We start from the raw sequence: 61,722 nt of genomic DNA on the forward strand, positions 1-61,722 counted from the left end.
TCAGTATCAATGAATATTGTACAAGAAAATTTTGTACATAAATGAAAAATCTGTACGTAATTGAAAATAGCAGACATATGACAGGAGCCAAATAACAAGTTAAAAATGAAAAGAGAAAATGCAAAAAAGACAAACCAAATAGGCTGATAGGTTAAATATTTTACCAGTATCCATATTCTTTCGCTTAGTGAAGCTTTGCTTTTTTGAGAATGGTGCAGAGCCTACTTTAGGGTTTCAACTAAAAAATAATATGAGTTAGTTTATGAAAACCGAATCCCAAGAACTTACACAAGCTGGAAACCAAAAGATAAAACAAAACTCAAGAAAAATAATTGCAGTCAAATTCATACAAATTTTTTTAGTACTTGTAGCCTGAGATTTCTGGGTTTTGCAGTTTGTGGATTTTAATTGTAGGGGATGTGATTCAAGCGAAAAGGAAGCAGCAAATTTTTTTGCTTTTGGCGGAAAAAAAGAGGGTGGAATACGAGGGGCGGTAATTATTGGTTTTGGCAGCGTTAGGGAAGATGAAAATCCAGCTATTGTTTTTCATTTAATAATTATTATGTCATGTGTCATTTATTTATTAGTGGGTACTACCAGCTGTCAATGCCACGTGGTGGTATGATACCATCTAATAATTTCTCGGATGACAGATGGAAGATGCGAGCAAGAAAGCAAAAGAGCCCGTTCTCCTAAATCTAAAAATTATAAATTTTCACATTTTTTATTTTTGAAAGTAGGCTATGATTTTGAGTTGTGTTCTTGAGAATGAATCAACCAAACAAGTAGTATTAGCCTGACACTCAAAAGTGTTTATGAGTTTAAAGATCTGGATTTGAGTTGAATACCAAACGGAAACTTGGTTTCCCCCCGTGTTTCATAGTCCTTGTTTGCGCTCCATGTAATTCCTACATATACTTCCTCTAAGAAGATAATGATGCATAACAAAATTTCCGAATTATTAAGGTTCTATTTCTCTTGTTGTATGGGCTTTGTTATTTTTATTTTATTGCCCTTGCAATTATTGAAGGAAGAGGGAAACTCTCAAATTTAAAATATAAAAAATTGAAAATACTTGTTTCTTTTGACATGAAATCAATAATTTAGGCCATTATAAATCTCAGTATCAAGAACTGCATTTTCACGATATCAATTGTGAATAATAAATGGATGGAACTTTTAGTTTTATAATCTGAAGTCTCATCTGCATTAAAGTATCAAATAACGTAGGTCATGCCTTTTATAATACAACACTGCCTCAATAAGTTTATATTATTAGAAAGGGGCGTTTACAAATCTGGTATCAAACTCAGTACAAATAAATAGTGAGTTCCTCATTCATGTGTATACTAAATCATAATAATGACTAACTGTAATAAAGTCAAGTCAATGCATCACACGTGCGTACTAAAAATCGGACTGGTGAATGGCAGAAGTTCCAAAACCTCGCTTGGAATTTCATATCGATCGATGAAAGTTAACCCATTAAGGCCATCTCCAACCGAAGCCTGGCCAAAGGGCTGTTTTAGCCTCTGACCCTCCAAGAAATTAATATTTTAATGAACAGTGCCAGACCATATTCTTTACCATTTTCAACTGAGGCCCAAAGGGCCATAGGGCTCGTTTTAGCCCTGTCACAAAAAATCATCTCCAACCAAGGGCCAAAGGGTTATAGTATGGAATGTGAAGAATTGAAATAAAATGAGGTAATATACTATGGAACGGTGAAAAATATGTGAGAAATGGTGTAAAAAAAAAAGGGCTGGGCTAATGGAAAAGAACAAAAAACAAAAAATGAAATTGGGCTAGCCAACGGGCTGGCTAGCTAAGCTGGCTGAAAATGGCCAGTTGGCCATTTTTTGTCCAGTAGGGCCCATGAGCCCTTTGGTCTAACCTTCGGTTGGAGATGGCGTAAGAGAATGAGGCTCAGGCCCAAAGGGGACCCAAAACACAAAGCTTTGAACGGGCAGGGGGAGATGTGAATGTGATGATGGTAGGAGAATTGGTATATGTATTTTTTTTTGGTCGAAAAGAGAATTGTTATGTGTATAGATTGAGGAAATGCAGGATTAGGAACAGGAGTGGAGGAGGAGGAGAGAGAGAGAGAGTAGAGAGAGGGGGACGCAAAACACAGCTTTAAACGAGAGCCATTCGTTGAATGATAGGCTCTATCCATAACCTCATCCTCTCCTCTTCTCTAGTCCTCTTGGTTTTATTTCAGTCACTCCCTTCCAACGACACACTACACTAGTACCTCATCTCATCAACTTGGTTTTATCCCAATCATTCATAATGAATATATAACGACCTTGTGATTTTTGTGACTGTCTTCCTTCCTTCCCTCCTTACCACTGCTTAGCTATATCCTCCCTCCCACCCACCCTGCCCTGAGCTAGTTAGTGCCTAGCTAGCTCCGCTCCGCTCCGAGAATGGCTTCGGCTATTCTTTCCGTGGCCAAACCATCTCTTCAGGTTCATTTATGCAGCTACCTTCTCGTTTTCTTGCTTCAATTACTTTATGCTTCTTACTTTGCTCGCTCAGACCTATATGGATATTGTGTTGCATGCTAGATATACACTTCTAATATATATACATATGCATACAACTGAATACAAGCACACATACAGGAGTCCTAGGCTTGCTCATTAGTCAAACTAGTTAAGCGCGCATGCAGAGTACCGTACGTTAATTAGTTAAATTGATCACTAAAAATTATAGCTGGCTAGTGTTTGTTTAACTTATGTTATCTATACATACACAAATGCTCAAAATAATTAAAATTATAATTTGCAGGCCAATGGAAAGGGATTTGCAGAATTCTCAGGTCTCCGTACCTCATCAGCTTGCCTTCCTTTCGGAAGGAAGACCTCAGACGATTTATTCTCAGTCATTGCCTTCCAGACCTCTGCTGTAAGTACCACTACTACTACTACTATGATTTCTTTGCCTTTAATTTCCTACTGTCCGTGTCTTTTCCTACATACATACGTAATCATATCAGTAAATAACGTTTCCTTGATCATCGATCGATCGTAACAATTAAGGAAATACCAGTTGTGGTTATCAAATCTCATAACTAAACAACCAGGGAGTAGCCACTTCTTACTGGCTAGGTATTTCTCTTCACTTATAAATGAAAGGTTTTAGGTTCAATTCTCGTGAAAAACGAGTTTGAACCACATTACTGCTAGCCTATTGTGAGGTTCAAAAATATTTTCATCATAAATGCTTAGTTCGATTCTCGTGCTTATGCTTCTTGCATGAAGCATTTAAGTGTTTTTCCAGGATTCACTTGGATTTTTATTAAGAATTGGTTCCAAAAACATTTTCACCATAAATGTTTTTGGCCATTTTAAAGGCACTTCCAAATGAGCCCTTAGCAACTAGCTCTCCAAAATTCAAACGCAACTTGCAAATCTGAGTTTATGGTTTTTTTTTTTTTCCTTCTATTTATGTATTGTGTGTATATGCTGTCTCGTATTACTTTAATTTCTTTTAATTCTTAATTTTATATATAAAAACAAAAAAATATTTTATAACTCATACAATTAGACTACTTTACTCTTTTGACATGAACTGATTTCATTTCAAGTGAGGGCATAATTGCTCACTTTGAAAAATGTATGTTGTCTCGTATTTAGATGTATTATTATAAATGTGACGGTGTAATGTGGATTTGTAAATTTCTAATTGGGAAGGTGGGAAGCAACGGAGGATACAAAAAAGGAGTAACGGAGGCGAAGCTAAAGGTGGCTATAAATGGATTTGGAAGAATTGGAAGGAACTTCTTGAGGTGCTGGCATGGACGCAAGGACTCCCCTCTTGATGTCATTGCCATCAACGACACTGGAGGCGTCAAGCAGGCATCCCACCTCCTCAAGTACGACTCTACCCTCGGTATCTTTGATGCTGATGTCAAGCCCGTTGGCGATAATGGCCTCTCCGTTGATGGCAAGATCATCAAGGTCGTGTCTAGCCGCAACCCCATAGACCTGCCCTGGAAGTAAGCTGGCTTAATGCGTTATAGCTTTATTAATACACACACACACACACACACACACACACACACCCCTACATCTACATGTACATGCATATACATATGATCGATTGATTATGTTTTAATTTGTCAATGGCTGCATGGCAGGGATTTGGAGATCGATCTGGTGATTGAAGGGACTGGTGTGTTTGTCGATAGGGAGGGCGCAGGCAAGCACCTCCTGGCAGGGGCCAAGAAGGTGCTTATCACTGCCCCTGGAAAGGGTGACATCCCCACCTATGTGGTCGGAGTCAATGCTGATGCCTACAGCCCCGATGAAACCATCATTAGCAATGCTTCTTGTACCACCAACTGCCTTGCCCCCTTCGTCAAGGTCCTTGACCAAAAGTTTGGTAATTACATTTTTCTCATCTTTTACTTGTATATTTTCTTTCTTTCACCAGATTCCTTCATTACCAAATTTGTTCAAGTGTTGTGTGTACCTAGTACGTAGTTCGTACGCATACATGTCAGTTTCTTACAAGGATGTTATTTTATACTGCAGGCATCATCAAGGGCACCATGACTACCACGCATTCCTACACTGGTGACCAGAGGCTACTTGATGCCAGCCACCGCGACCTAAGGCGTGCACGGGCTGCTGCTCTCAACATCGTTCCCACCTCCACTGGTGCAGCAAAGGCCGTGGCCCTAGTCCTTCCAAGTCTGAAGGGCAAGTTAAATGGTATTGCCCTGCGTGTGCCCACCCCAAACGTGTCGGTGGTGGACCTTGTTGTCCAAGTAACTAAGAAGACCTTTGCAGAAGAGGTGAACGCTGCTTTCAGAGACAGCGCCGAGAAGGAGCTCGCAGGTATCCTTTCTGTTTGTGACGAGCCCCTTGTCTCAGTCGACTTTAGGTGCACAGATGTCTCCTCCACAGTCGACTCTTCATTGACAATGGTAATGGGCGATGACATGGTCAAGGTCATTGCTTGGTACGACAACGAGTGGGGTTACTCCCAAAGGGTTGTTGATTTGGCTGACATTGTCGCCAACAACTGGAAGTGATCATCCTTTCAAAATTCAAATTAGCTCCTCCTCCTCCTCCTCCTACTTGTCATTCCAGGCGGCCGGATCCATGTTTTTTGGTTTTCTTTTACCGTTATGCGTTTATAATTTCTACTTTTCTTTCTTTTTCTTTTATTCTTCTTTTCTGATTAATAATGAGAATCTTGTTGAAACCATTTTCATCTTCTTTTCATTTTGCAAGATGAGTCTTGATGTATGTAGATCAAGGTGAACAAGTCATTTAAACTTGAAAGTATGTGTTGTCGATCTCTTGATTATTACTTTTTGGTTATATACATAACATTACATATATGTATATCTGTTGCGATGGGGACTATACATATAACAATTGCTATAGCATAACTCGCACTAATATTTGAAACTAAATGATCAACCTTGTACTTTTACCAACTCCTTTTCAGTGTTCATACATCATACCTAACGTGGTCTCATATGGTTTGCGTGATGAATTGCTTGGAAATGAGAATTAGGATATTTATGAGCTTGTTTACTTACAAGTAAGGAATGACTAATATTCTCATTCATGTCATATCATGCGTTAACAATCAATAAACGAACAAAACCACGTCATGTCATATCATGCGCTAACAACCAATAAACAAAAAAACCCATGTTTAGGAATAAGTTAGCTAGGAAATTATTCATCTCATATCCATTCCCTCACGTACCAGTTTCTTGTTTGGTTTATGCAAAAATGTGGTGTTATCCATACCCCTCTTTTTACCTCCCACACACCCCTTGTTAATATCTACACAGCTTATTACACACTAACGAAGCCAAGGGGATCCAACAAAACAGTTGGCGACAAAATATATAATAAATTCATCTTAGTAATTTCACATCGATAATCCATAAATACCAATGTGAGCAATTCAAATAATAAAATCTTGAAACACTACAAGTACAAACCATCAGACAGCACAGCAGTAATCGTCAAAACTCTAGTGTTGTATATATAATAATATATAAGCATGTAACTGCGCAACTGAATTAAATTGTAAAATCGAAAAACAATGAAAAAGGCAACATCTAGAGAACATATGCACAGTACTAAAATCTTTGAACATCCCGTGCGCTAGAAGCCTAGAACAACCAGTGTTTCCTCCTTGGCTTCTGTTGAATTGGCATGTCTGCAAACAAGACACGCAACTAAGATATTAACCAAAATCTCTCCTTGTACTGCATTTGACACCTATAAAATAATTCTCTTTCTGATTTTTAAATCAAACAAAAACACAAAAAATAAACAAAAGAAAAACACCTCGGACTTCATATAATGAATTGTAATGAACCTCCGACCAAAAACTCAGCCACAACTCTGCATTATTTAGAAGGAAAAATAAGAATGTTAAAATCTGAAATTGTCCTATAGCATTTTGCAAGACAATTTTTCATCTAAACCTACGACTACGAGACAAAGGAATCTCTTCAGAAATTTTTTTTTTCATTTGGATGAGCATAAAAGGGCAAAGATAGTTCCATCTACCACGTTTTGGTGGCTGGTACTGGGGCATAATTTCAATAAAGCAAGTATCTCTGAATGATGTCAAAAGGCAAATCTTTGCTTCAAACTGCATTCAAACAAGATTACAAAACATCATAAACTACAAGAGAAGAATTGCACACAACACTATGCCAACAAGACACTTTCCAAGCTGTGAGCACTGGTCTATATTTATTTATTTCTACAAAAAAAATTATCTACTAACATTTGTACTATTGTATTATTTTTCAATAATTTTTTTTATTTGCCACTAAATATTCAATATCAAGTTCCATTTCAAGCTCATGGAGAAATATTTCCAGTTAAAGTGAAAAAGTCTTGATGCCATCATCAATAAATATATTAAATAAAGCTAAGATAAATCACCAATATTATATTATTTTGGTAAGATGTGATACACACACACACACATATACATATATATATATATATATATTATATTATATCCCATTAACCTAGAACAAGTATCTATAATCTACAGAAAGAAATTCAGATCCATTGGGACAAATGTAAAAGACCTTGTCAGCTGCTGCTTGTAAAGTAACATGATCTCCCCATTCACCGGATCTGCATCATGTGGAAAACTAAAAGTGAATACAAACCTGCTGTACCAAAAAATAGATGAAACTAGGCCAGAATACATATAAACAGAAGCTTGTTGATCAAATAACCGAACTAATGATCCTAAACAATTTGACATACTTTGCCATTTTCTTGTGATAGCGCTTGTACTTCATAGGGACATAGCCTTCATACAATGAATGATAGTCTTTGAGCTGGAAAGAGGTAAAGTAGTGCACGATAAGCATACTCAAAAAAGGCATTCACTTTCTTGTTCCCCTTTAAAAAAAATGTTGAAAATGAGACAATGTGGCACTGAAAGGTCACTATAGATTCTGGTCATGATAATTAAGCTTTGTAGAGAGTACAGGAAGCAGTAGTTCTGAGAGCAAAGACAAGTAGCCATTGGCATTATACCATCCAATGGTTACATGAGTGGTAAGGGTAGTGACTGCGGTGGTAGCAAATGGTGGATGGAGGTTTACTTTAATCAAAATATAGCAGTGGTAATAGTTTTCATTATCTCCTTAATTGATCCTTCATTCCATATCAAATGATCTCCGGTCCAATTTCTAGCCATCTAAATTTTGTTCCTCCTATAGCAATTGGTTACTTCGTGTACACTCTACCTGCTTCACAATCTCTTTCCGAACATGTTTGTGATACTCTGGAGACTTGTACATCTGTTCTGAAAGTGCACGAAACTGCAAAACAATGAGAAAAGCAATCAATATGAATCAAAAGATGGCATACCTAGGACTTTGGATTCTCAGAATTGCAGATACCTGACAATTCCCATCACCAGAAACCTTTACTTCGTATAAACCATAGACATGTAACCTGCAAGGAAGTAAAATGGAAATTCACTAAATTATCACCCAAGAAGAAGTTAAACAGAAGTATGAGAATACAAAACCGATATCTACTTATAGTCCATCAAGATGCTAAGTACATAGCTGCATCACACTCAATGCCTAAATGAGAGTAGAAATAAATTCATCCACATGCTAAACATGTTATAGTTCTGAGTATTGTCATACAAACGTAATTTGTGTACAACCATCAACCCACACCCAAGGAAAACTACCTCTCCTCGTATAATACCAACAGGTCCAACACCCCAACAAACATGGTAATAAAATATTAGCCTCAATACATCATATGTGCTACTATCATTTTCAGGATTCATGTGGTTTTCCATGCGTTGCAAAGCATGCATATCCAGAGTGAGGTTTGCCAATACCTCCAGCCATTTCCAAGTGTGTGCTTGCATTTTTTTTGTTCCCTTTGAAATATGCATTTTGTTTTACCTGTATTATTCCCATCATCAACCAAAAAGAAGGGGGGCAAATGATAAAAAGGGCTACCTTAATACCTTTTAGGAAAGTTGTCAACCACAAAATAACCAATGCATATTTTTTTATTCCAAAGCATAAACATACCTCTGGAGAAGGCGTTGGTGATCCAAACCAGCATCACTTATGTTGGGGATGTAGGAATTTATCCGTGGAACATGCTGGAATTTTGAAAAGATAGTAATACTATCAGATATAAAGCTATGAACGAAAAGAGTGAACTGAGGGGGGGAGAAAAGGAAATTTCTGTTACAGGAACAGGTGCCAGGTTGGAAAGGCGTCTAGCAACTGCACCATCTAACTTAGCATACTCTTCTGATAGTACAACAGCAATCATACGGTCATCCTCAACATCCTGTTGGCTGCTCAAGGAAGTTGAGCTAGAACATTCGCCCACACTGTGAGTCCCGTTCATCATAAACTAGTCTATTTCAAATTCGTCACACTGAAAACAAGTACCAGAATGAGCTTATAAGCTGAGTAGCCTAGTTTGAAATGCTAACAAGAATTTACAACCCTTCAACAAAAGTGAATTCACAACCAATAATCAAAGATATGGCATATTTCTTAATTGCGGGTAAGAAGATTGGTCTTAAACAATTGCAATATATAAATGTAAAGCTATGCTATTGCTAGGCTTGCCGGAATGTGCGCTGTCAATTACGGTCGGGGTAAGATTGTTCTTAGAACTTTGTTGCAGTGATGGTAATTAAGAGTAGTAAGACATGGCTGAATGTGGGTCTTTTCTTTTGGATTCGGATTAATACTTATCCACATAATAATGTCCAAATGCAATAAAAGAAGGAAAAGAAAAAAGAAGGAACTGAATAAATTATACGATACATACTCAAACATGGCAGATTCAGATTGGATCAAAACTCAAAATCAATCAATCGGACAAACAAACAAACACGATAGATAATTGGAAACTGATTACGAACATGGTATTGGAATTGGAATTGGAAGGCGAACAGCGAAAAAACGAGTTTTTTAGTGCTCAATCGAAATATCAAATCAATTGGGGTAATAAATTCAAAGGCAATCAAAAAGAAAGTCAAACGAGTTTGAATCTTGAATGATTCGTCCATCTTGAAATTCTGCGTACAGAATTTGTATGACATACGTAAGCATAAAGTGATGAGCTACAGCTCTTAGGACTTTACCTGATATAGTTCTTCGTTTCGTTCGATAATTAAGAGGGATGATATCCTTGTCGCCGCCGTGGTCGTCCTCCTTGGCTCGGTTGTTGGATCGGGTATTTGGGTGCCCAGTGCCCTGCCTGCCGCTGTATTTTCTTCTTTTTATTTAATTAATAAAAAAAAATTATATCGTACGCGCGGGGTAGTGGTAAGTTCGTTAGATTTTCAAGCACCGGGTACCCGGTACGGGGTATCCCCCGATTCGCGATATTTTATATTTTCCACTTGGTCCCTTAGAATTTCAAGCCGTTCCATTTTCGGTTGCTTATTTCTGCATGTATTCATTCACAGCCAATTTGCCAAATCCACCTATAACCGTCTAGTAGCGAGTGTGACCCAGTGTCCAGTTAGGTAGTGTTGTTTGATGTTAAGGATTGAATTGGCATTCTAATTTCTCAAAGAAAAAAATTGAATGTCAACCAACAGATTTTGAAGTTCTATCTATTTCAATCCAATCTTAGACACCAAACAAAAGCCTTGAATCGAGCTTGAACAAGATCATATTTAATTTGTTTTAGTTTCATTTGAAGGCATGAGATGACAATAGTTGGTTGAATAAAATAACGAACGAGCAAAGGAAGAAAGAGTTGTTGTAAACAGCCTATCCACAAACTTCTACGAATCACACCCAAATAGAGTTGTTGTAAACAGCCTATCCACAAACTCTTACGAATCACACCCAAATTTCACACGCGCACAAACACACATCTCGATCGGTTAAGCTTTCTTTCAAACATAATAGCAAACAATATACAATAACGTGACGAATTACACCTTGTTAAGAGAACATCAATGCACAATACAATGAGTCCTAAACATTTGTATTTCTACAAAAGACAATTAAATGAATATAATTCCGTCCTACGAAGCAATTTAATGCAATTTACTACTCCTATCACGGGCTCTCGGGGAGCACCGGGCTTGTCTCCAGCATTTTTGTAGCATCTTCATCCATAGAGATCTTAGTCCAACCAGAATTTCTCATGGAGAAAATCTTGGCACGGTCAAACCCATTTCCTCTAAAGCCCGTTATCTTTGATGACACCATAGGCATCACGAGGACCGCAGATGCATTAATTGAATCCTCTCCAAATCCCAGTGCCAATGCACAAGCAGTCTGCAAAAGGATCCAAGTTCAGAGAATTAAAAGTCAATACCAGGATTCTATCTCAGTAAGTTCAACAAGCCAGTTTAGATCACCTTTGCCTTCACTATCGCATCTGAAATCTTCACCAGGATTCCTTGCACAAATGATTTTGCATCTCTAGTTTGTACATCTTCAGATGAAATAGCTAACCTGGAGCACTTACACAAGTGTCAAACAGTGGTGAAATTGACAAACAAACAGAATACTCATCCAGCTCAAATGTGAAAGCATATGCTACAACATTTTTCTTAATTAAAACAACGTCATTTCCACTCCAGCATTGCTATCAATATGCTACAACATTGAAATCATAAAGTTGCATAAAAGAATGTATTGTACCTGCCCACGTCTTTTGAAATGCTTGAAGACACCACAGAAACTAATGATGGATTATCTTTGACTTCAGCACCTGAAATTTAAAAAGTTCACGTCTTGATATTCTGCCTACTTAAAATTTTAAAATATCAATCAAATACCTTTGGAATCATCAGGTGCCAGCAAAGTAATGCCTACGAACACGGACATCATTCCCAGTATGAACATTGTTGTCCTTAGTGCATCCAATACCTGTTTTGAGCACAACAAATAAGCTTTCCACATGACCTCAGATTTTTTTTTTTTTTTTTTTTTGGGGGGGTGGGGGTGGTGGGGGGGAGGGGGTTGGTGGGGAGAGAGAGAACCTGGTATTCTTGAAAATATACAAATCCTGTACAAATGGAAAAGAATGTCCAAGCAATTTGAAACATAGGAACAATAAGAATTGCATCGAAAAAGGATAATCCTTCATTCAACCGAGCCATCTGCACAAGTAGAATCAGAAAGGTATTCATACATAAAAGCTAAATAAAGCACCATAGCATGCCATTGCAGAAATTTGTAAACCAAGTAATCTAAATTTAATTCTGCAATAACTGATACCCAAAATCCAGCTGTACTTAGAAATAAAAGGAGCATGGAGTATGTGAACCAGCTATGTAACTGATAACTACTAGACAAGGCCAAACGCAGCAGGTTAGATCTGCCAAGAAAAAACAGAGGAATTAGAAACAGAAGGGAATTACAAGATTGCACCACTTGCGTTACACAAAGAAAACTCTCTTGGAAAGGTAACTTACAGAGATTTTGCAAACAGCACTGAGAATGATCCAACAGCACCTGAAACTATAGCATAGGAAAAAGGAAGCAGCATATGCCAGTAGGGTCTCAGATCCTGGCCAGAAACAGCATGCAAAAGTTCTCCTCTCCTGTATATCCAGAAACTGATGTAAAAGAAATTGGTTGGAGCCAACCAATAAGATGGAAGAATTCATCATTTACTTCTCACCTGTAAATGGAGTGATGCAAGGCAACAACTAAAACCAAAATCATACAGTACAAAAGGAATGCAATATTGCTGTATTTCTCGGCCAGCTGCTGAGGTGTGTATACTGTAAGAAAAACAATTAAACCATAAATGAAGTCCATTACTTTTTCTTTTGTGGAGAAGGTCTTTTGCGCAACCGTTGTATACTATGGCCCTCTCACAATAACCAGTCGTGTGACCAGCACACATGGGGTTCGATGTGATAAGGCTGTTGTATACAATGTTTGCAGGGAAGAGTGTTGAACTTGTGTATGTGTGTTTTTAGGGGGTGGGGGGAAGAGATGCGTTTGGGATGGTTACTTCTTGCCACACGTAGGAGTAATACAAGAGAACAATTGATCAGCTATTCAGGGATTGGCACAAAACAAACACTAAATGAAACTGTAAGACATAATGACTTGAAAATGAATCATGTACCAGGTGACTGGTGGTTGCCAAAAGCAACGAGAAAAATATTCCCAAGAACGATAAAGGCTGTGGCAACCATTACCCTGCAAAAGACAGCAGTTTTAATACATAGAGATGTACTGAGAAATATGTGTAAAATGGATGTCCAGACAGCATTACGGTTATGAAAATTTATTCTCACTTCAGTTTATAACGTACTTAACAGTCACCATTTTGTTTAACACAAAGTAAGCAAAGGCAATGTTGGATACAAACTGAACAGAACCCAGTGCCGCAAGAAGTGACTGCACAGAAGGATACAAGAAAACAAAACTAATTAGAAATAACAGGCTCATACAGATATGTGTTGAAGCATGTTGCAGATGTTGAAATTTCAGTATTTATCAGTACTAATCCTACTTTGTGGATTCAAATAACAAGGCCAACAAAATATAGTTTACACTGACCTGAGCAGCATAACCGAAGGATACGAAATTTAGGCAATTACCAAGAGCGAAAAATAAAAAGCCTGTATATGAGGAAAGCTATATTATTTTAAGTCCTGTGTCGTAATCCACTGTACAAACTAGAACGCCCAAAACCGTTAGAACAGATGAAGCACTGAGAGAGAGAACTGTACCAATTCTCCATGTCTGATATTGTATAATAGGCTTCAAAGGAAGCTTTCCATTTCCTCCATCACTTTCTAGTATTGAATGTCTCTCTCTCTGCCAAAACAGAAATAAACATTCTGACACTTGCATCATGGTATAAATACATTTACCAGCATTAAATTGCTGCAGAAGGAACACAGGTGGCTGAAACTTGCTTTTTCAGACTAGACAGCATACGAGAATTGGAAACGCATGAAATGTAGAAGTTTTCGAATAGATCAAATAAAACTTTGAAAAGTAAAGATCTAACTAATGAGGATTTAGCGGGAAAGGTGTGGTTTGTATTGTTGCTTTGCAAGCCGCATGTTGATTGTTCAAGCAACAATTAGAGTAGAAGTGCGAAAAAGAGGAGAAAGCATACACACCCAACTAAATGTACAAAAACTAGTGGAACAGATAGAAAACTAGCGGGAAAGTCATCACAATAACAAGTGGAAGGTTATAAATTTGCCTAAAGATTGTTATACACAATCACAATTCATAATGGTTCGACAAGAAGAAGTGAATGAGCAAATACACACAAAACAGCCACCCAAAGTAATAGAATACGGAGAATAAACCTCGTTATGCCCCAATTTGAGAAGGTTAGTTCCAAAGTTGATGGCAATGCTGCCAAAAAGGTTAATGAAAGCTCCAACGACCCACTCCCCCATGGATTAGAAAGAGATGTGAAGCCGTGGCTGCATGCAGTTGAGATGTCAAGTTGCGAACCAATATTACTTACTGAACCTGGCACAAGTAGAATACAATCACATATAGAGCGCGATTAGCAAGAGAAACGCTTGAGGAATTCCCAATGTCTCGCGGCTGAGTGTTTGAAATATGAATACAATCAGTCAATCAATCGTATTGCACAATTACAGACAATCTGACAGATGTAATTCTATATGATATGATACAAAAGTGAAAAAAATGACAAGTATGTATCATGTAAGGAGGTAGGGAGCCGTGGCTGCATGTTCATTACAACGTCAAAGAAAGCACAATCACATCTCATCAATAATCAATCAATCCCGGTTTGGCGGTTTCTGGTTTCGGATGAAATAATTAATAATGATTATCATTTCGATTCGATTAGATCAGGAATCACAATATGAAATCATAAATACATTTAACAAACAAATAAATAAACAAACAAATAAGAAGAAAGTTATAGAAAGAAACTAACATTTGGAGCTACAGAGCTTAAGTTACCTCTCTCTCTCGGACAAGTTGGAATTTCGATCGAGGCGGATCCAAATTGTGAAGGTAAGGTTTTTCTTTTCTACCTAGTGTCTGTTTAATCTGAGTGTTGTTCCCGTTCGGGTGGGTGGAGAATAATTCCGATTCCCGAAGAGAGAAGGAGAAAATAACTGTAATCCAGAATAGAATCCCAGATGCGATGCGATGCGAGATCAATCGATCGATGTGAGAAATTTGAGAATGAGGAGGAAGGATTAGGGAAGAATGAATGCCAGAAACAAGAAAAAAGAAAGAAGAGTTGGGGCAAAGGCAAAGAAGAGTTTTCCTCGTCTCTTTTTCTTCTAATAAAAGAAAGAAAAGGACTTATTTCCTGCGTTTATTTACGTTTATGTAAATGTAAATGTTAATATGTTATGTATGCAAGACGAGGGAGAAGAAGACAGAAAAGAAAGAGTTGTCCGGTCAATAGCCAAAGGCGTGATGCTTCAACGCACGCAATGGCGGCCGTACTCTTCAACTGTAGGCAAACAGTCGCCTACGCTAACCCGCATGACAAAACAACTATAACTGCTATCATCTGACCGTCCATCTCTGTTTTACTTGTTTTATTTTAATTTTTGCTTGGGAAGGAGTGGGCTCCACTAAACTGTCATTGAAGTGGTTAATCTTGGGCTCTAAACTGCCAGCAACTTTTTAAACAAACAGGGGGATTGGAGTTTGTTTGTTTGATATCATTTGGTTGGACTTTTCAACTACATATTACTACTACTTGCGCTAAATTTAAACCCAGAAAAAGAAGTATTTAAATTAATTCAACTAAATTTCAACTAAATGGTATTATCCAGCCCTCATCACAGTTTCTATAATTAGAACCTGTAATCCGACAAAAATCTTTATTAATAAATAAAATACTCATTATCAACCAAAATCCTATAAAATTACCAGTTTAACCCTCTAATCAAAACAAAACATGAATAAGAAATATGAGACAGAAATATAATTTCACATAACCAAATTTTGCCTTTTTTTTTCAAAACATCACCTACATGTAATCCTAACATATCTCTAATTATAAAAAATAAAAAAACAAAATAAAATAAAAAACTTCCCACTCTGCGATTCTCTATCATTCTCTTCCTCTCTTCTTCTATTTCAAAAACAAAACAAAACAAAAAAAAAATAAAAAAATAAAAATTTCTCACACACTTTGTGTGTGCCCATATGCTAGTAATTATAATTAGAACATTGCAAATATATCACACAAATCACTTATAAAAGTAAATTACATTTTACTTCTCAGGTTTAAAGACAATTGCAACTTCTTACCCCATATTTAAAACATTTCAGTTATATACATTATCTTATTATTTCATTTCATTTTTGTACAATTGTTACTCAATTTGTTAAATTAACAGTTAAGTAATGATGTGACAAACGTGAATTCCACATGCCACGTGGTTAATTTATTTAAAAATATAAAAAAACCCAAACAATTAAGGGAAAAAATGAAAAAAATAAAGGGAATTGTTATTAACACTCCAAAAATCTCATTCTACATTCCAAACTTTCTATATTAAGAAAGAAAAATACACTTGTGAGAAGTGTAGAATAAGATTTTTGGACTACCAATAACACTTCCCAAAATAAAAACGAAAAAAGAAGAACAAGATCTGAGCAGAGGGGGACTGGGGATCGGGGTGTTTGGCCAGCTCTCCCTTGACGACCCGACTCCGCCTTCTCTTCCTTGAATTGCGCCGATTCCACCCCTGCAATTGGCTTGGGTCACATGCGACAACACATCCTCCTCCCTGCTCGTCCGCTCCCTAGACTTCCCCAACGCCAACCTCGCACCAACCCTTTCCCAACCGGCGTGAGAGTTTGAGAGGGAGGTGAGGATTCTTGTTGGAGCTCTACCATGGCCAAGCAAGTTGAAATGGAAGAAAGGGAGTACTTCGAGAAGGAGGTGATGACTCTCTGCAAAAACAAAACCCTACGTAAGCCCGGCCAAATTTCCCCTTTTCGAGGCGTTTTTAATTTCAATAATTGGGTAGCAAGCGCTAGTCCTAGCCCAGCAGCAGCCATTTTCTCATCCTCTCTGGGACCATTCTGCAATGCCTGAGAAGGTCAAGAAACTCTAATTGCGAAGTTCGTTCTTGATTAGTCATGCGTGGAGAGAGAGAACGATGTAGTTGCCCCAGACTAAGTCTCATCTCCTATCTAGGAGTGGTATTGGTATGATTATCATACCAAAATTCATGTACCAATTATCATACCAAATTAATGAAAAAATCTACTACCATTACCATGCCAAATTTTTGGTATACCGAATTTCGGCATGTCAAATAGTTCGGTTAGCATAGTAGGGTAATGGTAATTACCACTTTGTTTTGGGCCAAATTTTTTTTTTTTTTTTCCCAACCTAATTCAAGGCCTAAATGTGTTTTGGCCACTCCCTTTGGGTTTCTAATTTTTTTTTTATTATTTAATTATGAGAATTTTATAGAGATTCATTTAAGAAACAAGAAGTGAATAGATGGAAGAATTGCTGAAAGCACCCAATATCCCTAAAAAAATTAGTACAAAGATTCATAAATTTCATCTCTACATTTTTAAAAATTGTACAAAAATTAACTTGATAGACGAAGATAGGGAGAAAGACATCCCAATTTGATGAAGGAGAAGATGAGATGGACTCCGGAGAGAAAGAGTCACGGGAACTAGACTAGCAGAGATGAAGTCGGTGGCTAGATGGGTGAAAAGATGAAGAGTCGCAGCGCAAGAAAGCTTATGTTTTTTTATTGGGGAAGTAGAGGTTAGAGGGTGAGATGATTAGATAAATGACTAGAAAAAAATATATATATAAAGTGCATATATAATGATAATAATACCTAATTATATATAAATGAATAAATAAATAATATAATATTAATAGTAGTAGTACGGTACGGTATACCATTGGTAATAGTTTTGAGTACCATTATTGTACCAAAAATGTATGGTACGGTACAAATAACGTACCATTACCAATGGTACAAATTTTTTGGCACAACTTTGGTATGGTATGGTATGGTTGGTAATTCGGTTGGTATGATAATTTAGCAAAAAATTACACCCCTACTCCTATCCCAAGGGGCTTCACACTCTGGAAGTTCCTTCTACTTAACCAACTTATTCTTATTTGATAGATGAGCTGCGGCCTTACTTCTTAGTCAGATTTTGATAAAATTTGAGAGTCTATGTGCATTTAATACCTTTTTTGAATTTTCTTATCTTATATAGTTCATAGATTTCATGTGTAGAAGATCATATGGCATTAATGGAACCGACAATATGCAAATTTGAAGTGATGTACCTCTGCAATCAAAATGCATCCAAGACATATATACCAATGTGGAGGTCAACCTAATTCAATGATGCAAGTGAACAAAAAGTTTGTAAAAAAGAAATTAACCTACTCCTTGAGCAGAGATGTACGATTTATACAGGTAGTGGGGATATGTATACTCATGGGATGGCTTTTTTTTGGAGTAATGAAAAAATTCCATTGCATTCAAATCAATCAAGATCTAAGTAGTTGTTCAGTAAAATATTATGTTTCTTGCATGCAGTATCCGAGTCTTGCCTATTTAAGGAATATGGATGAGGTATGTGTCTTTTCGATCCCTTTGACCAATCACAGATTGGCTCTAAAGCACCCTCTTTTATTATGATGATATGGGCAAATGGTAGGGCTACAACAGTCATAATCGCTGGAATGCCTAGAAATGGGCTGACTATCTTCCATAAAATATATATACACATATATATATATATATATATATATATTCGTCATTTAATGAGATAGTAAAGTTCTAGACTCAAGCTAGCAAAAAACAAGACTAAGGTCAAGCATTACTGGTAATAAAAAAAATGAAATAACACACTTCAAAGCCGGGAAAGGATTTCGCCCTCCAATTTTTGGGGTACTACATTAAGTTTGTGAGGAACTTTGGAATTATTGCTAAGCGAAATGTGTCTCCCTTTTCTCTTGATTTGCTTGCTCGAGGAAATATATTATGATTCCCTTTCTTTTTATTAGTTTTAGGGTTGGGTCTGGTAGAGAGGAAGTACAATCAGCTACACCCGTCCTTGTGCCTCGTCAACTGGCTATCTTTTTTCCATTCACTTTGCCAGTGCTTTAGGTGGAACTGCTCATGTTGGGCATCCAATTAGCGCAGCATTGGGTAGTATTAGTTCATTAGCTACATCTACATATAGACCGAAAAAAATGCAATCACTTTATATTAGATATTAGGAAGGGAGATTCTATTCAAATAGAAAAACAAAAAAAATTGAAATAGAGTATGAAATACACCCAAAGACACACATGCCTTTCTAGACCAACCAGATTTCCGACAAGTCTTTTTGTTATAGCAAGAAGTAAAACTACAAGTGAATTTTAATCATTATGGATAACCAATTCAGTTTCAAAAATACTTGGGAGACTTTACCCAAGAAATGGGTAAAAAAAATGGAAAGATCATAACATGGGAATAAGTCTGATACCAATACGGATATCCTTTGATGGTCATCTTAGTGTGACTTAATTTACTGGTAGGGATTTCTAGGTGAGCTAGAGCACGAAGAGGCTTTCTATTTATGGCACCCCGGGTCTATCTGCACTCATGGTTACTCGACCTCCCCGTTGTAGTCTACTCATTTTCTCTAAGTGTATCCCTTAGCCACCAATCTAGTTTTGAATCTTTCCACATTTCCTTGTGAGTCACATTTGGTTTTAAAAACCCACTTGCAACTTATAGATTTCATATTTTCTGCATTTTCAACCAAGGTCCAGACATTGTTTCTTGACATGGATACTAACTAATCTTTCATTGCAGCCTCCCACATACCAGATTTAGAGTTTTCTATGGCCTCTTTGTAGCTTGTTAGGTCATCCTCATCACCAATATCATACTTCATTTCTTGCAAATAAACCATATAATCATTTGGTATGGCTGATTTTCTAGTTCTAGTGGACTTTCTCACAACCTGCTGTGAAGGTTGATCCAAGCCTAAATGTGGCTGGACAACTATTGGCACTTAAGAAGTCAATGCAACATCTGGAAGCACAATTAATGGAGGCTAAGTGTTTGTTGGAGTCTCTTGTAAAGTGTTACAGGATGCCACATTACCACTATCAAGTGGTGCAATAGTATTGTTGCTTGGAAATGAAGTTGCAGTGGTTCCTGTAGCTACCAATGGTAACACCATGGAGTGATTTATCACAGAACTATTGTTTAGTTCTTCAATTTCTTCATATCTATCTTCAAAAATGCTGGAGTGATCACTTGGAATACAGGTTTCACCAACACTTTCAATGAACTTAGCATTATGACTTTATGCAATTCTAGTGTATAATTTGGAACCTTTTGACTTCTCTGCATAACCAATAAAATAACAACCGGTTGTCTTCCAATCCAATTTCTTCTCATTTGGATTGTATAATCTAGCCTCACTTTGACACTTCATGTGTGAAATGGGACAGGCTTGGCTTTCTCCCTGTCTAAGCTTTAAATGGAGGAATCTCAACAGCTTTTGTAGGCACTCTATTGAGTATGTAATTGGCAGTTTTGATTGCTTCTCCCCACAAGAAATCCAGCAAATGTGACGAAGAAAACATACTTCTCACCATATCTTTGAGAGTCATATTTCTTCTTTCTGCAACACCATTATGAGATGGTGTTCCTGGGGTAGTGTACCATGCTACAATACCATTTTGTTGCAAATACAAGGCAAAATGACCCATGTGTTGTCCACTTTTAGTGCACTTACCATAAAACTTTCCTCCACAATTGGATCTCACAACCTTCATATGTTTTCCCAATTGTCTTTCCATTTCAATTTTGAAAACTTTAAAACAATTTAAAACTTGAGATTTTTCTGATATCAAATACAAATAAGTGTATCTTGAGAAATCATCAATAAAAAGAACAAAATATGAATTTTCACAAATTGTTTTTGTTGGGAAGGGACCACACACATCTGTATGAATGATCTCCAAGAGATCATTGCTTCTTGTGCCTTTCTTTTTGTTAGCTGTATTGGTAGTTTTGTCCTTATATCAGTCTATGCATTCCTTAAAGTCATCAAAATTGATATTTGACAATATGTCATTCTTAATTAGTCTCAACATTCTCTCTTTTGATATATGCCCTAGCCTTCTATGCTACATCATTGAAGATTTCTCATGAACAAGCATACGTTTCGATATTGAATGTTCAAGATTGAGACATTCTTCATAATATGTGCATTGAATTTGCCAAAGATCTCCATTTGGAAATGCATAACCAATTGGATTGTCATACTAGTTTTGAATATAAAAAAATTGAATAACATCACCAACATATGAAAAACCATCCTTGACAAATTGAGTAACTGAAAAAAAATTCCTTCTTATTGAATGAACATAAAGTACATTGTTCAAAATTAAAATAAAACCAGATGACGGTCTTAACATAATTCTGCCAATAGCGTTAACTACCACTTTATTCCCATTTCCAACAAACACATTGTAAACCTTCTTACTTGTCCCCTTCTAGTTTTGAAATCCCTGCAATGAATTAGTTATATTGATTGAACAACCAATGTCAAACCACCATGAATTTTGAGGAATGAAAACCATGTTAGACTCTACTGTGACAAAAACATTAATATTAGCTTTACCTTTCTTAACCAACCAGATTGAATGCAGGACAGTTTTTCCTTAAATGCTCAGTGGATTGACAATGGAAACACTTTTTAAGATGAGCTTTATTAACTCGCAAACCTATGGAGGAAGAGACACCATCATTTTTGGCAGCAATTAAAGTGTTTTTGAAGAATTTCTTGGCACCAAAGTATGCACCAGCTTGGTGTTTAAATCCTGACTGTTTTTTGCCTTTGTAATTCTCATTCTTGAATGCAGTAACCCCCATCTTTCCTTTTCCTTTCCCAGAATTGACAAGATTTGCCAACTCCATCTTTTCAGCCTTGGACCTTTTCATTCTTTCCTCTTATTGACAACAAATGGAAATGAGTTCATTGATTGTCCAAGTCTCATTCTGAGTATTGTAGTTCACCTTAATCTAATCATAATCACCATATAAGGAGTATAAGGCCATGTGCACCAGAAACTGATATGTTATCCCAATGTCCAATGCATTCAGTTTGTTAGAGATGTTCACCAATTTCAACAGATGTTCACGAACACTACTCACTCCATCATGCTTGGTGTTAATCGATGCAGCGAGATATGCACATATCTCAGCTTTATCAGACATCTTAAATTTCTCTTCAATCCTAGCCATGTAACCCTTGGCTAAGTCACAGCTAGGTATACCACCACGAATGTGCTCTTCCCTAGCATTTTGCATAATAAGGAGAGACATTTGATTAGTTTTCTCCCATCTTGCAAAATTCTCCCTATCTTGTGCAGTGCTTGAAACAGTTAGTGCAGCAGGTTCAGGAGTCTTGAAAGCCACAATGAACTTTAACATTCCCAGGTTCATCTCTATTTGATGCTTCTATGTGTTGAAGTTGTTACCATTCAACTTCTCAATATTCACCAAATTCAACATGTTAAAACATGCATACAACATGATTCTTTCATTTATGAGTTCATAATTATCTGTGATCAAGGACTCAACTTGATATTTTTGTCACACTTCATTACAGAACAAATGTCACCTTTAGGCAAGATATTATCCATGTACATAACATGAACTCCAAGAAATTTTGCATAGCCAAGGATAAAAACGCATGAATATATGTAAAGTAACACCTTTAGGCAAGTTAACTTTACACAATTAACATGAGCATCATCACTCGCTATACGACAGTATATGAGCAATCTTAGCAATCAATTTCTTTGGAAACATTCTTACTTGTTAACCTTATAAACTGGTTTATTAAGTGTTCATTTCGATGTTTAATTGATAGGATTAAAAGCACACCATAAAATAGCACACAAATGTCCTATTGATTTTCCTTATTAACACTAAGATTTGTCAATTGTAGCATATGAAAATAAGGGTCTTTCCCGTAGAAGATTGTTTTATCTAACTACTTAAAATGTCACAAAAATTGGGCTGTTGTCCCTACTGATCAGCCACCGAAAAATAATTATTAGACCGATTTACACTTATCTAAAGTCTACGAAATTTTATATGCAGATACTAGATACACAGAGCTACACTTACACAAAATTTTGGGATTTTTGGAGTTGATTTGCTATTTAAATTAAATCAAACAAAAACAGGACAAAAACAGATTTTAAGTAGTTCGCAAATTAAGAAAAACGAGTTAGGGGAATTGCTATCCACCACCAAATAATCATGCAAAAATGTTATGTTTCATTCAAATTCCTTTCATTTTCGGATGAAGATGCTCAAGTTGACTCAATGTTAGAACTCAACCTATTACTCTTTCTTATGTAGTATGTTAAGAGAATGGCGTTTCCAACTTAACTTAGTCCCTAACATGCAATCTAGAATGGTGTGTTCATATTTAACAAGTAGAAATCATTAAGAACGAAAAGAGTTTGAGTCATCACAAGGCATCGTAAGTACTAGCGTTGTCTTACTTATCCTATAAATTGATTCACATGTTAATCGCAATTAACAAGTACTACTCTAGAATATGTGTAGGTCCTCATTCGACAAGGGCAGGCACACACATATTCATAACATTAGAATCCTAGATATGCTTACTAATATGCATCCGTAGAAAACACATAAAGAATTCATCAATGAGACAAGTAGTGAACCAATTTTCATCCATTCATAAAAGTAATTCAAAGGAAATTTCATAACAAACTTGCAATCATATTCGGGGCTTCAAAACAGCCCCTAACTACTAAAAGTTAGTTACACATAATTCTCAAATTAAACAAAAAGAAAGACATGAGTTTGAGAAGATAAAACCGAAAGAAGAGAATGCCAAGATTTCCTCCTTCCTTTCCTTCCGTCCCCAACGCAGAAGCCTTGCCTTTTTTCCTTGCTTTCCTTCCTTTTTTTCTGTCTTTTTTTTCCACGTTTTTTCCCTCTTAGCCGCTGCAACCTGCAGCCCTTTTCTTCTTTTCTGCTGCCACAGTTTTTTTTCCATAACTCATCCCACTAATAGCCATTTAGTGATGACAATAAGTGAGAGGAAATGCTAAAACAATTGTGACTCTTTGGGCAACCTTTATGCCCATTACTCCCACTTAATTTTCCATTTCCTCTGATATTTGAATAGGTGTCAGCTGACTTGTTCTTGGCTGCATCAGTTTTGGCTGCTAGTTTGATTGGATTTATTGCTTTCAATGCTTTCTTGTTAGTTACAAACTGCTCAGCCTCTTGGGAACCTTTCAGTGTTCAAACGGCCATAACTTCTTCTAGAAAAATGATATTAATCTGCGAAATGCTCCAGAAATAGACATCCGTAGCTTTCCAAGCATATAAGGCTTATTATCTAATTCATTCTGAGCTGTCCGCAACTTTCTTCCAAAGTCAGCTGACCTGCACAGGTAGTTTTGACGGATTTGTTACTTAAAATTCCACTTGTGCTATTTTTCTTTTCTTTACTTGACAAATCCTACAAAACACAAAAACAAAGTAAATAGCTCAAAAATATAAGGAACTAACTAAGAAAAGACAAGTGAATTTGATGTAAAATTTATATAAATATGAGCTTATCATTAATAACTTGACATCAGTACATACACTTGGGTGTATCAACCAAATAAACATGACATCGACCCTCAATACTTTATGTAACTCAATCTGCATAAATTTACCAGTTCATATGGTCATAGTCAAAATATTGATATATTAATAGATCAATTTGTAGTAAAACACATAAATTCATAATAAGTTGTAGGAAAAAGAATCAGATATAGCAGTTATAACTTGGTATTCTGTAAGTTATAAAACCGATTATTGCGGAATTTTAAAACAACATATAGATTGAGTTCACAAATTTCTCCATAATCATGAGTTTAGAACTTGAATTGACCGACTCTGATACCGCATGTAATCTTTATTCAAAAAGGATCCAATCAACCAAATTGCTAAACTACATGAACTTCAGATTTATAATGAATGCATGCTCCCTGATGAGTTGCTGCATTAAATGCAGTAATCTGCATAAACCCTAATAACAATTTGATGTATGTACTGACCAGAATTCGTAACCATACTTCTTGTTATGGTGGTGTCTTCCCTTCTCTTGTACTCAGTGCTATAATGTTCAGGATTCACAATAGGGCGTATCCTTCTTAATGAACACAAAGATTATATACAGAGAAGAGGAACCAATCCACACCATTGAATTTGGTAACTACCTCATCCCGTTACCATGACAGTTACAATCGGCTTTCGAGTTACAAACCAATTGCCTTATGGCTTAATTAATACTTGTGGTTTATATCATTTTCCCCTCCATTATGTATTAAGTTTGTCCGGATACAAACTCTTAGGCCTCGTTTGGTAACTCAAACAATACTGACTATTTTAGTCGGATAGAATAATTTGTCATCGAATAGTGCTGACTAAATTAGTCGGACGTTTGGTGCAATATCGGACTAATATCGTAATGTTTATATTGTGATTGGTATTGTATTGAATACGAGAACTTCGAAATATTATTACTTTTAAAAGAAAAAAAAATGACGGTTAATGGAAGAGAAAATGGGGGGAAAACAAATTTTTGACCGGTAATTTCAACAACAAAGCCAGAACCAAACAGGCTTACAAGCACACAAAATAAGAATAACCCATGTCAAATTCTACCATTTTACAAACAACTCATATCAGAACCTACCGTTTTACAAACAACCCATATCACCAAAAGGATTAAAATTCCCAGATTGAACTTCGAAACATGCTGAGGACGATGAAAAATGAAAGTAATTGTAAAACTAAACAAAAAGTAGGTAAATAAGAACAGGGGACGAAGAAGAAGGAGACTCTAAAATTCTCAGATCGAACTTCGAAACATGCTGAGGACGATGAAAAATGAAAAAAAAACCGTAAAACTAAAAAAAAAAAAAAAAAAAAAAAAAAACAGGTAAATAAGAATAGGGGTCGATGAAGGAGGAGACTCTATCTGCCTGCAAGAGGTCGGGGGTCCTTGTCGAGATCTTTGAGCTCATTCAAGATCTATTTGGAAGCCATGGGTCGACCTCGCAGATCGTAACGGATATAAGGATGGATGGAAGGGGCGTTGCTTTGATAGAGAGGAGAAGAGAAAGAAAAATGTAGGAACTTGACGAAGCGGTCAGATTAATACTACACTCTTTTTGGGGAGGATAATTAGCCGGGTGTGAGGAGTACTAAGGCGTTGGGGTCGGATATTAAGTCTGGATACTATTTAGTACGTTAGAGCACTAAATATCTGACTCTGTATTAGTAGTCATATCTGGTGCTATATACCGCGTAACAAACAAGACTTTATAAGTTCACGTGGGTTATAGGTTATTTCTAAGTTATCTTGTTGTCCAAATTTTGATGAACTCACTGGAATTCAAATGTGATGAAATCACATGAATTCCAACACCAATCATTCTTCTGGGTTTTTGATTTTGATTCCATTGCCCTCTGATTTTTTTGGAATGGATTTTCTGGAATTGAAAGCGAGAGAGAGAAGAGAAGAGACGATGTGGAGTAGCTCAAATGGGGTTTTTAATGTTTCTGTGTTGGGCTATATTTGCAGGCAAAGAAAACAAACATGAGTCGCGCCGATTGATGTGTGGGGTCTGGGTTATTGCGAAGAAGATGAAGATCTAGCTTAAGGTTTTCTTTATTATTTGGTTCTTTTTCTCCCTTTTTTAGTTTTTTTTTTTAATAAAATAATTAAATGAATTAACACATGGCACAAATTTAAGTTCCAAATCTGAAAAATGAGGGCTCCGCCCGTGACACAATCATCGTCAATTTAACAAATTAACTAACGATGGTATGAAATTAAATAAAATAATAAGTAAATGTATGAAATTGAAATATTTTAAACTAATTATATGAGATTGCAATTGCATCCAAATCTAAAGTGATAAAATGTAATTTACTTAAGAAATAAGTTCCTGTCTTCCATCAGTTACAAATGTATTTACCCTCTCGTACATAAATTAATCTCTCTTGGAAAAGTAAGTAGAGAAATCAGTTCAAGTGGCTAGCTAACTACTTAAATTCTCTCAACTTTCTTCTTGCGTTCAGGGGTTTCAAGAATGTCGGAATATAACGCGGAGTCCCGTTCGTTTGGTGTGACCAAAAAATCATTTCTGAAAAAACGCGTATGTTCTTACCGTGTTGTATCCTGTGATAACATCTTTGTATATTCTTCTGGTGGTCTTCTGGTGGATAATTGATACATAATCAAGGACTTTGCTTAAGCCTGCTTGCTAAGAGAATTAATCATGGCTTATGGTTGTTTGAATTCAATGCCCTAGCCAGCCAACAGCTGTAATGTTGTTCTTGTCCTCATTGCATCGTCCGGCACAAAAACTGGAGCTAACAATCACGATTTTAATCGGTTTTTGACCAAAACAATCGTAAAATCTATTTTTGTCATTGTCGTCGTATTGTAAGCTTCTCAAAATTCATGCTAGACATTCGCAATATTTTGCACAGCAGGAAAATGACTTCCGGGCACCACTGGTAACTTTTATCGCGTTTTCTATTTTCCAGCTTCAAATCCATAAAATAAAATAAACACTTATGAGACTCAATAAATATAGTATATATGCATCGATCACCTAGAAACCGATTCAATAAGGACCCATAGTTGATCAAATCACCTAAATTCCACAAAATCCCTTCTTACCAACCCGGTTTTTGGTCGTGACAGACCCCAAAACCTGGCACGTAACATAACATCTCATATGGAAAGCAGCTCCGGAGGTTCCTTTGTCATGTCGACCGAACATGTGACTTTGAGAACGGAAATGGCTACCTGCAGTTTCCTATCAGTAGGGAAGCCCTCAGTGCGGACTGCGGACACATTCCTTGTCGATTAACTCTGATCAAATGCCATTTTTGCCCTCCCAGTAAGGGAAGGCTATCGTAAATACAACGCTTACACAAACACAAAAATGAATGAAAGTTGTGGTTCTACATGTTAGTAGTACTACAACTTTCTCGTACTATTCAATTATAATTGTTCTATCCAGACTATCCAATTTCAGCCTTCCACTTCATCAACTTCATACCTTCACATAACAAATTTTCTACATATGAACAGTAATCTAATCCAACCCCACCCTCATTATACAAACAAATATAACTACATAGTGTGAGTTCGTATCAAACATACTGTTTCATAATCATCTTCTCATATATGCTATAGAATGACAATGATGGTAATGCTTTAGTTTTATCTACGCAACACCAAGGACAACAAAGTCATTCAGTGTCGTCGATTAAAAATAAAATCCTGAGATAGCACTTCCCCTGCTTAAATTAACACATGAGCAGACACACAAAGCACTGCCAAAATAAATATAGAAAGATGTACAAAAACATGAAACCAAATGGAACAACCACTTGAATCTATTTCCAAGGTGAAGAGTATCTAAAGTTCCAAACGCGTGTTGAAACTCCTCACTTACAAGGCACCTGAAGATTATACCATATGACAAAGAACTAAACAGTTTCCAATTCAAAATATCTACCAACAAGAGATTGCTTTGCAGTGAAATGCACGTATTTGGGTACCTTCACTAACCGCAAAATCTACCCCGCATATGGTAACAGATCTTACATGTCAGTTACATCAGTTAAGAAGTAAACTAATAAACCCATTGCATACCAGTTTTCTGTCTTTCATGAAGATGTTAGTGAAGAGCTTTCGAATCTTGCATGGCCACATTGCCACCCCCACCCACACTCTGAGTCTGTTTTCATAAGCTCGGACTTAGGCACTTTGTCTCTAAAGTCTAAACATGCAACCCTGAGAAGAAGTTGAAGAAGTCTCAAACGAATGGTTAACCCCACATTGCAACCTAAATGGTTTTTGCATTTTACAAGTTCATTAGAACTTGGTAGGTAGTGAAGGCCCTTAAAGCCAGTACGCCAACAAAACAAGTAATCTATTCCAATTGACGAGAACAAAGAAGAAAGGACACAACAAACAGGCAGGAGATACAAAGGGAGCCGTATTCATTAACGTAACAATGGAGGAGTAAGAGAGAGGGCAACATAGGGCAGAAGTAGTAAACAAATACCGGAGCCAAAAGAAAGAGCAGAGCAGTTTGCAGTTTGTAATTGTGATGGTAACATAATGCAACTAAAGATAATGGTATACATAGTACTACAGTGATTTAAAGAACAATAAAAATCTAATAAAAGGAAAGAAAAGTACCGGTGATTCTCCTGGACGACAATGAGGGTGTGGGTGTGGATGCTAACTAAGCCTGAGTGCCGCTCAAGGCTTTCATCTGAATGTGGTTGTTGTGGTCGGAGGAGGGAGCGGCGTTGGGCAATACCTCATATGAACCTAATCTTCGGATTCCAACAAACTTGGCAACGACGGCGTAGGCGACCATGACAATGAGCAGGACGAACATGACGTGCACCAAGAACACCAGATCCAGAATGGCCACCGCCCTGTACCGGGACTCGTCCAGGTCGCACTTGGTGGAACCCTCCACCCCGATCACCACGTCCAGGAGCTTGTGGCACCCCTCCGGGATGAACGCCTCCACGTACAGCGACAGCCCCGTCTGCAATACCCACAGCCCCTGCAGGCACATGACCGCCCCTAACCCCACATCCGCTACGAACACCCTCGGCTGGCACGCCAGAACCACGCACAGCCCCGACGCCACCGCCGTGATCCGACCGGAAACCGAGTCGCACTTAGCCTGCAGATCCGACATCTGCACCGACGCCGCACCCCACGACACCAGCGACTGCAGGTAGAAGAGGGCCGCGGCCAGCCCGAACACCAGATCCGAGGGCAGCGGAAGAACCGATGGGGCCCACTCGGAAAGCAGGACAGCCAGCGTGAGCAGCAGAAAGAGGAAGAGGGAGGCCGCGGACTGCAGGGACGTGAATCGGTGTACGGGTGTTCGGCCCTTGAGGAGTGGGTCGGCGTCGAAGGAGGTGAGGGTCTGGTGGACGACGGCGACCAATAGGCAGGCGATGATGGCATAGAGCTGGAGATACCTGAGACGATGATGAGGAGGATTAAGGTTGGAAGAGGAAGAGGAGAGGGGGAAGGGGTGGTAGGGCTTGGCGGCGTAGGACTGTGGAGATTTGAGGTAGTTGCGGGTGGTGGCCACCATGTGGTAGAGTCCCAGTGATACCAGGGCGGAGGAAGACAATATCTGGTACACTAGGGCTGCCATTTCTCTGTCTCTCTCTCTCTCGTTCCTCTGCTGCTGCTTCAATCTCTCTCTCTCTCTCTCTCTCTCTCTCTCTCTCTCTCTCAGTTTTGAGTTTCGGAATTTTGAGTCCCGAATCGATTACTTGTTTTCGAATAAATAAAAAAACACTCGCAATGAAATTAATAAATAAAAAACGAGGTGGAGGCAGACCAAAGGCTAAACACAAGCGGTCATCGTTCGACCTCCGCTCCGATCCCAATCAGATCGTAATCAGATGATCCTCCTAATTACTCAGATCCTCAGAAGACTATGGAAATAGAAGCCGGTGACCGCTGAAGATGATTCACATAACCTCCGCAAACTCTCCTGCCCAATTCACACTACCATCTCAATTCTCAAGACAGTTGCGCTTGAAATTGTTTTGTGTTTGGGGGCCGGGCCACTTTACTTTTACATGGGCATTGCCATTTACTTATTTTGTGTTTGCTCAGTCAAGAACTGCTTCAACCCCCTTGGGCCGGTCTGATTTCTTATTATCTATATTTCTTCTAATGGCCGCCCGAGCCTGGCATCCATACGACCAAGTCAATAATCTTTAGGAAACGGCATCGTATAAGTGTTGCGGACGCACGCTAGTTGTTGGGCCCACCAAACGATCACTAGAAATAGAAAAGAATTACTCCACGGCTGATCCGTCCGTCTGTTTGACAGGCAAAGTGAGAGAAAGCAGCCACCCAAGGTGCGGCGATGTGTTCGAATCCTCTCCCGGCCTAAACTACTTCGGATGGAGTTAAATTTGCCGCTATTCAACATACAAGCTAAAATATGGCTGAAAAAACATATCCAAGCTACAAAAATTCATTTGTGAAAGTGACGAATTTTTCATTGTGTGAATTCAGAGAGATTTTGAGTCATTTTAATTCTCGAAGTCAGTCTCAATGCCTCTTGATGGCATCTCTACAGAACCACAAAGGCGAAGGCCTCTCGACGCTCTCTTGACGACGGTATCTCAACGTCATATCAACACTCTCTTAGTGGCATCTCGACAAAATTTCAACAGCATCTCAATGACATTAGTATCTCATTGGCATATCGATGTCTCTAAAATCAATCATGTAAATTCTGGGAAGGGAAATGGGGCATATATGTAACATAACCCTTCAAAATCGTTTTTTTTTTTTTTCAACCAAAAACTCATTGCTGGAAAAGCTTTGTCATCTGGATCTAAGAGCACAGATAGATCATCATAATCCTTCCTAATCTTGGTCAGTGTCATCGTTGGTTTCCAATATTTACATTTCAGAATCGTAATCTTCACCAACAGAATCGTAATCTTCACCATACTCACCTTTTCCTTCTTTCCCATTCATATTCTCATCGTCTCCTTTCCTGGAAGGGAGCTGGAAAGGACATGCATCTTTTAATATACAAGAACAGGACAGCAAAAACTATTAATCCACTATTAAAAACAAAAAATTACAAAAAGTAAAACCCAGGAACCACAGTACACGGAGGATAAACCATTGCTAACAAAAACAATCAAAACCGCCGCAAGATAAAAGGAAAGTGAAAAAAGAGACGTTCCAGTTTCCACTCTAATACATGTAAATCTCAACCAAAAGCTGGAGGACATCAATAAACAAAGAAATGATCGCACAAACAACATTGTCATACATAGGCACAACATGACTATGTATGTATGTACTTGCACATTATATGATAAGGATGATCACGACGATCACAACGACCACTACCAAAACTGCCAGCACCCACCAACACTGCAACAGACAATAGACCGACATTGAAGATAAGATATACGAAATGACAAATTGGAGATAATCAGAATCCAATTCTAAGATAACCTAAAATTGTTGTGTGATAGGGCGATCTTGTTTGCAAACTACCCTAACATGTCCTATACGAAATCTCTGCTACACCAGACCAGACAGTCTTCTTGCTAGTTTTCACTAAACAAAACAAATGAAAGTTTGTGTTTGCATGTAAATTCCATTTCTCATTGCAACCTAATGTCTTCTTTTCTGTCCATTATGTGTCACAGTCTAGATGCCATGATGTGGGGATGCTAATTTCCTTTTGTGATAAATGAATTCTTTCACTTCTTTTGTTAACGCTAACAATTCCAAAACACATCCTTTTGCCCTAACAGATCAACCATAAAGTGCTAAACACCCTGTACTAGTGGTAGGTGAGGTAGATAAGAGATGAAAGTTAACTAGTTTGTTTAATTTATTGTTTACTCCTTACCCATGAGCATCTGAATTTAACTCCTTTGGAAGCCTTAGCTAGCTGAACTCTAGCTTGGGTCGTTGCAGAGGAAGAGTTGTCAATGTTTGATTGAATGTCATCTGCAATGATAGAACAATATGCCCGATAAATACAATAAGAGGAAAAAGCTCCATGAATGCAAAGTGAAAGAGAGCTGTATTACCAATGACCACACCCTGCTCATGAACGAGAACAGCAAGGTCCTTGAAAATTTCACTAGCTTCCCCGATTTGTGCTTCTATGTCTCGAATACCCTGTTCCCTCTCCTCAATGATGGCCTCATTGAAAGCAACCTCATTATCAAGCAAAAGTAATTCCTGCCTGTAGGTGAGATGTTGTTTCAAAATAGAATCCTTGTAAACCGTGCATCAAACCAACCCATGTGTAATGGTGTATGCATGCGAAGATGCTCAAACTATTAACTATACATGGTCAGTTGTCGGCCAAAGTTAAGACTCCCTCCCAATGTACAAGGTTCATAGAAGCAACTTGAGACTTTGAGCCACTGAAAATACAATAGAAACCGATGGCCATGGCCATGGGCCCATGGGATGGAATGGGAGCTCCAAGGTTTTTAATAATACAAGAGTTAAAGTCCAACCGAAGATGAAAAGACAAAGGTGGAAGGTGAAGTGAAGGATGATGTGAAATTGGTAATAAGCCAATGAGAGAGGAAATAATAAAACGAAAAGAAAAAGGACTGGAATGTTAGGCAGAGGAAATGATGTGAATGTAGAAGGAGAGCATGGAAATGGATTACCTCTTTTGGTCCTGAAGGAAAGGTTGGCGGTGCTGATCCCTGGTGCTGCTACTGCTAGGCTCCAGATATTCCCCGGAGGCAGAAGCGGAAGCCGCAGAACTGTAGTCAAAGAAAGTACCGAATAAAACAAGAACAAGAACAAGGTGCGGAGGTAAGCCAAAAAGTCATACACACAAACACAAAAACACACAAACTCAAGTATAAATAGTTAAATTAGAAAGGTGAAAAGAGGAGAAATGTAGTAGGGTAGGGGGTACGTTGGCAAGGAAGGCATGTAAGTAGACTCGCGCTCAGAGGCGAGCTGTTGAACTTTCTGAAATTCTTGCAATGTGGTCTGGAAATCTCTTGCAAGCTTAGCATCTTCGATCTGCTTACTCGGCTGAAAAATCAAGACAAAATCCATTTTGTTTTGACTAGTTTTGAAATTTGAACTAGAAATTAGAAAGTAGAAAGAAATTGTTGGAATGTGATATAGTTTAGCAGATGAAATTCAAAAAGCGGAGGCACTCATGATGAGTGATGAGAGTGAGTTGAGTGAGTGAGTGAGGTAAAGAAAGAAACGCACATTGACATTGGATTGGCGATCAGATTGGGTGAGGGATTTGAGCTTGGCAGACGTTTCTTTTACCAGCTCAAGTATGCGTTGCCTCGTGTTGTGCCTGCACTTTGCATTTCCACTCGTTACATTACATAATAATGATTCATGAATGAATTTGTATTTGTATTTGTATTTGCATAACAAAGAGAGAAAGAGAGACGCACAGCTTCTGGCGGTGATCGGAAGTGTCCTTGGCAGTCCCGATGGCATCGACCATTCTACGGAAAGTGCCAACGGCAGTGTTGATCTGGAATATGCCCGCAGCCACCGCCTGAGGCGGAGACGCCGATGCTTTCCTTCCCCTTCCTCCTCCGCCACTCTGCACATCTTGAAAGCTCATTTCTTCCTTTCTTTCTTGTTAATTTCTAATAAGATCAGTTGGGAGGAGAGGGCGCATCACAGATTCACTAGCTACTTATCAGAGATTGACTGAATACCTTAAACGAAAAATTAATATAAGCCCTCGCAAAAAAAAAATTTTATTCAAAAATTCTAAGACATTTTTTTTTTATTATTAGGGACACTTTTTTAATAGTAAACATACATTTTTATTCAAAATTCTAATGAACTGTCTACTCTTTTTTTTTTTTTTTTTTTTGTTCTTATAATATATAAACATTTTTAATAGTAAAAAAGAATTATTTAAATATTTTTCAATAAAAAATGTTTTATTACGCACTTTTTACTATTTCTTTCTAAATTAAATTAAAACTAATGGAGTTAAACTTAGCCCGCCGTGCTTAAAAAATAAAGAGTAAACAACACTAGAAAAGCTATGGATATTTTTGTTTTGCTGATACTAGCAAAATGTTGGTAGCTTCCGATTTTTTTTTTTCCAATTTAGTGATGATGCTCTGATCTATCTCTTAAGGTCCGAGGCGTTTCGATTTCATCCCTAATTAGACATTTAACCTTTTTCAATACTAATATATTTATTTCATTGCGTAACTTATATATTTACTTTTAAAATTTAAATTGAATAAAAGTAAATAAAAATTAAACAAGGGCATGATTTTATTTATGTATAAATAAAATCATATTTAGAAGTGGGATCAGAAAAGAAAAAACACATTTCCCGTAAAAGAATAGAAAAGCGACAAAATAAATTTGTGACTTAGTGGAAGACCTCATTCTGTAATTTAAATGCATACCCAGTTTCGACTGTGGATTTCATACCCGCCGGTCAACGGCGCACCCCAACTACCAACCAAATACCAAAGGTCTTATTATTATGTAGGGTATATTTACCAAATTACCAATTTACCAATACCAAGGAAAAGAAACAGGAGTGAGTAGAGAGCACCTCTTCTATTTGAAATGATATGATTACAGACATATACACTACACAGAATTTCAGATGAGCGTTCAAATTAGTATCTAACTATGTATATACCCTACCAACGGAACGGAATAAATGAATGAATGAATGATCCTTCCTTCCGTACATAAATACAAATAGGATTATCGTCGTCCTATGCATATGCGAATGTGAATACGAATGCATGACATCAAAAGAATGTGTATTTCGTGCGCCACGCACACCTGTTTGTTTGTATGCATGATGTATCTCCCTCCACTTGTCTTACTTACCTAATTCACAAGTAACCTGCAATGCTGCAAAGGACTGATATATATTAGACCCATTTGAATAAACCATCAGTTTCAATTTGTGATGACTTACCAAGCGAACCATGCCATCACGCACATCTTTGGCTCTAATTTTATGGCCCAATCAATATGATATTGTCCCTCAAGACATCCGAGTACGGCAAAAGGGTTAGCAAATCCAATCCATTATGTACTAGTGTAGTACTAGTCCAGTAGTCCCTCATTAAAAAAAAATGAGTTCCTGTCCGTCGCCTAAGACACCTATCTAATACTTTATGAGAGCAGGTAAGGAAGCATGCATTTCACCCAAACATTGAAAGATCCAATTTAACAGCTGTTCTCTCGGTAGCTCTAGAAGAAGTTCCGCCTGCAACACACGAGACACAACCAACATGATGATATCCCGTGTCAAAATCAACAGACTTTTCTTTTCCGATACTCAGCTCACTGTCAAAACGTAAAGAAAATTTATTCATATTTCATGATATGAGATTACCTTGATCTGGTCACCCTCAAAAACCATAGAGTTTCGGTAAACATCAGAGGCCATTGATTCTGCAATCAGCTTGAAGACCTTTTTATTCATACAGGTTTTCATAAAAAAACATCTTTCCTGAAGCATAAATCTTCCTAATTCCCAGATCTGCTGCCATCCTCCTCACATAAAGCTTCTCTAAAAGAAGCTCCATGGAGTGTGGCTCCTTTCCATAATGCCGGTGCAAATTCTCAGCATAATGCATCAAACTCCAGATATCGTTCTCAGCAGCTTTCTCGGCTGCATGAATTATCTCCATGGGATTCTCCAGATAATTTATGTATTCAGAGGGGAGATGAGGATTTATATTTAAATCAATCTGAAATGTACATAAAACACACCCATCAAATACCAATATGCATGCATGTTCGCATCCCAATCTCTCCTAGGAATTAAAATAGGATGTGTCGAAATTAATCAGCTTCTATCTTTGTTCAAGTATTTATTTTAAGATGCTGAAAGTGATGGTAAAAACACCTCAACGGACACATAAGGAACTAAAACTACACGGTGTTCATCAACCTGGCATCAAACAAGCAAAACAGCAAGTTTTGTGTTAACAATTAATAACACTTCAAAATTTCAAACTCTAGACATTGAGTGGGCCTAACGAATTAAACAGTTACTACATGTGTGTGTTGTCAGAGAGAGAGAGAGAGGGAGAGGAACCATTTTAGACATTAAAACCATTTTGAAACACTGTCATCTCATACATTAATATGTTATGCAGTTAGAGTAGTAATAGTAGTAATAATTATTATTATTATAATAGTAATAATTATAATAGCCAAAATTGCACGTAAAATGGAAGCAAGAAGTAAAAGATTAAAAATTGGATCATGAACAAGAGTAAAGCTTGGATAGGCTCTCAAAGAGCATTTCAAAGAAGAGATCAATGCCAACATTTCCAACATCCCCTGTTTGTTGCTCACCAAATATGGTACCAAAGCCTCTGATTCCCATGTCCTTCTCTGCAAGTTGGAAACCTTGCCCAAGTTCACAGCATTCCTCCAGAGCTGCAAGTCGCTCCTAGAGCATGACCACAATGTTGCTACTTTAACACTCCAAAGTAATCACAGGCAAGTATACCTAGAGCAAAGTAGCTAATGGATTTTAAACTGTATCTAAAATCACATGCAATTGTGAAAACAAGTGCTAAATATCATGAAGGGTAACACAAGTAGTTACAAAAACTGTATACAGCATATTCTATAAGGGACAAGAAGTACCAGTGCTTGATCAGTTAGTAGTGACTCCTCCAGATAGAACAAGTATGCATAAGCTTCCTTATCTGCCTGGCCTACCCTTCCCCGCAACTATTACCATTTATTCATTTAACGAAAGAAAAAGAACAAAAAATAACACAGTAAGTAAAATGGATAAGGAGTTGGAAAAGCTCAGGTACCATTACGTTCTCCTGTTTAATAAATGAAAAGCACTTAAAATAACCAAAATAACAATTTCAAATGTTAGTCTTCCGTATATGTTGGACCATTTGAGACGTATATATATAAAGAAAGAAGAAAGAATAAGACCTGATACAACTGCGCTAAGCCAAATTGTTGAACATCCTGAATTATGATGGTGTTTGCATTCTGAATGTCAAGCCCACTTTCTACTATATTAGTGCATATAAGAATCTTGATTTCACCTTGTGCAAAATTCTCCATGGTTTCCTCCAGCTGCTTTGAATATTGCTGAAAAAATATGCAGATATAATTACTCACATGCAGAGAAAGAAACCCAAATTAGCAAATCCAATTATAAGCTGTAATAAATGACACATATGAAGAAGTTTCTTATTCAAATCCTGATGCATCCTCAATTTTCCTAATTCTTAAATTTCATCACATAGTGGTTCCCTTTGGAGATGCCAAATGATAAGGCAAGAAAGAAAATACCTTCCCGTGTGCAATAGCTATTTCAACATTAGGAAATGACTGTTCAAGAAATTTCATCACTTCTTCAAGTCCTGCAGCACAAGAACAGAAGTGAAATATGTATCAGCCATTAAGAGAACCAAAAGTTTATGTGGGAAATCATTCTTGAAATTCCTCTAATTAGCTGTTAGTCGGAAATGGAATTTCTCGTGTTCTTTAGACATGTAAGACAAATGAATCTAGAACCACGAACAAGGCAATCCTCATTTACTCTACAAGTCTAAAGACTTACAAATAGTGACATGTGCATTTAGTCATTGATAAAACTGAAAGAAGCAATCCAGACACTACAGCAAGCAACAGCATGACAAAGAAACTTTGTGTTCAGCTTTTGTAAGAGTATTAAAAACAAAACCATCATGCAATAAGGTTACCTTTAATGCGAGGCAATACGTAAAACACTTGGCCTCCTCTGTCCAGCTTATGCTTAATTGCTGATAAAACCTTTTCTTTACTGTATGCAGAAGGATGGGATTTGATAGGGACCCTTTCTGGTGGTGGAGTTGAAATCAAACTGAAAAATGGAAGAATGCATAATTACAACAGCACCAAATTAAGGACTGGCAAGCTATGTCTTAACCAGCCATCATAAAAAGTAAGCTTAAATTCACAACATTACGCAACAACTATCACAAAGACAAGTCATTACCTAGCATCACAAAACAAATTGAAATGGGCATCTAGATCTAGAGATGTATATAAAACTATAAATCCAAAGACAAGTCATTACCTAGCATCACGGAACCCAGTCAAGGCTAAATACAGGGTTCGTGGTGTAGGCGTTGCAGAAAGAGTAAGAACATCAACCGATGTTTTGAACAAAGCAATCTTCTCCTTTTGTTTGACGCCAAACCTCTATAGAGCAGAAGAAAGTGCATGCTTTAAAACATAAAAAGAAGATTATGTAGGTCAACTAGGAGAGAATCTAATTTGTTGCATATAGCAGAAAATAGATTCAATGACAAACCTGTTCTTCATCAACAACTAGCAAACCCAGATTACTTTACACAACACGACTTCCAAGAAGCGAGTGAGCCCCAACAATTATGTCCAATTGCCCCTTTTTAATCATGTCCAAATGCCCATCCTTTTCTGCTTTGGTCTACATGCCATAACAGTTGTGATCAGTTTAAGACTAAAAGGAGCAGCTTGAAAATTCCAGAATGCATAAGATGTGATACCCAATAAGTGTGTCATATGTAAGAAGAAGACTTGGGTTACCTGAAACCTGCTGAGAAGTCCAACCTTGATGTCGGGGTAGATAGAAAACCGGTCTGAAATAACATCAAAATGTTGCTTGGCCAAAACAATAGTGGGTGCGAGAACCATGGCTTGATTCCCTGCAGAAACTACACAGAAGATGGCACGCAGGGCAACTTCGGTTTTGCCAAAGCCAACATCTCCGCAAATTAAGTGGTCCATTGGAGTTTCTCTGGCGGTTAGATCTTTGTGAACATCAATGAAAGCCTGCTGTTGATCAGGGGTGGGTTGATAAGGAAACTGAGAAACAAAGTGAGTCATGGCTGGAGTGAGAGGGTAGGGTGGGCGTCTTTGTTTGAGTCTGTGAAGATACAACTCCATCAAATCAACAACCATTTTCTGAATGGCAATCTTTCCCTTGGTCTTTCTTTTCTCCCAGACACTGGGGTCGCTCAATTTGCTCAATGTGCGAGGCCTTTCGTTTAGTTCGGGCTGAAACAACAAAACAGACAGATTAATTATAAGTTAACGTAACTTTTTTTTTTGATTTTTTGGTTGTTTTGTTTGTTTAGTTGAACGAATTCATGAAAATGATGAGATTGAAAAGGAAGAATGACAGAAGGGAAGGAAAACGTACAGATTATAACGATAGAGCAAGCGAGAGGCCTGCTTGACAGGAAGCTTAGCCATGCCATCGGCATACTCGATGAAGACGTATTCAATGGAGTCGGTCTTAGAAGTGGAATTGGAAATGGAATTGGGACTAGTAGTGTCCAATTTAATCCCAACGAACCGACCAATGCCAACCTTCTTATGGATGACGTAGTCCCCAGAACGAAGAGTGTAGGGATCCACCTTGTAACCAACGTCGCCTCGGAGCTTCTCGAGGCCCCTCTGCTGCTGCTGCTTCACCATCTCTACGTATTTGTACGCCGCCTCCGCCTCCATCACCGTTCTCGTTGCGGAGCCCTCTCTCTTGCTCTGCTCCCGCCGAATCCTTTCATTGAGAATGGATATGGCGTCGCCCTCCGCCGAATCCTCTATCTTCCCCGATGTCGGTTTCCAATGCTGTTCCGTGCTTTGGGTGTGGGCGGTGTAGACAGCATTGGGCACACAGCAATGCAGTCGTCTTCTTCCGAGTCGCCAACAAAGGCTGGCCCCGGGACATGAGCTGAGCCTCAATCCTTGAATTGCCGAGCTAGAGCTAGAGTTGAGGGCAGGGATTGGGAGAAGCAGCGGCATTTTCTGGTGCCTGCAGAGTGACTCCCCAGTCCAGTGGATAATTAAACAATGAAAAAGTTGAGAGGCTTTAGAGGGGTTTTAGTAGTATTACTTTCACCATTTTTTTTTTTTATTCACTTTTGCTGCTGCTTTTGCAATTGCATCGCAATTTGCGAACGAATGAGAATTCAATGCAATTCAATTCAATTCAATGGTAGGCATTTGATATGTGGAAGATATGTACCCAGTACCCACGCCACGCACTCCCACACACCGACTGACGACCTCCACACCAGATATTTCTATTTTTGGGCCTTCGCCTTTGTTGTTGCTGCTATTGGACCTTGGCGGGCTTACAACTTTCCCACCAAACACCAGCATTCTGTTTCATTCTTTTTTATAAGAGCATCTCCACTTCACTAACTGATTTAATGACAATAATAACTGATTTAGTGCATTTCCACCTTTATACTCATGCTATTGATATAATAATAATAAAATATTTTATGTTTAATTTCGGATAAAAATTTTATCTATCCCATCACGTCATGTGTCATTAAAATATTTTTTCTATAAAATAATAAAAGATAAAAATATGTTTAATCTCGGACGAAAATTTTAGTCAATCTCATATGTTCTTAGTTTATATAATGACTTTCTTAATTTTGATAACATACCAAATTGAATAAATACGAAATTACAACCCAAAGCCACATCTCTAACCTTGACAACCTTTATTTCAGCCAAGTCTCGCTCCAAATTCAATTCACTTTGTCGACCTTTATTCCAGCCAAGTCTCACTCCAAACTCAATTCACCTTGGCGAGTAAATTCTTCCATATATTCTGTATATCCTTATTACTTGTCCACTTGATTTCCATAGCTTTGCTATTATTGCCTTCGACTTTAAGATTTGACCTTATTTGCACATGTTACTTTAATTAGAATTCTCATCTTTAACTAAGAGTTATATTTAAAAACAAATTATTCACATTAGTTTTTGTAGAGATCGACCTCGCTCGAGCTGTTTATACTCTAATTATCTTGTTCTCTTGCAAGTATTCTTTGTGATTTAACCGCTAATTTTGCCGATGGTAAAATTCCTTATTTATGTTCACTCATTGCGGCACCGCCGGCCTTACCATTGGGATTGGCTGCTTCATCAAACCTACACCCCTGATCGTTCATTCCTTTAATTTATGATTAATTACTATAAAAATTGCTACCAAATCACTATGAGTATTGGCAAAAGTAAGAAGACGCATCAAGTACTGTTGAAATTGCCAAGTGGTGTTGCTTACCAAATAAGAACGACGATAGATATCCCAATGTTATTCATCTATAGTATACACGACGTTATTCCAGTTTTATTCCTTCCAATTTGAAACGATCCATCAATCCATCAGACATAGTATATCATCCCAACTTCGATAAGACTGATGTGAGGAATGTTAAGCGCCACAGCAGGGCCCCTGCAGTTCTTCCTAAGAAAAGAATACCCCATATCAATCACAAGCTTCTTCAGAAATGACGACGACCTCCTCGCCTTCACATACGAGTGCCCCATTATATACGCAACCCCTGCTTCCTTGGCCTGGATCAAATCCATCAGCTCTTCCCTTACTGCAGGATCCATACCTACGTTTGATGGTACCTGAAACCTTACTTGGCGCCTCCTCATTTGTGGGTTCTCCTCATCATACACTGATCCCATACTCTGCAGGGTCAGAGATTTGCTACTCTGGATGGAATCCCCCACGTCAAAACCCTCTTGTTCACTGCTTATCAAGCTCGAACTTGTCCTAGTGCTTATAACCGCCATCCTTCCATCAAATGATGATATCTCTGGGCTTGAGAATTGTGGTTCCACTGCTTCCATCTGGATGAACTCTGCTATGCTCTGTATGAGCAGGTCCTCAAAGTCCCCATCATCCCGTTGAATGTCCTTGTACCCATACCTGACAATGCACCTATACATACGATACGGTCTTGGACATATCCGGCCAATCAAAAATCGTTCTTCAGGTGAAACACAAGGCACCTGAACTGATTTTACACAAACAAAAACCAACACCTTGTGAAATGCAGGAAGATTTGTTACAAAGTGAGAGAATATTGCAGGAACTCCTGTTGCCAACTCCGAGTATATGAGACCTATTCCAGGCACCCGGACTATACCAAGGCTTGGGCCAAGACCAAGTAGCCATTTTAACGAGACTTTGTTGTGCAGATCATAGTTATACTTCTTCCGCATACCATAATGCCAGACGTACATAACAATCATAAAGATGAATGAGAGAACAAAAGGGACCCATCCTCCCTGAGGTACTTTAATGAGTGCTGCTGATAAGTACATTCCCTCAATGAACCAGAAAAAGATAAGAAAAATCGCAGCCAGAACCACACTTTTCTGCCAAACAAAGATTATTACCAGTGCCATAAGGAATGTCGTGATAAACATAACCATCATGCAAGCAAGTCCTGAGAACCAAAAGTGAACATTGTATCATCCTCAGTTAATTGTTGAAGGGGAAGAGAGGGAGGGGGGTTCAAAGAAATAACGTACCGTAAGCATTTCCAATTAAAGTAGTGTCTTGAAATCCAATAGTTATGGCAAGAGTAAGGATCATAAGTATCCAATTAATTTCTGGAATGTAGACCTGCCCATATATATGCTTTGAGGTGTGGACAACTTTTACTCGGGGGAAACAACCAAGGGCATGACATTGCTTGATGATTGAGAAAGTGGCAGTTATAACAGCCTGGCTTCCAACAATTGATGCGAGGGTGGCAACAACAAAGACAGGCCAAAATACAGGAGCTTCCGGGATAAGGGAGGACAGAAAGCAAAGTTACCAACTCTGATTTAGAATATTATTATGGAAGCAATATTGATAAATGTCAGAATGAACTAACCAGGTATTGAGTCATAGAAACTGTAAAGATTGTGGTCAGGATTTTTTGACAGGAAAGCAGCCTGACCCATGTATTGTACTACCAAACAAGGATATATAGCAAATGCAAACGCAAGCTGCACAAGCAAGAAAAAATAAAAACTCGTAATCTCACTTTTGAAATTCCACAACCTATACATCATAATGAAGACGGCTTTACAAAGTTGGAGTGGTTAGAATAAACAAACTACAGAATCAGAAATCAAGTCTTATTAGAGTGGTTACAACTCATTTTGTTGTCTATCACATACCATTATGAAGCGACAACACACTTTAGCCTCTCTTTTTCTAATTTTTTCAATTCCTGGAAAGTCTTATAACTTGAAAGATAGATATACGTGAAAGGCTGAAGTCTCTACTTAGAAAATCATATTTCTGAACATACATAATACATCTTCCAATATTATTTAAAAGAAGAAAATGAAAAGAAAATAACAGAAAGGAAAGAGTATGTGGGAAAGTCCAGTTTTGTATCATATAGTTGTATCCCCAATAAAAATAAAAATTCTTTAATTTAAAAAATAATGAATCAAATTAAATAAGCATCAGAAGCACTCGAACTAATTTATCCAAAAGTTTTTAAACATTGTGACACCTACCTGGCTCGGCTATTCTGAATTTTTTAACATGCTTATAGAAAATACTTATATATCTCTTGATTTTATACACTTATTCTAACATGTCCAACATTCAATCATATCAAACATCTCCAGTATATGCATATAGAATATGTTTTTAACCTTCCTCTTGGTTCAACAGCTTAACCTTTATATTTGTTTATATTAGACCGCAAGTAAGGAAGTTAATGGTGCCATATTGAAAAGAAAAATAGTTGTTGCAGGATAAATAATAAACTTACTCTTATCGATAAGGCAGTGAAATGACCAAGATCTGCAAACATAGCTTCAGTACCTGATAAAACATGGATAACTTCTCGTCACTGAAGAGCTAAAATAAAACTCCCACAAAAGAGGTTTCATATAGATAGTTCCACCAGTACAACAACCAGTGAATATATTCATATGGAAAAAATTTCCTTCAAATTTACCAGTTATCGAGAGAAGAACCCCACCAAGAGAAATCCAACCATCTTTACCAGTCTCACGGAAAAACTTGATAATATAATGGGGTGATAATGCACGAACAACAGCCGGGTTCCAATGTATTGTATTGTACAGCCCAACGGAAAATATTGATATCAACCAGATTATTACAATAGGTGCAAACAAAAATGCTACCCTGTGGGTGCCACAATGCTGCAGAGCAAACAGGCCAACCAATATGACACAGGCAAGCAAGAGGAGTTCACCTAGAGATAATAAATAACATATTAAAAGCAAAGCCAATTATATGATACGCAGAAAAATATAGAATAGGCATCACGAATTTTGAACATTTTATTTTATTTTATAAAAAAGGAAAAAGAAAACAGGTAATGAAAAGAAATTAATTACCATCAGTTAACTTCTCCTCTGTAACTTGTAACCCTGATACTGATGATAAAACTGCGAGTGGAAAAGAAATGCTCAAAGATTTAACTCCTTAATCAAGGCAAGTGTAAGAACATTATTATAGAAACAAATAATAAAAATCAACAATCTGGGTTTGTCTAGACAAAATGTTTTTATTAGACAGAGCTTGCTGAAAACTTAGCAGCATTTGAGCAAGTAAAACAGTCACCACATCAACAAACAACAGAAACAATGACAGATATTGTATTGTAAAATGGCTCTACCAAATGTATAGTTGGAATATATTCAGAAGTGTATTAGATGCAGCAAATTGTATATGTAAACATCTTCCTTATGTTTAGAGGGATCTGACTTATAGTGCCCCAATTTTATTGGACGTTCCCCAAGGGGCAAGGAAACTTAGTAAATGTTGCCATAACTTTTGAGTTCTTTTTTCTCATCTGTCTGAAATAGGTAATTAACATTAGATGAAAATAGACTGTATTCAATTTCAACACCAACAATTATTCGACAACTTAGTACCATACCTGAAATTGCTGGAGTGAGTACACCATCTCCTATGACCATGCAAGCGCCTAACAATACCACCACCAGTAGGGCCGTCCGTAACCTTTTATGCTTCTCCAAAAACATCTTTAAACGGGACGAGCTTACAACCTGTGATGAAGGACCGTATTTGTAAGCTGAGAGCTCCTCATCAGCTGCTTGCTGGTTGGGAAGTAAACTAAACTTTGCATGGCGGCAAAGAAGCGAGTAAAGCGCAAAAGTCCCACCTGACACCAATTAGAATAAGTATGACCCCATGGAGACCCAATAAGAAGTAAAGTATGACATGTCACACAGAGGATGTACTCAAACTCCAAGTGTCACCACACCTTCACCATTATCGTCGGCACTCAATAGGATAAAGACGTACTTGAGCAAGGGTACCATTGTAATGGTCCAGAAGATTAAGGAAAATGCACCAAATATCACTTCCTCGGAGTTATGGTTGTGCAGCTTCCCTGTGAATGTGCTACTATAAACATAGAGAGGAGAAGTACTGAGGTCCCCATAAACCACGCCAAGGCTTTGATATGCAAGTATGAGATTTCTGGAGAGATTCACCCATGAAAGCTGCAAAGCAACAAGAGGTAAATTGGTTACACTAGCTGGTAAGTAACAGATGAATCACATTCAGGCCGAGGCATAGGAGAAAGAATCCATAACTAAAATGATTATAAGCCTAAATCCTTAACTAGAGGACACACACTGTAGTTGATATGGAAGTGATTGAATGAGGCATTCCATTACTTGTCGTCGTGGTCAAACTCAATTAGTTATACGCTTGGGCCTAGCCAAGGTATCCACTGATATGAACAAGGCTTACGTTAACACAACAGAGCCTGTATGCTATACACGTATTGTTTAAGATAAGCCTAGAAGGAAACACCAGTCCATGTCAAGAATTTAAGCCTAGAAAAGAAAAAAAGTATTAATTGATGAACTGGAAAAGAGGCCGGAACGCACTACAAGTTGAGAGCAACCAAGCAGAACAAGAGTGAAGAATAGGAATTTGAAAAAGCAAATCCTATTCTCATGCAAAGGAGGGGAGGGGAGGGGAACAGTGAGAATTTGCAATTTGTATTTAACATGTCTAAATTTTACAACTAGACCAGACCAGTGCCCAAATGAGATTCTTTTTTTTTTATTATTTTTTTTTTTTAGCATCAAATAAAATAGACTCGTAGATAGAAACCAAACAGCATTCAGCAGCAGAGAATCAACGAATGAATGAATGCAACAGTAATGAGAAAGAATGAATAAATGATTTGAGCAAGGAAAGCAGCAGCAGCAGCAAGTACCTGACGAGGAGGACGAATGGGATACCGGGAAGGCATCGAAATTGCAGAGTCCGGCTCCATCGTCGCCTAATCTGAATTCTGAGGAGGCTAAGCTAGGCTGGGCTTCTTGTTCTACAAAACGACTGCCTATCTATCTCAATCTCATTCGAGGCTCTCAAGACCTTATCACCTCTACTCTGCGTTGTCTGTCTGTCCGTGTCTGTAACGAAACGCTTAAAACTTAGCACCTTTATATCATATTTAGAAGAAGAAAGAAAGCATTTGATTTTTGTATATTTCAGATTTTGGATTAAGGTACAAGAAGAAGAAGAAAGAGTTTGATTGAGTTGGTGCGATGGAATCGAATCGACTCACTCTAATCCATCTCTCGTATGATTCAGATTGTAAAATCTAGTTCTGAATCCCTAATTCCTCAAATACGAGGAGTGGAGGGAGGGACTGTTCTCTCGTTTCATCTCATAATTTCATTTCCCTTCTTCTTCTCTTTCCTCATGAATACCCCACTCTCCCTCTGCGCCACCTGCCTCTCATTGTGACTGTCTCCTCTATATGCACGCGCCTCTATTTCTTTCTCTTTTAGAGAAATTTTTTATTGTGATCGGAACACGAATGGTAATCATGTGTTTTTATAAAAGTTGTGAGAAATTTTATTTTTTAAGTTATTAACTTTTTAACACACATATCTCATAATTTATATAATAACAAATAATATATTATCATGTGTACCGATCACATTGAAAATCTTTCTTCTCTCTGTCAACTTGCTTTGTGTATTGCATTCCATTGGTTTCGTTGATGGTTTCACTCAGTTCAATGTCATCCCATATTCATCCCTTCTTACCATATTATTTGAATTTCATTAATAAATTATAATATTAATAAGGTTGACAATTTTTACACACGTCATTCTATCTCTTACATACCCTTCTTTTTATTCTTGTGGTATTTGTTTGCTCTTCCATCTCTTTAGTACAAAATATTTTTGAAATGTCTTATGAATTTATACATATTTTTTAATTTATCATGTGAACTAAAAATTTAAGGGATTTGTCATAATAATTTTTCGAAATTATTAATTTGTCATCTTACCATAACCCCGTTAAGTTTTCTATTCAAAATAAGTTATGTGACTTATGCTCAAGGTTATTTCGAGCATTTCAACATCTCACCCCCTTCTAGTAAGTTATATTCGAATAAAAAAAATTATAGGGTTTCTCAAAATATACGAAAGGGTTTGATATGGTATACAAGGATTTGAGGATTTGCCATTCGAAAAGAGGAACCTCCAACCTATGGTAAAGTTGAATGATATTATTTATTATGTCCGAAACAACTATGAACATTCATGTATAAAGCACATGATTTATTTTAGATAGAAAACTTAACGGAGTTATGATGAGATGACAAATTAATGATTTTAAAAAATAGGTATGACAAATAGCTTAAATTTTTAATTTACATGACAATTCGATAGAAGTGTATAAGTTCACATGACATTTTAATGTCCACATCCTGTCTTAACTGGGCAACCAAATGGGCCCTTATGAACTTCATTGTAGAGGAAAGTGGAAACCCTAATTTCTTCTTGCAATTATCTCCATTTCCATTATTAAAGCAAAGCAATACATTTCAGATGAGACTGTCGCCAATCGAGAGGGAACAGGATCCTCTCCTGAGTTCAGGATGGGGATCCTTCTGAGCAGTTTATCTGGACTGTTGAATTTTGATCTAACAGTTCCAAACATAAAGCCTTCTAAAAATTACAATAATTACAACTGTTAGATCAAATTTAAACGGTCCGAATAAGTTGCTCATGAGAATTCTCATCCACAGCTCAGGGAGGATCCAGTACCAATCGAGAGGCGAAGCGATTTGTCGGAGATGACATTAAGGTCTGGTTTGGTACTGAGGTGATTCTGAAAAAAAGCTGGGAGCTGTTTTTGTGTTTGGTAAACATTCAGCTTCAGCTTTTTTTCACAGTTTTGGGTGAAAAAAAAAGCCAAAAACAAGAAGCTGCAAAACTCAGCTTTGAAAAACTGGCTTTTTTTCACATCTGTTTTACATAAAAGTTTACTAAACACTATAATATTGCTTTTTTTTTTTTCAAAAGCACTTTTACAAAAAAGTTTACCAAACACTCTGCTGCTTTATTTCACATCTGCTTATTTTCACAGCACAGCAGAAGCAGCTTTTTTTCAAAGCACAGCAATACCAAACCAGCCCTAAGTGGGTCCTTGCCCGCACCACCAGCAACAGAGATGAGAGGCCATGTGCTATGTTATGTATATATTTTCCCTCTTGTACCTTGTATGTACTTATACGATGCCCATTGCCCACCGCAGTAATTAAAACCAAACAATGTCATTTAGTTGTCACCAATTGCAGCACAGATGAGAGGCCTATGCTATGCTATGTATATATTATATGTTACTTTGTTTGTATATATTTGCAAGGGTTCGTGAAGGGGATTTGGCTCTGATATCTACTTTCTTGGTTTAAAATTTGGCTTACTCCAAAGATGTGACGGCGGCGGCAATGTGATATTTGATGCTAGAGATTAGGGTTTTTTTATTGTCTATTTTCTGCTACCTTCGGGTCTAAGGTTGTGTAGGCATCCCGTTATATCTTGGGTTGTTGTTCTCATTTTGCTTGGGCATTTTACTTTTCCTGTAGTTGTTTTCCCGATCCTTCTTAGTCGATGTACTAGTTTTTATTGTAATGAAAATTATCTTCGTATTCATTAAAAAAACAAAGCCAATAGTAGATTAGATGTATGAGATGGTGACGTTATTTAATATCGACTAGCATTCATTTAATTTTTTTGGGTAAAGTACAAAAAATTACCTCAACTATTGGTGTCACGACACTTTCATACCTCATTTTTGATAATGTCATACCTCATCTTACGAATTTATGTTAATGTTATACCTTCCGTTAGCTTGGCCGTTTATTTCTCAGTTAAATGCTGATATGGCTTGATTCGGGACCCATTTTTTATTAAAAAATTATTAAAAACTAAAAAAAATCATTTAATATTTTAAATATTAAAATAATAATGAAAAGTTATTTAAAATAAAAAAACCAACATTAGTTCGTCCCTTTCTCCCCTTCTCTCTCTTCTCCCCATCTTCATCTTCTTCCCCTTTTCTGCAACTGCAACCCAGAAGAAAAAAAAACACCAATTTGTTTTCCCCGCTCCCCACCCCCTCTTCTCCCCGCACCCACTCTCCGCACCCAAGCTCCCCACCTACGCACCCACCCTCTGCACCCAACCTCGCACCCATTACCTGCAACCTGAAAAAAAAAAAAACCCAGAAGAAAACCCAGATCTCATTGAGGTGGAATCGGGAAACTTTCACCAAGCCGATTCCGAAGGTTGAGAACTTGGGCGCGGAGAAAATGGGGGGGAATGGGTGTGGAGGGAAGAAGGTGGGTGCGGGGGGGACAGACGAACTGGGTTTTTTTAAATTTTTTTTTCCTTCTCTCTTCTTCTTCTTCTTTTGCAGGTTGGGTTGGGGGGGGGGGGGGGGAGGGAGGACGAACTGGGTTTCCCTTCTTTTTTTTTCCGTCTTTTTCTTCTTCCTCTTCTTCTTTCTTCTTCTTCTTCTTCTTCTTCTTCCTCCTTCGGGTTGGGTTGGGGTATTTTTTATTTTTTTTTCTTCTTCTTCCTCCTCCTTCTTTCTGGGTTGCAGGGGGTTGGGTTTGTGGTGGGGGGAGGGGGGACGAACTGGGTTTGGTTTGGGGGTTTTTTTTTTTTTTCTCTTCTTCTTCTTCTTCCTCCTTCTTCTTTCTGGGTTGCAGGAAGATGGGGAAGAGAGAGAGGAGGGAGGGACGAAATGAGAGGTTTATTTTTTAATTTTTTTATGTACTTTTTTTTATTATTTTAATATTTAAATAATATTAAATGATTTTTTTTGTTTTTAATAATATTTTATTAATTTTTATTAAAAAATGGTCCCGGATCAAGCCACGTCAGAATTTAACTAAGAAATAAACGGTCAAGCTAATGGAAGGTATAACATTGACACAAATTCTAAAGATGAGGTATAATATTGTTAATTTTAAAAGATAAGGTATGAAAGTGTCGTGACACCAATAGTTGAAATAGTTTTTTGTACTTTACCTAAATTTTTTATATAATCAATGGGATTATGGCTCCTGGATACCTACTACATTATGTAAGCAACCTGGATACCTATACATTACGTAAGCAACCAAGAGGCGGGAGACTAAAGCTGTACTTAGAAGGGAGGGGGATTCTTTACGCTCATAATCTCTCTACCCTCCCATCCTCTTATATTTGAACGGTCACGGTTAAGTCACATCAATATCTTATATTGATTTTTTTAAAAAGATAATAAGGACATTGTGCACTTCTGGGACTCGACTCGAGAGGGCAGACAAATTTGCAAAAGGTTGTGTATAATTGACATTGTGCACTTCTGTTGCTACCTTCAGGATTTGGATTTGGATTGAAGTACCCTCTGTTTAATTAAATTCTAATTAACAAAAAATCGCACTAAATAGGGACAGAGCCCAGCCCAGCCCAGCCTAGCCTGTGAGGAAGATGACCAAATGGAAATGGGGGGAATGCAACTGATAGCTTACTGCTTGTTCCCTCTCGGGACTGTTGAGCTGATGATGGATTGACCCAATTGAATTTACACAAAAGTATATCTCATCCAGTCCACCTCCTCATTTACCTCATTCGCCTCCTTGGCTCCGGTGACTGGTCTACGTACTGGTCACACCAAACACTGTCCACGTCCACCTCATCCTCAACAGCTAGATCAGCCTCATGAAAAGAATGATTTATATGCAATGAGTCTACCATTATCATCAAGTAGTGTCTTATTCTAATACAGGGGAAACTTAATATAGGTTCAATTTTTTTAGCCGATAGTCCAATTTATTAAAATAAGTCAAATTCCTTAAATCTTATTATTTTATTATCAATAATTATCTCTTAAATGATAAGATTTATTATAAAAATCAAATTTCTTCCTAATTATCTCTTTGATTATTTATTTTTTTTGTTCTTGCTTGTTCTTTATCCCGTTTTAAACCCCACTTATAGATTTTATTTTTTATTTTTATAATCAACCTATATCACAGGTTAATTATATTTATCTACCTATATGATGGATTCTTTTTTATAATCAAGTAAGATTCATATGTCTTACTTGTAGATATATTATGTTTTTTTCTACCTTTTAGTTAAGTTTCATATCTTACTTATAGGTATGATATACATTCATATATTTGTTAGGGTAGAATGATTTGCAGATAGATTTACGTCAATATATATATTTTTTTTGTTATAAGATATTAATTATATTTTTTGGGGTTGAAAATTCATAATATTAGAAGATTTTAATTGATTTTTAATATTTTTAGAAAATATAAAACGAGTATTAAAAAAATAAATACATATAATTAGGTAATTGGACTCACTCCTTAAAACCATATATGTTTTTGGACCTGGATCTAAAAGCCCCGCATGTTATGTATGAATTTTTCTCTTCATGCCAATACATTATTGAATCATGATGCCATAATAAAAATAAACCCACTCTAAGTTTAATTAGGGATATAGATGCTATAATATGTGGCATACATTTTGGAATTTGGAGGAGGATGAGATAAACGTTGAAACTTTCTACGGATCATCAGATATCAATGAACATCATAAATCAAGTTGAACTTAGTTTTGCATATGCATGTCTATTAATTTATTTATAATTAACGAAGAAGCGTTTAAAAGTTATATCAAGTTGAAACATTTCTGCTTCTGATTGGAGTCACTACTAGGCAGAGAAATTGAACATCATATATGTCAATTGGCATAAGTGATTGCCAGCAATGCGGGAAGATTGCATTTCAAAAGGACAATTTTGAAATCAACTTGGCTGGGCAAAATTAAGGGAATTTTAACGAAAAGTCCGCGGTACTGTTCACTTTAATGAAAAACTACATTTTGACACTAAAAAGTCAAACTTGATATTATTCACTTTACCTTTTATTTTGTCCTTATCGTTAAAACTCAAAGTTTTCAAGCCATTTTCATTAGTTTTCCTAAAAATTAATTCTGGCAAGGGATATCATTTACATAGTGGGAATCCTACAAGCCAAACTCAGAAAGACCAATATACCCTTAAATTTGACGAAAAAGAAAACAAATTTGACAGAAGAACCACTAGTGTAATACATGGTTAAGTTGGAGAGCGGAAAAAACTAATATGAGAATCTAGAGACAAAAGCTAAAAAATGGGGTAAAGTTGAGAGCCACCATGCACCCTCTATATACATATATATATATATACGTGTATATATATATATATATCGTGCTTCTTATATCATATAGTCATATGTCATCAATGGCAACCCCTTGGCCTTGAGAGCCAAGTGCCATGACAATGGACATCACCATTTGAGTAGCACTTGAAGAAGCAGGCTTTATGTAGCAGTTTGACGACACTATTTTACATTCGGCCACCACATGCTCCACATCTGATGAAGAGGCCGCCTGCGGCAGTGGGTGCAGGGTAGAATCCGTAGATGGCAGCTCCCCTCCTTTCATCTGATCTTCTGATCCCGTCATCATCTCCACAACTTTCACTTGTACACCTTCATCAATATCATCATCATCATCATCATAGATTGAAACTTCTGCCATAACTCTTAGAAACTGCTCCAGCGCTTTGCGCATCCATTCGTACCGGCAGACTCTAAAAGCCTCCTTTATGCTTAGCTATATCCGTACATATTAATTCCACATAGAATTTAAATAATTAAAAATCAAATCTCTACTTTAGATGATTAATATGTTATAGAAATATGTACGTAGTACTAATTACGTACCCATTTTCTGTCACGGTTTTGCTGCTCTGGCCAGGTATCGAGCTCTTGAGTGACCTCCAACGCAAACATGTATCCTCTGCATCCTCCTTCCAGGCTGAGGCTGCACATTTCCTCTCTACTTTTGCTTCTGAACTCCCATACTCCCAGCGGAGTTTCCTGATCGAGAGAAAAAATATACAGACAAACCAGTTATATATAACGTTAAGGTTCTTATGCTTCATCATTAATTTCCTAACAATCATCAAACCAAATACAAATAAAATTAAGCACAATTAGTACGTACTCTTAGGGTTCCTTTGACCCCTGCTTCCTCAAAGGCTTCACGACAAGCAGCTTCTAAAACAGTCTCATCATCCTCCCATCCACCCTGACAGTACAGACACACACGCGCACATTTGAAGCTAATTAATTAAACCATACAGCAGATGGTGATGAATTAGAATCAGTTAATCTGGAAAAAATGAAGTAATTAATTAAGATGTATGCATACTTTTGGGAAGACTCTGTCATGACGGTCTGGTGAAGAAACCATAAGAACTTGTATCCTGTTCTCAATATCAACAAATTGGTCGTCTCCATCGTCTTCTGCTATCCGGTAAGGAATGCATCTGTTGCAACACGTGCAAGTACGACCTAGCTCTATGAGTACGTAGTATTCCAGATTGAATTCCTTCCATAATGTATTTTAAACCTAAGGGTAATGGTAGAGTAACCATTGTTTTAAATCTTATTTGTAAATTTTACAATGTGACAATCAAATAAGACTCTAGGACTTACATAATTTAAAAATATAGATCAAACGTCAACAACCACGTCATGTGATTTACATAATATGATTTAAAAAGATGGTTTCTATTATCATAATAATTTTGTGATTAAGAATACTGTGAATGAGACAAAAAAGATCGTGCAAAATATAAAAACATAAAGAAAGTTAAGTCATCCCTTATTGTAAGTTGTAATTGCTATGACCTATGAGATGAAGACAATTTGCATGCATCCATCAAACAGCAAAGTCAAGTGTATATAGCTAACCATATATATTGCTACTGTATTACCAGTGGTTATTAGTTAATTGGGGCTTGGTACCTTTTGTTTTTATTTTCTTTTGGTGATCCCTAATATATATTATATTTATTATCAGTAATTTGATTATTTTTTACTTTCATCGAATTCTAAAGTATTACAATTTGAACGCACTCGATCGAGAGGAAAGACAAATGAATGGAAACTTGACTAATAACGCTGCAGCAACTGATTAACACAAGGGACGAAAAATCACGCGCCAACAGTAAAAATATATACATATATGTAAGTGAAATGAAACTCAGAGAAACCCCCAATTAAATGAAACTCAGACGAAAGTATTTGATGAAGCAATGAATGGAAAAGAAGGGCACACTATTGCTACATACGTACCCAGAAACGAGTCGGAAATTGTTGTCATAGCGTTGCCGATGTCGCCCAGTTCGCGCTAGTAGCACAGAAGATGACATGATGATGTGTTTATATAAATATTCTTCTATATATCTACGGAAACTATCCTTCAAACCCAAAGCCAAGAAAATTAATTAATTAATTAATAAAAATGAATGAGGTAATTTCCATCTGATTCTAAAGTAGATCGGTTTAAAAACAAAAAAAACAAAAACCACAATAATTAGAAGCATTATGAGAGAGAGAGAGATACAAGTAAAGCTAGAACAAGAGGAATTAATCAAAACAGATACTTGTAATATTGATTTGGAAGGTAGGTTACGTACCTGGTAATTAGTTTTGTACGAACTTTGAGGAAAAAGAACCAGCTGTACTACCTAGCTAGCTAGCTAGCTTTCATAACATAACACAACAAATTACTTAAACTCTCGTCTCTTTCTCTCTCGATCGATCAACAAAAATTTCTTATTAAATGATCAGCTAGCTCTCATATATCTCGTCAACAAATAAACTCGACCGATTATAAGGGCAGGTCAAGGCCAGCTGCTGCTAGCTAGCTTTGAACAATGCAGCACAACATTTACGTCCAAGGATCGACCCAAATAACTCTTAGCTTCTCCCAAGAGGCGGCCGGACAAGCTGCCAACTGACTTGTATATATAGATATCTTTGTGTCAGACACAAGAGAAGAATCTACATCATACTGCAGCTTTTCCTGGAGATGAGTAAAATTAGAAAGGGAATAATACAGAACAAGAAATATCGATGGAATAATGATAATGTCGAGGGAATTTCAAAGAAAGAACTAACAGAGAGAGAGAGAGAGAGAGAGAGAGAGAACGAGGTGAGGGTGAGGGCCAGAGATTTCCGCGGGACCAGAGCAACGGCATCCATTTATAAGAAAACCGTGCCAAGTTCATTTCCATAACGTCTCCACTCCATTAAGTTATTTTTATTATTTTATCGTTATACAATTTAATTAAGTTCTGGCCATTCTCATGTGGCAACTGGCACCCCCTTATAAGTTATAACTGATGATGATTGAATTAACTTTCAATTAAAATTCAGTTTTTTGGTAAATATATCCATCCAACCAACTTAATTAGCAACTAAGCATAGAGAATTGTGATTATATATGTATGCTGCCAAACATTGATTAATATGCATGAATAATCTCTACTAATTAATAAAACACTTATTCTCAATCAAAATCCTATTAAATTACCAGTTTAACTCTTTAATTAAAATACAACATGAATAAGAAATATAGGGCGTAAATGTAATTTCACACAACCAAGTTTTTTTCAAAACCTCACCTATATGTAATCCTAACATAAAAAATAAAAAAAAATAAAAAAATTCCTACTCTCACATTCTTTATCACTCTCTTCCTCTCTCCTTTTATTTCAAAAACAAAAGTGCCCATATGCTAGTTATGTATTAACGCACCTCAAGTAATCTTCCACTGTATACATTGGTTGCTACAACAAGCTGCGATGGAAGTAGAAGTGGTGATCATTTCATTATTTTTAATTTTCCTTGGCGAGTCGGCGACTGTGACTTTGGTAAAGCCATGCTTTTAAGGGGAGAGATTTTTATTTTTATTTTTTAAAATAGGAACACTCTCTGGACCATTAGATTTAACTTTAATGAAATTCTGTGGTTGAGATTAAATCACAGGCCACAGAATCTCAACCACAGAATTTTATTAAAGACAAATATAACGGTCAAGAGAGTGTCCCCATTTTTTTTTAAAAACTGAGATCCTTCCCCTTAAAGGCTTCATTGGTAAAACATGCATGCATTTTTATAAAGAAAAACTAATGAAAATGACTTGAAAACTTTGAGTTTTAACAATAAAGATAAAATAAAGGGTAAAGTAAATGGTACCAAGATTAACTTTTTAATATAAATTTTTAATTTTTCATTAAAATAAAAAATATAAAAACCTTTCCGTTAAAGTTCCATTTTTATAATTTGTTTGTTTTGCTTTTGATGTGGAAGATTTGTAAAAAGAGACGAGCCAAAAGTAACCCGAAACACGCAAGCTAGTATGGCCGTCGATCATGTGAGAAAACGATAGCCACGGGCCCACGTTGTTAAGTAATATACGCTAGCTAATAAATACAGTAATCAAGTGGTGGGAAAATACTCGATCATACAAAAAGAGCTACATTTTATTAGTTGAAGATGACCTGAGAAAACGATAGACGAAGCTTCTCCATGCATAATAGTGATTGAGAAGGCAAAAGTGTATCTTTTTTTTTTTCCACATATAGCTTTTCTTAAGTTGAAGATGACCTGGGAAAATCAAGTGATTGATTTTTTTTTTAGCTTTTCTTAAGTTGATTTTTGAACATGCTATCTTATTTTTTTTTAATGGACCTTTCAACCTAAAAAGTTCAAAATGTGACAAAGTTAAATTTAATCACTTATAAATTGTTCATTGGATTAGATTATCTCAATCTCATCCGTTGGCAAAGTTAAATTTCACGTATAACACAACAATTTACCTAGCACCAATTGGTAAATTAGTATCATACAATTTTGAAGAAAATTATTTGAAAATTTCATCCACAATTTCATGCACCAATGCCCATGAACGTTAAATCAATTTGAAATTTTAATTCTTATGGAATTTAAAACAATCATTAATTAGCCACATTAAAAGAAAATAAGTAAGAAAAAAAATTAAAAAATAATAATAAAAGGTGAGTATAAGTGTATTTGCAAGTGGAGAGAGAGTGATAAAATTTTGCTCATATGGGTTGCTACTTTTTTGTGGGACCAATTGTTTTTTGGGGCTGGATATAGCCCGATTTTATGCTACCTAAGAAAGGAAGTTGCTAGCCCCAGTGGTGGATCTAGCCCTATTTTTCGGCTCATTAAGGATGAAATTTTTCGCTAAGACTTGAATTGTAGTAACTTCATTGAGGATATAGCACCCCATTGGGGATGCTCTTAGTCTCCGGTTTCAGTTTTTCCTTGCAGTTGCTGATCTATTAACTAATAAGCAAGGGAGGGAATTGCAATACCAGCACCGCCCCTTGATTGTTCGTAAATATCCTTTATCTCCGCATTTTATTTTATATTCATACTACATTTTAATGCAGCACTCTTTGTCAATAAAAAATCAATAAAAGGTAGTATACCTCATGCAAAGTGTATGTCTAGGTACGTAGCTGACATATGTATCGTCATACATAATTGCATTGGAATGTTCAGTGACGTTCCTGGAAAAACTGCACTAGCTAATGCTGCAGAATGGTTACCAATCAAATTAATCAAAGGAATGCGCATTGATTCTTTTGGGCGAGTGCGCAATGCATATATGCAGTTTGCTTTAGCATCGATAAAAGCTATGGGTTACCATCCACGACTCTCTGCAACTCTGACTCTTGACTGTGAGGCACCTAATTCTGTGGTGTATATATATTGATCTCATCTCAATGTAAATTTATAATATAGGCATCGACCCTATTATTGTGGCACGAGACAGATGCCTTGACTTTATACACACACACACACAATTATATATACATACATACATATATGTTGGAAAATTTAGGATCTACTTGCTATATTAAATCACATATAAAATCAAGAAATAATTCATGCAATTATATATCACAATAATGCGTACACATGAGTAATTAATGTTAAATAAACATGGCATAATGGATTAGAAAAACCTATAAAATACGGTCGAGACAAGTGTTGGACACTTTATCCTTAAGACAAGTTTACATCCCACTACGGTGCTCATGGAGTCATGGTTGATCGGCGCATGTCTCCCAAGATACAACAATCACGTCCTTGTAATAGTAGCACTCCAAATCACAAGGCTCCATGAACCACGATTATGTTGAAAACTCCCTCATATGGACTCAATGTGACTCTCTAATATTTAGTGCACTCTATGTATGATTATGTAAACGAATGAAAAGTCCTCTTAGTGATCATAGGGGCTTCCCTATTTACAGAATGTGAGATATCTCTTTGGAAAGCATGTGACTATTCATGAAAAGTCAAAAGTTGCAACACTTCATTTAAGTAGACATATCTTTCTACCAAAAGACTCCACTTCTAATTTCCATTCAATTAATAAATTTAATATAATGATATTTTATTAAATTTTCCAACAATATATTGATAGTACTTTCTTTCTTTCATGAATAAGAACCTACATACATACATATATAATTAAAATCATGTATATTTATAGATTATAATATATATATATTATATAAAGAGAACACCATAAAATGGTGAAACATTCAAGATACCATAAATTGTCTTTCAAGAATTTCAAAAAATACAATTGAACTAAAAGGAGTTAAAGTAATTCACAATATTTTAATTTTGGATGAATTTTAAATTTTAGAAAAAATTAAAACAAAAACCTTCCACGTTAGTAATTCACTATATATTTTTAGATTATATAGTATTATGGCGCATATATAGCATCGTTACACGTAAAAATACGCATGTATGAGAACTAAGAGCATGTTTACTACGAGAAAGGTAGATATATAAAAGTTTATATATGAGAGAAACAACCCCTCCTTAGAAAGGATGAGGATACTCTCCGGATCCTCTTTGTGGGGATCCGATGATCAATCAATCATGTCCGTTTATCGTATATTGTGCGGTCAGTTTTTGTTAAATATTATTTATATTTAATTTTAATTTCAAAATTCAAAATGATTTATAACTGCACAATGTACAATGAACGGACTCGATTGATTGATCCTCCGGATCCTCACAAAGAGAATTTGGAGAGGATCTTATCCCCCTTGGAAATCCTATATTTTGAATTTTTTTTTTTAAGCATGAAAAAATATGAAACAATAATGAAAATCAATTTCAATACTTAATTGCTAGTAAACACATAAATAAGAATCATATTCATCCTTTCAAAATTTTGGTTTGTTTTGAACCACATTATTGCTAATTCATTGTAAGGTTATCCCACCCCCTCCCCCTTAGTGTAAATAATATGGTTTGTTAAAAAAAAAAATTGGTTTGTTAATAAACATAAAAATAAGAATATTACTATTTCTTACAAATTTATTATTTTTCGAAAAGAAATTTATTATGACGTCACGTGGCTGTTTTCTACCAAATAAATTTTTTCCCCTTCAAAATTTCATTATATCTTTTAGGGTAAATTACACAGAACTACCTCAACTATTAGGTCATTAACAGTTTCATACTTCATCTTTAAAAAGTTTCAATGTCATACCATATCTACGAATTTGTTGCAATGTTATACCTTCCGTCAGTTTGTCTGTTAATTCTCTGTTAAGTGCTGACGTGTCTTGAAGCGGGACCCACTCTTTATTAAAAAATTAATTAAATATTAAAAAAATTAATTAATTTTTTTAATTCTCAATAAAATAATTTTTTTTAATGGGGGACCCACCTATCCACCTGTGTCCCCCTTTCTTCTTCTTCTGTTCTTCCCCATCCACCCGTGCCCTCCCCCCCCCCCCCCCAAAACAACCTTCCTTCACCACCCCACCGCTGCTTTCTCTTCCCTATATCCACGCCGACGAGGAACACCACATCAACAATCCACCCAAACAGTCCCTTAAACCCCACCATTGCCTCCCCCAACCTGCAGTTCACCTTCGCCAGCACATCCGGGTCTCGAGAGTGGGTCACCGCTTGCACAATCGCTTTCACCCGCTTCGCCGCTCTTGAACACACCCGACCCGACAAACACCCCATTTGGGTTCAGGTCGACCTTGCCATGTCGCGAGTCCGGGTGCAGATCGACGGAGGAAAGGGAGATCCATGGGTGAGATGGAGGGACGTGGTCATGGAGGAAGAGAGGGCGACGGTGGGTGGTGAAGGAAGGTTAGGGGTGGGGGGGGGTGGACACGGGTGGATGGGGAAGAATAGAAGAAAAAGAAGAATAAAAAGTGAATGAGGTGGTGGGTTTGGGGGGGGGGGGGTGGAGATGTTGGCGTGGGTGGGGAAGGGGTCGGGGGTTGCAGGGAAAGGATCTAGGTTTTGGGTGGGATAAGGGGGCAGGGGAAGAAAGGGTGAGGGAAGGGGTGGGTCCCCATGTCAAAAAAAAAAAAAAAAGATTTTATTTTTAAAATTTTTTTTAATATTTAATTAATTAATTTTTTTAATAGAAAATGGGTCCCGTCACTTGCCACGTTAACATTTTAACAGAGGAATTAACAGACAACTGACGGAAGATATGAAATTGTAACAAATTTGTAGATGAGGTATGACATTGAAACTTTTTAAAAACGAGGTATGAAACTATTAATGACCAATAGTTGAGGTAATTATGTGTAATTTACCCTATCCTTTATGTATAAAGGGTGTAGCAATCATAATGCTAAATTGTCCTTCTATTAAAGATTTAAAAAAAAAACATATAAGGTGGTTAATAAGTTCATTATTTTTCAAAATATATTTAAGAAAAAACAATATCTCAAATAAATAAAATTAAAACAATTAAAAAAATTCAATTGTTAGACGTCTACAGATGTGGCAAGAGACTGTCTAATAGAACAAGAAAGACTTGAGTTGGCGGCATTTGGACGCACTTGACGAAGTCATAGTCTCATGGCAAAGGACATTTATCTTAATGAATATATAAATTGTATGTATACAAAAGGAGAAAAGGAAGAGGAAAAATTTTCATTAGCACTTGAAAAAGTCGTGATGCCCTTCTTTTTCTTTTATTTTTCACTTTGAGACTGCGGGTCATTAGCTCTAGAGAAAGAGCGTGTATTATGCATTTTGGGAATTGTATTGGTAGGTCTTATTTGTAATGTATTAGCAAAATCTATTAAATTGCAGTCTTCCTATTATTATTCCTCAACGAAATGCCCTAAATTCGACGTTGGTCAATGGGGGTATATCCGTATATGGCATAAAATGGTGGTAGCCTTTCACATTCCAAACGGGAATCTCCTTTGTTGCCTGGTAAAATGGGCCAGCTAGGAATTCATTTAGTGCTCAATAGAGATATTTTTTAAGGAGTTTTAACTAAACAATTACAGTATTGTTTACTTTAAACTGAAAATACACTTTTACTTTAAAATGTCACTTCTGTTACTATTCACTTACAACACTTTTTTGTCTTTTTGATTAAAATTCAAAGTTTTCAAGTCATTTTCATCAGTTTTCCTTACTTTTTAAAAACACAATATATACATGAGTGTTTGGTAATCAAAAGTTTGAAGGACAAAATATATAGTACGTTGAACAAAATAAACAAAGGAA

General features: G+C 36.9%; 7 protein-coding genes and 1 pseudogene across 12 annotated transcripts; 1 reads left to right on the forward strand and 7 right to left on the reverse strand.

Annotated features, from left to right (window-relative positions):
* The first annotated feature begins 2,101 nt into the window (after positions 1-2,101).
* On the forward strand, positions 2,102-5,354 carry LOC137739226 (glyceraldehyde-3-phosphate dehydrogenase A, chloroplastic). Its single transcript, XM_068478776.1, has 5 exons — positions 2,102-2,471; positions 2,794-2,910; positions 3,699-4,003; positions 4,145-4,389; positions 4,542-5,354. Exons 1-5 carry the CDS (start codon positions 2,430-2,432, stop codon positions 5,042-5,044), a joined length of 1,212 nt encoding a protein of 403 aa, XP_068334877.1. The 5' UTR covers positions 2,102-2,429; the 3' UTR covers positions 5,045-5,354.
* A 638-nt stretch (positions 5,355-5,992) lies between these two features.
* Positions 5,993-9,984, reverse strand: LOC137739227 (OVARIAN TUMOR DOMAIN-containing deubiquitinating enzyme 12-like). 3 transcript variants are annotated; one of them, XM_068478778.1, is made up of 10 exons: positions 9,649-9,984; positions 8,739-8,930; positions 8,573-8,646; positions 7,916-7,970; positions 7,760-7,834; positions 7,272-7,345; positions 7,088-7,136; positions 6,555-6,636; positions 6,327-6,383; positions 5,993-6,195 (listed from the first exon to the last, which is right to left on the reverse strand). In XM_068478778.1, exons 2-10 carry the CDS (start codon positions 8,901-8,903, stop codon positions 6,149-6,151), a joined length of 678 nt encoding a protein of 225 aa, XP_068334879.1. In that variant the 5' UTR covers positions 8,904-8,930; positions 9,649-9,984; the 3' UTR covers positions 5,993-6,148. The 3 variants fall into 3 exon arrangements, with proteins under 3 accessions (XP_068334879.1, XP_068334880.1, XP_068334878.1); XM_068478779.1 differs by having other exon boundaries at positions 5,993-6,178; positions 6,552-6,636; positions 9,649-9,982; XM_068478777.1 differs by having other exon boundaries at positions 6,552-6,636; positions 9,649-9,977.
* Positions 9,985-10,396: 412 nt separating this feature from the next.
* LOC137739225 (probable magnesium transporter NIPA8) lies at positions 10,397-14,831 on the reverse strand. 2 transcript variants are annotated; one of them, XM_068478774.1, is made up of 14 exons: positions 14,450-14,831; positions 13,816-13,984; positions 13,222-13,309; positions 13,049-13,110; positions 12,801-12,886; positions 12,612-12,685; positions 12,156-12,258; positions 11,947-12,075; positions 11,750-11,849; positions 11,512-11,631; positions 11,308-11,398; positions 11,171-11,240; positions 10,885-10,981; positions 10,397-10,801 (listed from the first exon to the last, which is right to left on the reverse strand). In XM_068478774.1, the coding sequence occupies exons 2-14, from the start codon at positions 13,906-13,908 to the stop codon at positions 10,580-10,582; spliced, it is 1,335 nt and encodes a 444-aa protein (XP_068334875.1). In that variant the 5' UTR covers positions 13,909-13,984; positions 14,450-14,831; the 3' UTR covers positions 10,397-10,579. The 2 variants fall into 2 exon arrangements, with proteins under 2 accessions (XP_068334875.1, XP_068334876.1); XM_068478775.1 differs by having other exon boundaries at positions 14,424-14,831.
* Positions 14,832-27,088: 12,257 nt separating this feature from the next.
* LOC137739441 (uncharacterized) lies at positions 27,089-30,275 on the reverse strand. 3 transcript variants are annotated; one of them, XM_068479009.1, is made up of 2 exons: positions 28,790-30,275; positions 27,089-27,638 (listed from the first exon to the last, which is right to left on the reverse strand). In XM_068479009.1, exon 1 carries the CDS (start codon positions 29,775-29,777, stop codon positions 28,836-28,838), a length of 942 nt encoding a protein of 313 aa, XP_068335110.1. In that variant the 5' UTR covers positions 29,778-30,275; the 3' UTR covers positions 27,089-27,638; positions 28,790-28,835. The 3 variants fall into 3 exon arrangements, with proteins under 3 accessions (XP_068335110.1, XP_068335109.1, XP_068335108.1); XM_068479008.1 differs by lacking the exon at positions 27,089-27,638 and adding an exon at positions 27,961-28,430; XM_068479007.1 differs by lacking the exon at positions 27,089-27,638 and adding an exon at positions 27,961-28,378 and having other exon boundaries at positions 28,790-30,274.
* Positions 30,276-31,085: 810 nt separating this feature from the next.
* On the reverse strand, positions 31,086-33,836 carry LOC137740390 (syntaxin-22-like). The gene is made up of 7 exons (XM_068480266.1): positions 33,565-33,836; positions 33,368-33,461; positions 33,060-33,181; positions 32,803-32,901; positions 32,206-32,363; positions 32,022-32,122; positions 31,086-31,534 (listed from the first exon to the last, which is right to left on the reverse strand). Exons 1-7 carry the CDS (start codon positions 33,738-33,740, stop codon positions 31,469-31,471), a joined length of 816 nt encoding a protein of 271 aa, XP_068336367.1. The 5' UTR covers positions 33,741-33,836; the 3' UTR covers positions 31,086-31,468.
* A 289-nt stretch (positions 33,837-34,125) lies between these two features.
* LOC137740245 (ATP-dependent DNA helicase At3g02060, chloroplastic-like) lies at positions 34,126-40,076 on the reverse strand (annotated as a pseudogene).
* A 1,085-nt stretch (positions 40,077-41,161) lies between these two features.
* On the reverse strand, positions 41,162-46,698 carry LOC137739673 (potassium transporter 4-like). The gene is made up of 10 exons (XM_068479335.1): positions 46,528-46,698; positions 46,174-46,372; positions 45,205-45,445; positions 44,857-45,102; positions 44,312-44,362; positions 43,906-44,166; positions 43,717-43,769; positions 42,820-42,934; positions 42,470-42,724; positions 41,162-42,384 (listed from the first exon to the last, which is right to left on the reverse strand). The coding sequence occupies exons 2-10, from the start codon at positions 46,231-46,233 to the stop codon at positions 41,306-41,308; spliced, it is 2,361 nt and encodes a 786-aa protein (XP_068335436.1). The 5' UTR covers positions 46,234-46,372; positions 46,528-46,698; the 3' UTR covers positions 41,162-41,305.
* Positions 46,699-52,362: 5,664 nt separating this feature from the next.
* LOC137739674 (nudix hydrolase 13, mitochondrial-like) lies at positions 52,363-55,301 on the reverse strand. Its single transcript, XM_068479336.1, has 6 exons — positions 54,798-55,301; positions 54,454-54,578; positions 53,525-53,642; positions 53,318-53,401; positions 53,035-53,190; positions 52,363-52,924 (listed from the first exon to the last, which is right to left on the reverse strand). The coding sequence occupies exons 2-6, from the start codon at positions 54,528-54,530 to the stop codon at positions 52,538-52,540; spliced, it is 822 nt and encodes a 273-aa protein (XP_068335437.1). The 5' UTR covers positions 54,531-54,578; positions 54,798-55,301; the 3' UTR covers positions 52,363-52,537.
* Positions 55,302-61,722: the final 6,421 nt, after the last annotated feature.

This window comes from Pyrus communis, chromosome 7 (genome assembly GCF_963583255.1).
Source record: "Pyrus communis chromosome 7, drPyrComm1.1, whole genome shotgun sequence".
NCBI classification, from domain to species: domain Eukaryota; kingdom Viridiplantae; phylum Streptophyta; class Magnoliopsida; order Rosales; family Rosaceae; genus Pyrus; species Pyrus communis.

What these genes read in the sequence shown, in the direction of transcription:
- LOC137739226 (XM_068478776.1), top strand. Translation starts at nt 2,430, where the DNA reads ATGGCTTCGGCTATTCTTTCCGTGGCCAAACCATCTCTTCAG. An exon ending in CCCATAGACCTGCCCTGGAA is followed by an intron (nt 4,004 to 4,144) that starts GTAAGCTGGCTT and finishes GCTGCATGGCAG; the next exon opens with GGATTTGGAGATCGATCTGG. An exon ending in GGTCCTTGACCAAAAGTTTG is followed by an intron (nt 4,390 to 4,541) that starts GTAATTACATTT and finishes TTTATACTGCAG; the next exon opens with GCATCATCAAGGGCACCATG.
- LOC137739227 (XM_068478777.1), bottom strand. Translation starts at nt 8,903, where the DNA reads ATGATGAACGGGACTCACAGTGTGGGCGAATGTTCTAGCTCAACTTCC. An exon ending in CACCAACGCCTTCTCCAGAG is followed by an intron (nt 7,971 to 8,572) that starts GTATGTTTATGC and finishes ACTTCCTTGCAG; the next exon opens with GTTACATGTCTATGGTTTAT. An exon ending in CTGGTGATGGGAATTGTCAG is followed by an intron (nt 7,835 to 7,915) that starts GTATCTGCAATT and finishes ATTGTTTTGCAG; the next exon opens with TTTCGTGCACTTTCAGAACA.
- LOC137739225 (XM_068478774.1), bottom strand. Translation starts at nt 13,908, where the DNA reads ATGGGGGAGTGGGTCGTTGGAGCTTTCATTAACCTTTTTGGCAGCATT. An exon ending in AACAAAATGGTGACTGTTAA is followed by an intron (nt 12,686 to 12,800) that starts GTACGTTATAAA and finishes TGTCTTTTGCAG; the next exon opens with GGTAATGGTTGCCACAGCCT. An exon ending in TTGCATCACTCCATTTACAG is followed by an intron (nt 12,076 to 12,155) that starts GTGAGAAGTAAA and finishes CTGGATATACAG; the next exon opens with GAGAGGAGAACTTTTGCATG.
- LOC137739441 (XM_068479009.1), bottom strand. Translation starts at nt 29,777, where the DNA reads ATGGCAGCCCTAGTGTACCAGATATTGTCTTCCTCCGCCCTGGTATCA.
- LOC137740390 (XM_068480266.1), bottom strand. Translation starts at nt 33,740, where the DNA reads ATGAGCTTTCAAGATGTGCAGAGTGGCGGAGGAGGAAGGGGAAGGAAA. An exon ending in ATCGCCAATCCAATGTCAAT is followed by an intron (nt 33,182 to 33,367) that starts GTGCGTTTCTTT and finishes TTGATTTTTCAG; the next exon opens with CCGAGTAAGCAGATCGAAGA. An exon ending in TACATGCCTTCCTTGCCAAC is followed by an intron (nt 32,902 to 33,059) that starts GTACCCCCTACC and finishes CTTTGACTACAG; the next exon opens with TTCTGCGGCTTCCGCTTCTG.
- LOC137739673 (XM_068479335.1), bottom strand. Translation starts at nt 46,233, where the DNA reads ATGGAGCCGGACTCTGCAATTTCGATGCCTTCCCGGTATCCCATTCGT. An exon ending in ACTCACTCCAGCAATTTCAG is followed by an intron (nt 44,363 to 44,856) that starts GTATGGTACTAA and finishes TTCCACTCGCAG; the next exon opens with TTTTATCATCAGTATCAGGG. An exon ending in AGAGGAGAAGTTAACTGATG is followed by an intron (nt 44,167 to 44,311) that starts GTAATTAATTTC and finishes TATTATCTCTAG; the next exon opens with GTGAACTCCTCTTGCTTGCC.
- LOC137739674 (XM_068479336.1), bottom strand. Translation starts at nt 54,530, where the DNA reads ATGTCATCTTCTGTGCTACTAGCGCGAACTGGGCGACATCGGCAACGC. An exon ending in ATGACAGAGTCTTCCCAAAA is followed by an intron (nt 53,402 to 53,524) that starts GTATGCATACAT and finishes CTGTACTGTCAG; the next exon opens with GGTGGATGGGAGGATGATGA. An exon ending in AAAACCGTGACAGAAAATGG is followed by an intron (nt 52,925 to 53,034) that starts GTACGTAATTAG and finishes GTACGGATATAG; the next exon opens with CTAAGCATAAAGGAGGCTTT.